The sequence below is a fragment of the Lathyrus oleraceus genome, chromosome 5, assembly GCF_024323335.1.
Source record: "Lathyrus oleraceus cultivar Zhongwan6 chromosome 5, CAAS_Psat_ZW6_1.0, whole genome shotgun sequence".
Taxonomy (NCBI): domain Eukaryota; kingdom Viridiplantae; phylum Streptophyta; class Magnoliopsida; order Fabales; family Fabaceae; genus Lathyrus; species Lathyrus oleraceus.
The window spans coordinates 330,245,587-330,317,675 of record NC_066583.1 but is presented as its reverse complement, the minus strand read 5'-3'; the positions used below and the strand labels follow the sequence as shown (position 1 = coordinate 330,317,675).

Here is a 72,089-nt window from a genome sequence, read left to right as displayed (position 1 = left end):
GATCAAATTGAGCCTCAAACTCCTGATGAAATGGCTCAACGATGAAACCCTAGCTTCCATAAGCTCAATATAATCACATGATGATCCCCATATCCATTGAAAACCTCATCTCCTTGCCAAGCCCTGATTGGCCCAATACAGATGATTAGGGTTGACCAGTGGTCAAAACCCTAATCTCAAAGTATCTGATCAATCTCTTGAATCTCTTGGTGATTACAAAACCATGATGATGATGATGTACCAATTCAACCAAGATCAAGCTCAACCCCTTTGACAACCAAGAAACCCTAATTGATGCACAACCCTCAGATGATTAGTGATCAATTCAATCAATGAAACCCTCAGCTTACATCTCAACCTCTTTTATCTTCTGATCAAGACTTAGGAGGATGACTTGCTCAATGTAGCCACATGATATGCAAATATGCAATGCCTAATGACCTACAAATGATATGCAATATGCTCAAGCTAGTCCCAAGAGAGGAGGGCAAATTTTGAGGTGTTACAGCTGCCCCTATTCAATCCACTTTGAACCTGTCGATATGAATAGCCTCGGCTTTCAGATGATCAGGATGAAGAGTGATTGAATACCTAGAACAGACGAACAATTTGCACTCTGATGGGATAATAATTAACAATGCCTGTCAGAATCGGCAAAGAAACACAATCTTGAAGAAAAATCCGTCTGGTACGGAGAAAAGTCGGCCCGAATACCGAAACAGAAACGTCGACCTGGATACCAAAATAAATGATAACGCAGGGGTAACCATGGCCTGAACACCACACATCCGCTGGGGATTATTATCATCTCTCCTTTCACTTTTCTTGAACCCCGAAGCTTCCTTTCTAACTGATAATCTTTTTTTCATTTTCTTGAACCCCGAAATTTTTCTTTCGCGCAAATGATCCCGGATCACTGCATTTGAACCCCGACATCTTGTTTGCCAACATAATGAACCCCATTCTCCGTTTGAACCCCAGTCGCCTGACGATAACTTGTAATCGCCATTGTGAACCCCGTTCTCCAGAAAACACCCCGTGTCTCCTTTTCTCCATTTGAACCCCGCTCTCCAGAAAATGCCTCAACATTTCCCTTTCTCCATTTGAACCCCGTTCTCCGCTTTCTTGTGATAATTCCGCTGGCAACGTCGGAAATAACACCAAACACCACTCTGAGGGCGACATATCAGAGGGTACACCTTCATAAAAGGAAGGTAACATGTGCATCTCTTCCTCAGAAGACACCCATAACGACCTCCATTGGCCTCAGCCAAAGTCTAAGGTGACACATGAACAGAAGATAATCCTGAGGACCTCATCCCGGATATAATCTTCAACTCCAATCTCCATTTGGACCCCGCTCTCCAGAAAATGCCTCAACATTTCCTTTTCTCCGATTGAACCCCGATAGTCGCGCTGATCGCATAACGTCCTTTGATTTTATTTCCATCTCCGCCCGACGGAAAGATTTCCTCCAATATCGCACTACTGGGGAACATTGCTGACCTGACATCATGACACTAGACTCCTCAGAGTAACATCTTCACCATCCGGTGAAACCAAATCTCAAGCGGTAACCACGGCTCGAATCACGCTGATCGCGTCATGATGTTAAACTCATCCGAGTAACATCTTCACCATCCGGTGAAACCAAATCTCAAGCGGTAACCACGGCTTGACTCGCTCTGATCGCGTAACATTTCCGTCTCTGTCCGACGGAAAAAAAAATTCTCCAGTATCGCACTACTGGGGAACACCTTTGATTCGAAATCACGATGCTAAACTCCTCGGAGTAACACCTTCACCTTCGGGCAAAACCACCTCTCAAACAGTAACCACGGTTTGAGACTAGCCTATGCTTGCAATAATGATGCATGATCGATTTTTCTGCGTAATGCTCCATAATCATGGAAATGCTACGCGATTTATTATGCAATATGCTATGCTATACTACATGATGAATGCATAAAAAGGCATCCCCCTCGAGGGACTCTTCTGGGAAGCTCGAGACACTCTACTGAGGAACTCGCCAATACTCCGATTTCCACCCTGCCGGGGAATAGCATTGCTGCTGGGAAAAGGCAACCCCTGTTGGGGAAAACCTCCTTTGCACCCGATCCGCTTGGGGATATCACTGGGGATAAGAACCACCAACGCTCTCTGTGGGGAAACAACAGTCTTTGACTTGCTGGGGATATACATCCCAACTCTGCTTGGGAAACCCTCACAGATACCTCCGCTGGGAAATAACAACCTCCAGACCTGGCGACTGGGGAAGCATCAATCTGAAACCTGCAGGGGATAACCATCCTGACCCTGCTAGGGAAACCACAGACCTTGAATCTGTCGGGGAATTAGTCCTCACGACTCTGCTTGGGGAGGAGGACAGTTTGGTACTGAACACCCAACGACTCGTCGAACCACGGCATTCATATCCAACTCCCATGTCAGCTTTCCAATTTTGAGAACTCCCAGACTCGTCTGGACCTCTTCTGCTCCATCATCTTGTATTCCCAACCACTCCGCACTCGACGGAGAGCGAACTCCTGGGATTTACACAGACTTTCCAATCTTCCGACTTTGAAGAGTCTTCTTGATTAATTTCAAGGATCGTCGTACGTCTTGCCGTCTTTTCACCGTTCTTCTATTCATTCGTCCCTGACTGGACTCCATGGGGATTTGTTTTGTCAATAGCTTCCACATCACGACCTGCAAGTGAATGAAAAGATCTAACAGTACCTGCAAAACAGATCATTAGATAAAACCGTGCCCCCAGGCGTGTCAAGATTTCAACACTTGGGTCACTCAACCTTCCGAATAAGATTTCAAGTTTCAATCTTATAAGCATGCATTGGAAGGGACCTGTACGTCTTAAAATGCAAGATTCTTATTCAAAATAATTGGATGTTTTTGCAATCAAAGCGGTAATGAAAAACAAAAACAAAATTATTTGACTGAATATGCATTTTATTGATTGGAAAAGTGGGGCTCAAATTGAGTAATACAAAGGAAGCAATTCCTGAAAAGAGGTAATTGCGCACAAAAGGAAAAATCTATCCTAATGGCAATGTGAAACCGCGATCTCATCGAGTTCCAACTCGGTTACACCCCATATGTCCTCAGACTCTCCGCGCTTTCTGCCTTCTGAACAAGACGATTCCGACTGATCCCCACCGGGTATTATCCATGATGCTTTAACCAAAGCGCAAACGATCATACCAGACGCAGTTGTTCGTTTCAATCCCTCTTTTGCCTGGACCGCCCTTTCGGGTTTTCAGTCCACAGGGATACCCTTTTTTGCCTGGACTATTTTATTCTTTTTGTCCAGCGGGTCTCTTTATACGAAGTATTTTTTAACTGCATCCGCATTCACAGGGGATAGAAAATCCTCACCATCCATGGTCGTTAACAACAAGGCTCCGCCAGAGAAGACCTTCTTGACCACGAACGGACCTTCATAATTCGGTGTCCATTTGCCCCTTCGATCGTTTTGAGGAGGAAGGATCCTTTTCAGCACCATATCACCCACGTGATACACCCGAGATCGTACCTTTCTGTCAAAAGCACGTTTCATCCATTGCTGGTACAACTGCCCATGACAGATGGCTGCCAGCCTCTTTTCTTCGATCAGGCTCAATTCTTCGTACCGGGTCCTTGCCCATTCAGCCTCTTGCAACTTCACGTCCATCAGGACTCTCAAAGAGGGAATTTAGACCTCAACCGGTAGCACCGCTTCCATTCCATATACCAAGGAGAAAGGCGTTTCCCCAGTAGATGTACGCACCGATGTTCGATACCCATGCAATGCAAATGGCAACATCTCATGCCAGTCTTTATAGGTTACCACCATTTTCTGCACAATCTTCTTAATATTCTTATTGGCTGCCTCAACCGCCTCATTCATCTTCGGACGATAGGGAGAATAATTGTGATGCTCAATCTTGAATTCCCGGCACAGTTCTGCCATCATTTTATTGTTCAAATTAGAACCATTATCAGTAATGATCCTCTCGGGAACCCCATATCTGCAAATGATGTCTCTCTTGAGAAACCTGGCAACGACCTGCTTCGTCACGTTCGTATAAGAGGCTGCTTCCACCCACTTGGTGAAGTAATCAATAGCCACCAATATGAACCTATGCCCATTCGAAGCCGTAGGCTCAATCTTTCCGATCATATCAATGCCCCACATAGCAAACGGCCATGGAGAAGACATTAAGCTCAACGGGTTAGGAGGCACGTGCACCTTATCAGCATAAATCTGGCATTTATGACACTTCCGCACGAAATTAAAACATTGGGCCTCCATTGTCATCCAATAATAACCTGCCCTCAGCAGCTTCTTCACCATTGCATTCCCATTGGCATGGGTACCGAACGATCCTTCATGAACCTCTTTCATCAATTGGCTTGCTTCTTTATCATCAACACATCTGAGCAAGACCCAATCAAAGTTTCTCTTGTACAAAACCCCATCCTTATTCAGATAGAACACCATGGCCAACCTCCGCAGAGTCTTTTGGTCCTTTTTAGATGCTCCCTCAGGATATTCTTGAGTCTCTAGATAGCGCTTGATATCGTAATACCACGGTTTCTCATCATCAGACGTTGTATCAACAGCAAACACATAAGCCGGTCTATCCAGACGACCTACTTCCACACTGGGGAACTGATTCCACCATTGCACCTTGATCAAGGCAGCCAGAGTAGCCAAAGCATCCGCCAAAGGATTCTCTTCTCTGGGCACATGATGCAACTTCACTTTGGTGAAAAACGTCAACAATCTCCTCGTATAATCCCGGTATGGAACTAAATGAGATTGATGCGTATACCATTTTCCGTTAACCTGATTCACCACCAGAGCTGAATCTCCACATATGACAAGGTTCTTGATCCTCAAATCAATCGCCTCTTCAATCCCCAATATACAAGCTTCATAGTCAGCTACGTTGTTGGTGCACTCGAATGTTAGCCGGGCAGCAAAAGGAATGTGGGATCCTTTCGGCGTAACCAAAACAGCACCAACACCGCTTCCATTCACGTTAACGGCCCCATCAAACATCAGAATCCATTCGGATTCAGGGTCAGGCCCCTCCTCCAGGATTGGTTCCTCACAATCTTTCGATTTGAGAAACATGATGTCCTCATCAGGGAATTCAAACTTCATTGGTTGATAATCATCAATGGGTTGCTGGGCGAGGTAATCAGACAATACACTCCCCTTGATTGCCTTCTGCGAGGTATACTGTATATCATATTCAGTTAAAATCATTTGCCATCTCGCAACCCGCCCGGTCAATGCTGGCTTCTCAAAAATGTACTTGATTGGATCCATCTTGGAAATCAATAAAGTGGTATGAACCAACATATATTGTCTCAGTCGGCGAGCATCCCAGACCAAAGCACAGCAAGTTTTCTCGAGAAGTGAATATCTTGTTTCACAGTCGGTAAACTTTTTGCTAAGGTAGTATATGGCATACTCTTTTCGACCAGACTCGTCATGCTGCCCCAATACACACCCCATAGACCCCTCGAGGACTGTCAGGTACAGAATTAACGGTCTTCCCTCCACAGGAGGCATCAGAATCGGAGGCTCCTGCAAATACTCTTTTATTTTTTCAAATGCCGCTTGGCAATCATTATTCCACCTGACCGTTTGATCTTTTCTTAACAACTTGAATATAGGTTCACACGTGGCTGTTAGATGAGATATGAACCGTGAAATGTAGTTCAATCTACCTAAGAAACCACGAACCTCCTTCTCCGTTCTCGGTTCAGGCATTTCTCTTATCGCTTTTACTTTGGCAGGATCAACCTCGATTCCTTTCTCACTTACAATAAACCCCAGCAATTTACCGGACCGCACTCCGAAAGTGCACTTGTTCGGATTCAACCTTAGTCTGAACTGTCTCAGCCGGTCGAACAACTTGGCCAGATCTACCAAATGCCCCTCTTCTGTTTGGGACTTTGCTATCATGTCATCAACATAGCATTCAATTTCATGATGAATCATATCATGAAACAAAGTCACCATGGCCCTCTGATAAGTAGCACCGGCGTTCTTGAGACCGAACGGCATCACCTTGTAACAGAAAGTGCCCCATGGTGTGATGAATGTTGTTTTCTCCATATCATCTGGCGACATTTTGATTTGATTATAGCCAGAAAAGCCATCCATGAAGGAAAACACCGAGAATTGAGCTGTATTGTCTACCAACACATCAATGTGAGGTAATGGAAAATCATCTTTCGGGCTAGCTCTGTTCAGATCTCGGCAGTCCACACACATTCTTACTTTACCATCTTTCTTCGGGACTGGCACAATGTTTGCGACCCACGGCGGATAATTAGTGACAGCAAGGAAGCCAGCATCCCACTGCTTCTGCACTTCCTCTTTAATTTTCATCGCCATGTCAGGTCGGGTTCTGCGCAACTTCTGCTTCACCGGAGGACAATCTGCTTTTAACGGTAGCTTGTGCACAACGATGTCGGTATCCAACCCTGGCATATCTTGATAAGACCAGGCAAAGATGTCGACATACTCTTTCAACAAGGCTACCATTCGGCTCTTGACACTCGCCTCCAAAGTAGCCCCGATTTTCACTTCTTTCTTGACCTCATCGGTACCCAAGTTCACAACCTCAATCTGCTCTTCATGTGGCTGAATCACCTTCTCCTCTTATTTCAACAACCTGGCTAACTCCCCTGGCAGTTCACAATCTTCTTCGCCTTCTTCTTCGCCTTGATAGATCGGATTGTCGAAGTCATACAAGGGTGTAACAGGATTGTTATCAATGAGATCCGGAGAATGATCGCATCTGCATGAATGTGGATTCATGCATTGCTTTAGAACCGGAACGAGACAAATTGAAAAGAAAAAGATGAAGACATTGCCATTTTTATTTTGTTTTTATTTTTAAACTGCAAAAATAAATGAAAAACAGGGAACACCGCTTTTAACTAAAAAACATCCTTTTATTAATGATGCAAATTTGCAAAGTTAAACATGAGGTGGCCCTTACAATGAACCATTACGTGTCGGGCAACACGTATGGCTTTCATGCACATAAAATCAAAAACAGGAAAAATATTACTCTTCGAGCAGAGTGACCCGGATGATCTTTTCATCCTTCCAGTTCTGGATTCCCATCCCTGGTGCGCACGGCTTTATCCACCGGTCCATCTCACAGTCGCTATCAGTTTCATCACCCATCATGCAGATGTGATCCGGATCCAGCATTCCGGCACTGGTGAATGTGACTGACGTACGGCGTCCTCTGCCTTGTCCCAACGAGCCTCTGCCTGGCTGATATCCTACTCCGAAGCGGTCTTTCTTTGCGGAGATATCCATCATCCTGCCCCAACCGGGAGCCTCTCCATTCTTCACCACCTCAGCGGCCTGTTTGTACGACGATATGGACGGTTTTTCCTCTTCCTTTGCAAACAGAGCATTCTCCACCTTAACGTTTTCGAACGCTTGACTCGGCGTCTCCCAGATTTTGCCATCCATCTCAACGTATTTGAATGAGGACAGGTGGCTGACAAAGATGTCCTCTTCTCCGCACACAGTGACAACCTGTCCTTCCCAAATATATTTCAGCTTTTGGTGCAAAGTCGAGGTCACTGCCCCAGCAGCATGAATCCACGGCCTACCCAACAAGCAACTGTATGCCGGCTGAATATCCATGACGTAGAAAACAGACTTAAACACCTCTGGGCCTATCTTCACAGGAAGCTCAACTTCTCCAAACACGGCCCGCTTCGACCCATCAAACGCTCTTACTATCAGATCAGTGGGAGTCAAAATCAACCCTTCGCAATTCAACTTAGCCAGGGCTTTCTTCGGCAACACATTCAATGAGGAGCCGGTATCAACCAGCACATGCGAAAGCACGGCTCCTTTACACTCCATTGCGATGTGTAACGCCCGGTTATGATTTCTCCCATCCACAGTCAAGTCCATGTCTGTAAAACCCAACCCATGGCTGGCATGCACATTAGACACGACCGTCTCCAACTGGTTAATTATTATCTCTTGAGGAACATAGGCTTTCTTCAGAATTTTCAACAAAGCCTCTCTATGCCCCTCAGAGCTTAACAGCAAAGATAAAATGGATATTTTGGAGGGAGTTTGCTGCAGATGGTCCACCAGCTTGGACTCAGACTTTTTGATGATCCTTAAGAATTCCTCTGCATCATCATCAAGCTTTTCCTCCGACCCAACCGGCGCCGGTGTCACTACTGGCGTACTATCATTCACCACTGCTTTCCCTTTTGCCCTGGCTAAAGCCTCGGCCTTTTCTTTTTTCTCTTTTTCTCCTTCTTCTCTCCTCAACGCGTCCGGAGCAAACAATCTTCCACTGCGAGTGAAACCGCTGGGACCGGCATTATCCACCTTTGAAACGGTGGTTTCACTTGCAGTCTAAACCATTGCAGTACACCTCTCCACCATAATGCCAAGGCACGGCATTATCTTTGTCATATGGAATTGGCCCAGGTACCGTGATGGTAACTGGAGCCGCCTCCGCCAGAGTAGACAAATCCACCGGGTCAAAATAAATTGTTATGGTGGAGACATCATCTTTCCCCACATCAGCCCTTTCAAACTGAATACTTCCATCGTCCATCGAACCCTGGACAATCTCTCTCAACAACTCACACCCATTCTGAACAACAGTGCACTCAGCACAATCATCACCACAGCCTGGATGAACCCCATTCAACATCAACTGCCGCTTGACCTCAGCCAACGGAGTCTTCAACTGATCAACAAACAACAACCCCACTCTGTTCTCCTCAGAGATATCATTCACCCCCCTTTGACCATGCGCGGGCATGAGATTAGCATTGACATTGGGAGATGGTGCAAAGTTGATTGCCTTTGAATCCACCAGGTCTTGAACTACGTGCTTAAAAGCTTTGCAGTTCTCTATGTTATGTCCGGGAGCACCCGAATGGAATTCGCACTTTGCACTCTCATCATAATTGGCTGGCCTCTGATCAGGTCTCAAAGGTGCTAGAGTTCTTAGTTGTACCAACCCCAGATCCTGCAATTTTTTCAACAAGAAAGAGTAAGTCACCGGTGGCCTGTCAAACTGCCTATCATTCATCCTTCCCCGCACTTGATAACCAGCCCTCTGAGGCCTCTGCTGAAATGGTTGTCTTTGCTGTTGCGGTTGCTGCTGTTGTTGCTGTTGTGCAGGCTGACTATCAGCAGGAATAGTTACCGCAGCAGTGTGCTGAAAGTAACGATCCCTACTGGGTCCTCTCTGAGCATATACCGCACTGGTATCACCCTCTTTTTTCCTCTGGCCGTTACCGAAGGGCTTCTTCGATCCTGAAGATGAAGCATTACCCTGAATCTTCCTGAGCTTCAGCCAGCTCTCTATCCTTTCACCAGCCACAACTATATCTGAGAAATTGGTGACCGGACAACCAACCATTCTCTCGGCAAATGCCCCCTGCAGGGTGCCCATAAAGAGATCAGACATCTCTCTGTCCACCAGTGGAGGTTGCACTCTGGCCGCCAACTCCCTCCACCTTTGTGCGTATTCTTTAAACCCCTCGTTATTCTTCTGAGACATACCCTGCAGCTGGGTACGACTCGGGGCCATATCAGCATTAAACTGATACTGTTTAAAGAATGCGTCCCCAAGATCTTGCCAATTCTTAACATCAGATGACTTAAGCTTGGTGTACCACTCCAGGGAGCCTCCGGACAGGCTGTCCTGGAAGAAGTACATCCACAGTTTTTGGTCCATAGTATAAGCTGAGATCTTACGGACAAATGCTTGCAGATGAGTCTCGGGGCAGGAACTCCCATTATACCGATCAAACGTGGGCGCTTTAAATTTATGCGGGATCACAATCCCCTCTACCAGCCCCATGTTTGACATGTTAACCACTCCCGGAGTGGCGTAACTCTCCAAGGCTCTGATCTTTTCAGCCAGCAGCTGAATCTCTTTGTTCTGTGGTGGGGCACCGTGCTGACCAAACGGTTCGTTGTGCATGGAAAACTGATCAGCCTCTCGGTCTTCCTCTCTGTCGTCATCGACCCCGAAGAATGGAGGGAATAGACTGTCTTTCACATTCTGACCAGGTTGACCCCCAGCAGCACCAAAACCAACAGCGTTGTTCATTATACCCACGGTTGTTCTCTTACCACCGTCTCGAGAACCACCCAGCCCCTGGTTGGAGACACCATCCAGGTTCACACCACTGTTTGCCGCTGAAGCCCGCTCGAGCTTCTCAACTTTATCAGCTAGAGCTTTCTGACCAACTGCAAAACCTTGCATGATGTTGATCAGCTCATTCATCTTGTCCTTCAGCTCGAGAATATCAGTATTTGGGAGATCCATTAGTCTAGGAGTATTGCGTCGCGTGAAGTATCTGTGAAGACGGGTTGAGTGCAAAGGTACAACTCTGCGAGCACGAGCAATGATTCCTGAAACAATCAAGCACGTTAGAACTGATACCTGCAAAATAAAACACGTTATTATGATCATGCATGAATGCAGTGTTTATCCACATGAGGAACACTTTACCTCTCGATCCTGGCTTCATCGAGACAGATAAAAATCCGGCAGCAATATTCTGACATTCAGCATTCGATTCATCATACAGATCAGAGATATATGATTTATCAAAATACCCCCCAACCATGTGTGTGTGTTGTGTGAGTGCATACGGTAAAGCAAATAAAGCTTAAAGATCGATCACTGAATGAAAACAAGTCATCACATAACAAAATTGCACAAAGAGTGCCATAGTCATACATCATAGCTGATACAAATCTCCAGAATCAAGAAAGAAATACAAGCAAAAGAATTCCGTCAACAAGCCTGACGGTAATCCACACAAATGAGACAAATCTAGCTTGATGAAGGTCCCACAGAAGGCCCTATCTCATCAACCATCTTCGCGAACTCCGCGGCGAACCTGAGCTCTGTATTCTCCTGCTGTAATCTCCCCACCTCCTTCTGGTGAATCTTCATCTGCCTGAAGTAATGATCTCTCTCAGCAATGTAATGATCTCTCTCGGCAATGATCTTTGCTTTCTCCGCTTCCCATTCTACAGCAAGGACTCTGGCTCTGGCATCTCTCTGATCTTTCACGAGGATTTGCCTCCTCTTCTCATCTTCGACGACCCTTGAAGCTCTGGCTAGCTTCTCCTTCGTGATGTCGTGCTCCTTTGTGGATGACGCTAAGGCTTGGCTGATCTTCCCATAGTAGGCAATATCCATCTCAAAGCGCTTTGCTTCCAGGGCATGTCGCTTGTCTTGATCTTCCATCTTCACTCTAATCTCCTGGTTGGCCGTCTGAATCCGAGCAACACTCATCTCCAATTCAGCTTTCTCCGCAAGCAACTGATCTCTGGCTCTCTTCATCTCGAGGAATTCTTCCATACTGACAGAAGAACGCGGACCCTCAATCATAGGACACCAAGGATCACCTCCCGGAAATGGTAGATGTGTGATCTCAATTCTCTTCCGAAGCCAATCATCGAATAGAGGAAAATACTGGCTGTTAACCTTGCCATAAGGAACTTTGCCCTTTCTCTGGATATCACGCCACTCATCAAAAACTTGCCTCAGCTTGGCCTGATTGCCATCAATTGGGAAGTAGAAAGACTCCTGAACCTCTCGACTGAGAGGAGGACCCTCTACAGCAAACCCCATCTGCCTCCTGAGAAGCACCGGGTTGTAATTGATGCAACCCTGAACTCCCACAAGAGGCACATTGGGAAGACTCCCACAGCTATATATGAAATCCCGTCCAGCCATGCCGTTATGAGTCCAAGCTATATCAGCGGCCCGCAAACCCATCAATCTGAACGACCACCTGACAGTAGGATCAAGAGAAGCAAACGCACCTTGGGAAGGCAAATACCCCATAAACCATATGAATAGCATCTGAGCACAACACCTGATCAAACCACCACGACGCTTCTCGTTCCTGTTATGAACCGAGTAATAGACATCTCCAATCAGAGTAGGAATAGGGTTCCTCTGTATGAACAATCTGATAGCATTATGGTCCACGAAGCTCTTCTGATTAGGAAACAGAATGACACCATAAATGCTCACAGTAATCAAAGCACAGACCGTCTTCCAATTACCCGCAGCAGCATATTCCTTGGCTTTAGCTTCCAAGAAACTCAAATGAAAACCAGGTAATTTTCCCTTCTCCTTCAAACCCTCTCTGATCATCTCCGGGCTCAAATAAAGAGCACGAGAAATTCCAAGGATGTCAGGCTCTCCCCTAACGGCACAGAAAGGAATCTGATCTCGGATCGGAATACCCAAGATGCTGACATAATCCTCCATCAGAGGTCCCAACAAATAATCTGGAAACACAAAACACCTCAAGCTCGGGTCATAGAACTGGAGAAGTGTATGAATGGCGCTCCTGTCACTGTCAGTAAGCCTGAAAACCAGCTTCAAAATACCACTGTATGCCTCACGGAACATCCCCACATGGTCGGGTGTAATCAAGGCTATCATATCCTTCAGCACACTGATCTCTGGGTCAAAGAAACTGTAGGCAACATCATGCTTCAAACCGGTCCTCATATCTGAGCAAAAAGTCTCTCGACCAGGATCTCGATCTAAAATGTCCCTGCATATGGATAAACATGTGTTAGATGCAAGTAAATGCAAAATGCGATGATGCTGATGAATGAATGCAATGCATTGCCATCCTCCAAGTCATCTGATCATCTGTTGCACTGAAGCCTGATCTCTGAACTGATCACAACCATCTGAAGGAATATGTAACCACAAATCCAACTCAAGGGTTCCGAAATAAACGGAACTGAAAGATACACCATCATCATCATCATCAAACAATCTCTGAGCAGATAACCTCAATAATCTCTGAATCGGCCCGGGGAATCCTGAAATAAACGGATCCCCACTGATAAATAACACGGACAGCACTCCGGCGTCTCAGCAATAAGTGTCCATAAATCTGACTTATAAATACGACTCTGATCAACTGAACCAATAGTCACCATCAAAGTCACCATCTGAACATGCACCTGTAAGAATCACCCTCCCCTCACAGGTAAATTCTAATCAGGTCATCCTAAGGCGGATAATAGTCTCGACAATCGGGCAAAGATACTCAATGGGTTTGCCCTTTCGGGTGTGCCATTGTAGCTCCCTTAAGATCGTCTAAACCAAAGATCCGGGAAATGATCGGTCACCGAAGTCAATAGTTCAGATGAAGTGACTCAACCAGAGTGGAGTACCCCACAAAGGAAGAGCACTATCAAATGAACCTCGTCCGGCTTGTGGTACATCACGTTGCCAAACACATGTTGACCTAACATGAAAGAGGCAACATGAGACCACACTAATCCTAGGTGTATACTCGGGCCTGGGCTTTAGCCCCACTCAGAACACCCACCCCAAAACAAGAAACCACCTGCACAGAGGACGGCAACATGATAGTATGATGCATGCAAATATTTATGCAAATATATACACAGTCAGGATAATAAATGCAATAAATAAAGCAACACAAGCAACCTAAACTATCCTAGAACGCTAGGAGAGACTCTCTTAGGGAAGATGGACCAGCACAGGTCAACATCTTGTAAGTCCCCAGCAGAGTCGCCAGCTGTCGCATCCGCGAAAAACAACCGGCGGGCTAAAACAAAACAACACAGAGCCGCCACCGTGCGTTATTTATCCCAAAAGAGGGAAAGGAAACGCTCAGAGTAAACCTGGGAAAAGCATGGTCTCGCGACCAAAGAGATGGGATCGGGAGTCGGTTACGCAAGGGGAAAGTATTAGCATCCCTCACGTCCGTCGTACTCGACGGGATCCACGCTCAAAAGATATAAAAAGGTTGCTAAAACAAACATCACACACACAAGAAACACAGGTGGGAAAAGGGGGAAGAGGGCTCGCTAGGACATCGCGTCCTATGCCTACGTATCTCGTCTGGAACGAGAATCAGAGCGACCGTAGTTCGGCTCACGCACGCCGAAACCAAACACACGCAAAAAAAGGCAAACATGGAACCCGAACGCCAATAGCTGGACTTACATCAGCTTCCGAACCAAACAAACCCATACTGGAAACCAGATGCCACTTGATGGACTTATACCGGACTCCAAGCACACAACAAGAGGATACGGAATGCCAATGGCTGGGCTTACATCCGTCTCCTACACACACAAGAAGAAACAAGCAACAAGTTACTAAGGAGTCGGGAACTCGAGCCTAGCAACTGTCAAGCAAACACACACAAAAAAAGAAAAGGGTGCCCGGAGAGATCTCGGAAGACCTCCTGCCTACGTACCTCATCTGGTATGAGAATCAGAGCAACGTAGTTCCCCTTAACAGGGGAGAAACTATCTCCTAACCAGAGACTGGGAAATGACTAACTAGAAGGGAGCTGACTCGAGCCTAATAGTTATCAGATATTCCACAATGGTCCTAGGTTGAGTTTTCTATCTACTTGCACAAGCAAGCTAATCCTAACCAGGCAAAGCAAAGCATGCAAGCACAATCAAAACAAATCAAACATTTACAGTTAGCACACACTATATCCAGTCAAAGTGGGCTCAATCAAGGGGTTAGACTGCCAAAGCAAGTCAACTGTATCAGGGTGATGTTAGCTCTTAACCCTGACATTGAGAGTCAGGGTGAAGCTGATGAAAGGTGAGTGAAGATTAGACTTCACAGCTCTTATCCCTGGTCAGGGAGAGCTTCAGACAATGAAGTTTGGGTCTAGAAAGTGGGAACCCTTCTACACTTAAGACACTGACTCAACTGTACAATTGTACAAGATCTTGGGTTAATGTCCATAAGGCATCAACATGTGATGTGAGCCAAGGGACAACTCAACAGAATAGCAGGAGGTGGACTACACACCTCTTGTGTCTGCCAATTGCCTTAACAAAGGTCTTTACCTGCTTGGGGACTAAAATAAACAAGCACAAACATTGCCTCTTAAGGAGGACTTCAGACAGGTGCCTGGCCAAGTAACAGGCCAGGTCTTCCAGACTACATGGAGTTAGAGTGTTTTACCTCTATTGGTTAAACAACCAAGCCACAACAAGCAAGTTCTCAAGGAACTATTAGCAACTAATGTACCTGAAATCAATCAAATACAATCAGTATACCAATCACAAAGTTAAAACAACAGCATAAGAACCAACAGACAACACAATCAATCATCTGTGCAAATCATAAGCTCAAAGCAAGTGAGCTAAGCACCCTACAAAATAAAACAAGTTAGTCCATAACAAGCAAATAAACCAAACTCAATCAACTTGCATTATTCTCCTTAAAGCATTTGCTTCTTAACCTGAAAAGCCAAACTCAAATATGAGAACCAAGACCACTAGGACAAGCCTAGGGTCAAAAGGAGATGAAAAATCCAAAACAGCAAGTGAAAATTATCCAAAATCACAATCGATCAATTTAGAAACAAATCCAATTGGTCCCATGCTCATATCATTCACCATTATCATTTCATGAACAAAATAACACAAAATATGCAATTTGCAACCTCAAAGGACCAAACATAATGATCACAATCAAATCAATACCAAAACATTTCAATAAATTCCACAAAAATTCAAGTCTAAACAGAACACATATCATGTCAAGCATATCAAATTTCAGCTCATTTGGATCAAAGGAAGTAGGTCAATGAAATTCAAAAAGTCAACACAAGGCATCAAAACAAGCATCCACTTCCATCAATCATAAATCAGAGACAAAACATGATATATGAATGGGACTAAAACCAAAATGCTCTTCAAGATGTCCACAATGCTCATACCAAATTTCACATCCATCGAATTAATAACCAGAATTTCATAAGGCAAATACAAACATGTATCATAAAAAATCAACAAATGACCAAACAGGGGGAAAAATTCCAATCAAATAGGAAATGCCTTCAAAAATTCCAGAAAAATTCCCCTGTATTCTCAACATCCATATGCTCAATCATGCAAAAATTCAACTCAATCCAATGTCCACAAGCATGGCAAATAAAATCATGAAATTGCACTAAGCATGGTGTGACACAAATTGTCACACCTCTATTCAAAAAATCATATCTCATCAACCAGGGACTCAAAAATTACAAACCACATATCCAAGTGTTCCTTAAGATGTCTAGAACATGCACAAAAAATTTCATGAATTTCTTTGGAAGCATCAAGATTCTATGATCAAAATGGTGAAACATACACACAAAGCATACATTCAATCAAACCCTAGGAATTTTTAAAATTCACACGTGCACAAAAATATTAAAAATCACCCTAAAAAACTACACATCACAAGGAGAATGGTGAAAAAAACCTCATCAAATTTGGATTAAAAATGAAGAACTTATGAATTTTTAAAGATCATTGATCATAGTGAAATGAAAATGAAAAAGGAATGAAATAATGTGAAATTAATATTGAAAATGGCAATTTTGTAATTTGCTACAGCGAAGGCAAAACGCGACATTTTCATTAATGCAGTGGCACAATGCTATTGGCTGGAACGCGCGGTAAACACCAATTCAAATGCCAAGCCAGGAAAAATGGATCAAAGAATTTCTGGAAATGGAATTGTGAAGCATTCATCGTGTTCTTCAACATTCAACATGAACATGAACAATTTTCACCAAAATGCACAAGCAGCATACCAATCGAATCAGCAAGTCATGTAGATCACTAAACCAACAATCATTTGACCTAAATCTACCTATGCTAACCGGATCGAGCAAAAGAAACTTCCTAGGTCAAAGTTCAGATCATGATATCTCATTCAATTCTCAACTAAAATGCACGATTTGAATTACAGTGTGTTCTACATCACAAGATCTACCTAAACCACATCAAGATTCTAGCAATTAAAGACTTTGAAATCTGACCTTGTGGAAGTGCAGTCGCTCGATTTGATGGATTCAAGGTGCCAATTGATGAAACAGATGCAGCTTGTTGATGTAGAAGATGAATGGAAAAGGTTCTTCAGCTCAGCAAAGCTCTAGCTCGAAGGAAATTCAAAACTCCATGGATGAGCAAGGTTATGACAGCTGCGATTCTTGAAGTTTCTTCCACCAATTGCCTTCAACAGTTGCTTGATTAGACCTACAGATGATGAACACTACAAGAACCAGCACGAAGAGTGATGAATTTTGGTGAAAAAGTGGAAAAAGTGTGAAGAGCAATTGAGAGAATTTTGGAGGGAAAGTTTGTTAGATCTGAAATTGTGAAATGTCATTATTCATTTTCTGTTATGATTAATGTTTTATACCACATGCTAATCCAAGTGCTAATCACAATTAGCAAATCCAAGTGAAATTAGCAAAATGTAGTTTATGCATAAATGTCCAAAATGGCCTTTTGCAAAATCAGCCAATGCAACAGTAAAAACCAGTTCAAACAAGTCATATTTGTCATTTGGAATGTGTTGAAATTGGTTTGGTATGCAAAAGCCATGTATTTTGGAAATTCACCTTTTTTCCCACCAATTTTCAAATTAGTTCACTTGAAAAATGACATTTTGCTATGATGATTTTTGATGAAATGTGATAATGCATCATGATAGTACACATCAAATGTGGTTTGCTCAAAGAAAGATCACCCAATTTGGCCATTCCATTCAAAAGTTATGCCACTTTGAAATTCAACATTTTTGGAAAATGATTTGATCATAACTTGCCAACCACACATGAGAAATTCATGTTCTTGGACTTTTTGGAAAGGTGAGAGCAAGATCTACAACTTTCATGTTGGACAAAATTTCATTTGAAACATTTTTGGACATGTAATTTTGAGGTGAAAAACTTTCCATTTTTGGCAGTTTCCAATTACAGGTCACCTGCTATTTTTGGAAACTTTTCATCTGACTTTATTTTCTTCATTCTTGATGTTTGAAATGTCAAATGAAACTTGTTTAAACATGAATGAAGTGTCTCTAACTCTCTCCCACCTCCAAATCTATCATTTAGGCACAGTTGACCACAATTGACTCTTCTGACTGATAGATGAATTTGGCTATGCATTGATCAAATTGAGCCTCAAACTCCTGATGAAATGGCTCAATGATGAAACCCTAGCTTCCATAAGCTCAATATAATCACATGATGATCCCCATATCCATTGAAAACCTCATCTCCTTGCCAAGCCCTGATTGGCCCAATACAGATGATTAGGGTTGACCAGTGGTCAAAACCCTAATCTCAAAGTATCTGATCAATCTCTTGAATCTCTTGGTGATTACAAAACCATGATGATGATGATGTACCAATTCAACCAAGATCAAGCTCAACCCCTTTGACAACCAAGAAACCCTAATTGATGCACAACCCTCAGATGATTAGTGATCAATTCAATCAATGAAACCCTCAGCTTGCATCTCAACCTCTTTTATCTTCTGATCAAGACTTAGGAGGATGACTTGCTCAATGTAGCCACATGATATGCAAATATGCAATTCCTAATGACCTACAAATGATATGCAATATGCTCAAGCTAGTCCCAAGAGAGGAGGGCAAATTTTGAGGTGTTATAATGCCCGGTTACCAACTTTGCTGATATAGTGGTGGCTGGAGAAAGAATTGAAAGTTGGTTGAAGCTGGGAAAGATACAGGGTAATGCTTCGTCGTCTGGATCGAAGAAGCCCTTTGGTAATGGTCAGAGGAAAAAGGAGGGTGACGCCAGCGCTGTGTATGCTCAGAGGGGACAGAGTAGGGATCGTTACTACCAGCACACTGTTGCAGTAACTATTCCTGCTGATAATCAACAACAGCAGCAGCAACAACCGCAACAACAACGACAGCCATTTCAATAGAGACAGCAGCGGGCCGGGTATCAAGTAAGAGGACGAATGAATGATCGTCAATTCGATAGACCACCCGTGACCTATTCATTCTTGTTGAAGAAGCTGAAAGACTTGGGGTTGGTCCAGCTGAGGACGTTGGCGCCGTTGAGACTTGATCAGAGACCGGCCAGCTTTGATGAGAATGCCAAGTACGAATTCCAGTCAGGTTCCCCTGGACACAATGTAGAAAACTGTAAAGCTTTTAAGCATGTGGTCCAGGACTTAGTGGATTCCAAGGCAATCAATTTTGCACCATCTCCAAATGTGAATGCTAATCCCATGCCTGCGCATGGTCAAATGGGGGTGAATGCAGTTTCTGAAGAGGGAAGAATTGGGCTGTTAAGTGTAGATCAGTTGAAGACTCCGTTGGTTGAGGTCAAGCGTCAGTTGTTGAAGAATGGGGTCTTCCCAGGCTGTGATGACTGTTGTGCTGCGTGCACTGTTGCTATCAATGGGTGTGTTTTCCTGAGGGAGGTTGTCCAGAAGATGATGGATGAGGGAAGCCTCAGGTTTGAGAAGGTGGATCTAGGGAAGGAAGATGTCTCCACCATAACCATCTACTTCGACCCGGTTGATTTGTCAACGCTGGCAGATGCGGCTCCAGTTACTATCACGGTACCTGGGCCAATTCCTTATGACAAAGATGACGTTGTGCCGTGGCATTATGGTGGAGAAGTCTACTGTAACGGGGAGAAGTTGGAAGATCAAACTGCGAATGAAACTACCGTTTCAAAGGTGGATAATGCCGGACCTAGTGGGTTCACTCGCAGTGGAAGGTTGTTTGCACCAGACGCCTTGAGGAATGAGGATGGAGAGAGAGAAAAGAAAGATAAGGCCGAGGCTTTAGCCAGGGCAAAGGGGAAACAAGTGGTAAATGAAGGTACTCATGTGGTGACACCGGCGCCTGGTGGGTCGGAGAAAGAACTTGATGATGAAGCTGAAGAATTTCTGAGAATCATCAAGAAGTCAGAGTACAAGCTTGTTGACCATTTGCAGCAGACTCCATCCAAGATCTCGATTTTGTCATTATTGCTAAGCTCCGAGGGGCATAGGGAGGCTTTATTGAAGATACTAAAGAGAGCCTATGTTCCCCAGGAGATCACAATCAATCAGTTAGAGACGGTGGTGTCAAATGTCAATGCCAGTCATGGGCTGGGTTTCACTGGTTTGGATCTAACTGTGGATGAGAGGAATCATAATAGGGCATTACACATTGCTATGGAATGTAAAGGGGCCGTGCTCTCGCACGTGTTGGTTGATACCGGCTCATCTTTAAATGTGTTGCCAAAGAAAGCCTTGGCGAAGCTGAACTGTGAAGGGTTGATTCTGACGCCCACTGACCTGATAGTGAGAGCTTTTGACGGTTCGAAGCAGGCTGTGTTCGGGGAAGTGGAGCTCTCGGTAAAGATCGGGCCCGAGGTGTTCAAGTCGGTATTTTATGTCATGGATATTCAGCCGGCATACAGTTGCCTGTTGGGTCGCCCATGGATTCATGCTGCTGGGGCAGTGACTTCGACTTTGCACCAGAAATTGAAGTATATCTGGGACGGGCAGGTCGTCACAGTCTGCGGAGAGGAGGATATCTTCGTCAGCCACCTATCATCGTTCAAGTATGTCGAAATGGACGGTGAGATATGGGAAACGCCAAGTCAAGCATTCGAAACCGTCAAGGTGGAGAATGCTCTTTTTGCCAAAGAAGAGGAGAAGCCGTCCATTTCTTCATACAAACAGGCTGCTGAGGTGGTGAAGAGTGGGGAAGCTCCTGGTTGGGGAAAGATGATGGACATCGCCGCCAAGAAAGATAGATTTGGAGTGGGTTATCAGCCGGGCCGAGGCTCGTCTGGACAAGGTAGAGGACGTCGTCCGTCATTCACGTTCACTAGTGCTGGAATGCTGGATCCAGATCACATCTGTATGGTGAGTGATGAAGTTGACAGTGATTGCGAGATAGATCAATGGATAAAGCCGTGCGTACCAGGGATGGAAGTCCAGAACTGGAAAGCCGAAAAGATCATCACTGTCACTCTACTCGAAGAGTAATATTTTCTGTTTTCAATTTTATTTGCATGGAAGCCTTACGTTTTGCCCGAAACGTAATGGTTCATTGTAAGGGCCACCTCATGTTTCATTTTGCAATATTTGCATCATTAATAAATGGATGTTTTTCATTAAAAGCGGTGTTCCCTGTTTTTCATTTATTTTTGCAGTTTAAAAACAAAAATAGAAATGGCAATGTTTATTTTCATTTTCTTTTTTCAATTTGTCTCGCTCCGGTTCTAAAGCAATGCATGAATCAACATTCATGCAGATGCGATCATTCGCCGGATCTCATTGATAACAATCCTGTTACACCCTCGTATGACTTTGACAATCCGATCTATCATGCCGAAGACGAAGGCGAAGAAGATTGTAAACTGCCGGAGGAATTAGCTAGGTTGTTAAAACAAGAGGAGAAGGTGATTTAGCCGCACGAGGAGCAAGTTGAGGTTGTGAATCTGGGTACCGACGAGGTCAGAAAGGAAGTGAAAGTTGGGGCTGCTTTGGAGGCAGATGTTAAGAGCAGAATGGTAGCATTGTTGAAAGAGTATGTTGATATCTTCGCTTGGTCTTATCAAGATATGCCAGGGTTGGATCCCGATATCGTTGTGCACAAGCTACCGTTGAGAGCAGATTGTCCTCCAGTGAAGCAGAAGTTGCACAGAACTCGACCTGAGATGGCCATGAAAATTAAAGAGGAGGTTCAGAAGCAGTTGGATGTTGGTTTCCTCGCTGTCAGTAACTATCCGCCTTGGGTTGCGAATATTGTGCCGGTCCCGAAGAAAGACGGGAAGGTGAGAATGTGTGTGGACTACCGGGATTTGAACAGAGCTAGCCCGAAGGATGATTTCCCATTACCTCACATTGATGTGTTGGTAGACAATACGGCTCAGTTCTCGGTGTTTTCCTTCATGGATGGTTTTTCTGGCTATAATCAGATCAAAATGTCGCCAGATGATATGGAGAAAACAACGTTCATCACACCGTGGGGCACTTTTTGTTATAAGGTGATGCCATTTGGTCTCAAGAACGCCGGTGCTACTTATCAGAAGGCTATGGTGACTTTGTTTCATGATATGATTCATCATGAAATCGAATGCTATGTTGATGACATGATAGCAAAGTCCCAGACAGAAGAGGGGCACTTGGTAGATCTGGCCAAGTTATTTGACCGGCTGAGACAGTTCAGACTGAGGTTGAATCTGAATAAGTGCACTTTTGGGGTGCGGTCCGGTAAATTGCTGGGGTTCATTGTAAGTGAAAGAGGAATCGAGGTTGATCCTGCTAAAGTAAAAGCAATAAGAGAAATGCCTGAACCGAGAACGGAGAAGGAAGTTTGTGGTTTATTAGGTAGATTGAACTACATTTCACGGTTCATATCTCATCTAACAGCCACGTGCGAACCTATATTCAAGTTATTGAGAAAAGATCAAACGGTTAGGTGGAATAATGATTGCCAAGCGGCATTTGAAAAGATAAAAGAGTATTTGCAGGAGCCTCCGATTCTGATGCCTCCTGTGGAGGGACGACCATTAATCCTGTACTTGACGGTCCTCGAGGGGTCTATGGGGTGTGTATTGGGGCAGCATGACGAGTCTGGTCGAAAAGAGCATGCCATATACTACCTTAGCAAAAAGTTTACCGACTGTGAAACAAGATATTCACTGCTCGAGAAAACTTGTTGTGCTTTGGTCTGGGCTGCTCGCCGACTGAGGCAGTATATGCTGGTTCATACCACTTTGTTGATTTCCAAGATGGATCCAATCAAGTATATTTTTGAAAAGCCAGCATTGACCGGACGGGTTGCGAGATGGCAAATGATTTTGACCGAATATGATATATAGTATACCTCTCAGAAAGCAATCAAGGGGAGTGTATTGTCTGATTACCTCGCCCAGCAACCCATTGAGGATTATCAACCAATGAAGTTTGAGTTCCCTGATGAGGACATCATGTTTCTCAAATCGAAAGATTGTGAGGAACCAATCGCGGAAGAGGGGCCTGACCCTGAATCCGAATGGATTCTGATGTTTGATGGGGCCGTTAACGTGAATGGTAGCGGTGTTGGTGCTGTTTTGGTTACGCCAAAAGGATCCCACATTCCTTTTGCTGCCCGGCTAACATTTGAGTGCACCAACAACGTGGCTGAATATGAAGCTTGTATCTTGGGGATTGAAGAGGCGATTGATTTGAGGATCAAGAACCTTGTCATATATGGAGATTCAGCTTTGGTTGTGAACCAGGTTAACGGAAAATGGTATACTCATCAATCTCATTTAGTTCCATATCGGGATTATACGAGGAGATTGTTGACGTTTTTCACCAAGGTGGTATTGCATCATGTGCCTAGAGAAGAGAATCCTTTGGCAGATGCTTTGGCTACTCTGGCCGCCTTGATTAAGGTGCAGTGGTGGAACCAGTTCCCCAGTGTTGAGGTGGGACGTCTGGATAGACCGACTTATGTGTTTGCTATTGACACAGCGCCTGACGATGAGAAGCCGTGGTATTACGATATCAAGCGCTATCTGGAGACCCAAGAGTATCCTGAGGGAGCATCCAAGAAGGACCGAAAGACTCTGAGGAGGTTGGCCATGGTGTTCTACTTAAATAAGGATGGGGTTTTGTCAAGAGAAATTTTGATTGGGTCTTGCTCAGATGCGTCGATGACAGAGAAGCAAGCCAATTGATGAAATAGGTTCACAAGGGGTCGTTCGGTACCCATGCCAGTGGGAATGCAATGGTGAAGAAGTTGTTGAGGGCTGGTTATTATTGGATGACAATGGAGGCCCAATGTTTTAACTTCGTGCGGAAGTGTCATAAATGCCAGATTTATGCTGACAAGGTGCACGTGCCTCCAAATCCGTTGAGTTTGATGTCGTCTCCGTGGCCGTTTGCTATGTGGGGCATCGATATGATTGGGAAGATTGAGCCTACGGCTTCGAATAGGCACCGGTTCATATTAGTGGCTATTGATTACTTCACCAAGTGGGTGGAAGTAGCCTCTTATGCAAACGTGACGAAGCAGGTCGTTGCCAGATTCCTGAAGAGAGACATCATTTGCAGATATGGGGTTCCCGAAAGAATCATTACTGATAATGGTTCTAATCTCAATAACAAGATGATGGCAGAACTGTGCCGGGAGTTCAAGATCGAGCATCACAATTCTTCCCCTTATCGTCCGAAGATGAATGGGGCGGTTGAGGCAGCTAATAAGAATATAAAGAAGATTGTGCAAAAGATGGTCGTGACCTATAAAGATTGGCATGAGATGTTGCCATTTGCATTGCATGGGTATCGAACTTCAGTGCGTACATCTACTGGGGCAACACCTTTCTCGTTGGTATATGGGATGGAAGCTGTGTTACCAGTTGAGGTTCAAATTCCCTCTTTGAGAGTCCTGATGGACGTGAAATTGCAAGAGGCTGAATGGGTAAGAATTCGGTATGAAGAGTTGAGCCTGATTGAGGAAAAGAGGCTGGCAGCCATCTGTCATGGGCAGTTGTACCAGCAGAGGATGAAGCGTGCTTTTGACCGAAAGGTGCGACCTCGTGTGTATCACGTAGGCAATATGGTGTTGAAAAGGATCCTTCCTCCTCAAAACGATCGTAGGGGCAAGTGGACACCCAATTATGAAGGTCCATTCGTGGTCAAGAAGGTTTTCTCTGGCGGAGCCTTGTTGTTAACAACCATGGATGGCAAGGATTTTCCATCCCCTGTGAATGCGGACGCAGTTAAAAAATACTTCGTATAAAGAGACCCGCTGGACGAAAAGAATAAAATAGTCCAGGCAAAAATGGGCATCCCGGCGAACCGAAAAAAAAATGAAAAAGGTTCGGGCAAAATTAGGGATAAAAAGGAAAAAACTGTACACTCGGCAAGTCGAAAACCTGAAAAGGCGGCTTGGGCAAAAAAGGGTATCCCGGTGGACTGAAAACCCGAAAGGGCGGTCCAGGCAAAAGAGGGATTGAAACGAACAACTGCGTCTGGCATGATCGTTTACGCTTTGGTTATGACACCTGGATAATCCCTGGCAGGGATCAGTCGGAAATGTCTTGTTCAGAAGGCGGAAAGAGCGGAGAGTCTGAGGACATATGGGGTGTAACCGAGTTGGAACTCGATGAGATCGCGGGTTCACATTGCCATTAGGATAGATTTTCCTCTTGTGCGCAATTACCTCTTTTCAGGAATTGCTCCCTTTGTATTGCTCATTCATGAGCCACACCTTTTCAATTAATAAAATGCATATTCAGTAAAATAATTTTGTTTTTGTTTTCATTACCGCTTTGATTGCAAAAACATCCAATTGTTTGTGATAAAGAATCTTTGTATTTCGAAACATGGAGATCCTTTCCAATGCATGTTTATAAGATTGAAAACTTGAAATCTTATTTGAAAGGTTGAGTGACCCAGGTGTTGAAACTTTGGCATACCTGGGGCACGTTTTGTCTAACGATCTCTTTTGCAGGTGCTGTTAGATATTTTCACTCGCTTGCATGTGTGATGAGAATCCTTTTTGACAAAAAGATCCCCGTGGAGTCCACTCAGGGACCAGGGATTGAAGAATGGTGAAAAGACGGCGAGGGATGACGACGATCCTGAATATTAATCAAGAAGACTCTTCAAAGTCTGAGGATTGGAAAGTCTGTATGAATCCAGGGAGTTCGATCTCCGTGGAGTACGGAGAAGTCGGGAATACAAGGTGATGAATCAGAAAAGTACAGACGAGTCTGGGAGCTCTCAAAAGTGGAAAGCTGACACTGGATTTGGATGTTGAATACCAAGGCTCGACGAGTCGACGGGTGTTCTGTGCCAGAGTTTCCTTGTTTCCCCAAGCGGAGGCGGAATTGTTATCTCCCCAGCAGATTCAAGGTCCGAGTCTTCCCTAGCAGGGTCGGGATGGTTATCTCCCCAGCAGGTTTTAGATCGATGTTTCCTCAGCAGCCAAGCTTGAAGGTTGCTATTTCCCCAGCGAAGGTGTCCGTTGCTGGCTTTTCCCCCAGCAAGTCATAGACTGTTGTTTTCCCCGCAAAGTGCGGTGGTGGTTTCTTCCCCAGCGAAATCCCCAGGCGGGTCGGGTGCAGAGGAGGTTATCCCTAGTGAGGGTGGCCTATTTCCCAGCAGCAGTGCTATTCCCCAGCAGGATGGAGGTTGGAGTGTTAGTGGGTTCCTCAGCAGAGTGCCTCGAGCTCCCCAGAAGAGTCCCTTGAGGGGAATACTTTTTATGCATTCATCATTTAGATAAGCATAGCATGTTGCATAGCTAATTGCGTAGCATTTCCATGATTATGGAGCATTACGCTAAAAAATCATCATCATGCATAAGCCTTGCAAGCATAAGCTAGTCTCAAGCCGTGGTTATTGTTTGAGAGGTGGTTTCGCCAGAAGGTGAAGATGTTACTCCGAGGAGTTTGGCATCGTGATTTTGAATCAACAGTATTCCCCAGTAGTGCGATATTGGAGGAAGGATTTCTGTCGGGCGGAGATGGAAATGATAATCCAGGGAGTTTCGGGGTCCAGAAAAGCAAAAAGAAAAGTAAAAGAGAATAATCCCCAGCTGAGCGCAAATTGTTCGTTTGCTAGGGTTGAATAGAGGATAGCATGCTCATGGCTGGTTATCCCCAGCATTGGGTCGTTGGCACGCGTGCCGCCTCATGTATCACTGTCCTTTATTTCTGTCGATGCTGACAGGCATGAAGAGTTTTTCGGGTATTCAGACCAGTTCCCGATTTTCAGATCGAAGAAGCTTCCGAAGTTCAGATCGATGCAGCTTGCGGCATTCAGGCCAGGTTTCCGGTGTTCAGGCCGAGGTGGGTATTCAGACCAGTTTCCGATTTTTAGATCGAAGAAGCTTCCGAAGTTCAGATCGATGCAGCTTGCGGCACTCAGGCCAGCTTTCCGGTATTCAGACCGAAGTGGCGTTCAGGCCAGTTATTGGGCATTCAGGCCAATCTCCCGGTATTCAGACCGATATCAATACTCTCATATTATGATGCTCAGTGTTCAGACTGATGAGTGGCGTTCAGGCCATGGTTATCCCTGTGTTACCATTTATTTTGGTATCCAGGTCAACGTTTCTTTTCGGTATTCAGGCCGACTTTCTCTGTACCAGACGGATTTTTCTTTTAAGACCGTTTCTTCGCCGATTCTGACAGGCATTGTTAATTATTTCCCAGCGGAGCGCAAATTGCTCGTCTGTTCTTGGTATTCAATCACTCTTCACCCTGATCATCTGAAAGCCGAGGCTGTTCATATCGACAAGTTCACAGTGGATTGAATAGGGGTAGCTGTAACACCTCAAAATTTGCCCTCCTCTCTTGGGACTAGCTTAGCATATTGCATTTCATTTTGTAGGACTTTAGGCATTACATCTTTGCATATCATGTGAGATAAGCAAGTCATCCTCCTAGGTCTTTCTCAGAAGATGGAGAGGCTAAGAGATGCAAGCCTGAGGGTCTTATAAGTTGATCACTAATCATCTGAGGTTTGTGCTTCAATTAGGGTTTCTTGGTTCCTCAAGGAGGTTGAGTATTATCTTGGTTGAAATGGTACATCATCATCATCATGGTTCATTATTCCTGATCAGATTCCTTGGGATTAGGGTTTTGACCTCTGGTCAACCCTAATCAGTTGCATTCTTCTAGTCAGGGTTCTGCAAGGAGATGAGGTCTTTAATGAGATGGAGATCATCATGTGATTTTATTGAGCTTGTATAAGCTAGGGTTTCATTTTGGTGCCATTTCATCAAGTGGTTGAGGCTCAGAATCATCAGTGTATGTTCAAGTCATCTGTCAACCGTAAAAGTCAACTGCAAAGTCAACTATGGATTTGGAGGTGGGAAGTGGTCAGTGATGCCTCATTCATGTGCAAACAAGTCTCATTTGACATTTCAAACATCAACATTGAAGAATTTAAAGTCAGGTCAAAACTTTCCAAAAATAGAAAGTGACCTATAATTTGAATTTGCCAAAAATGGAAAGGTTTTGGACCAACTTCAACTCAAGATTACATCATCAAGAAAGCTTCAAATGAAATTTTGTCCAACATGAAAGTTGAATATATTTCTCTCCCATTTCCAAAAAGTCCAAGATCATGAATTTCTCATGTGTGGTTGAGGAGATATGGTGCAATCATGGCAAAGTGTGGTTTAAACTTCAAATGAGCATAACTTTCAAACCAAAACTCCAATTTGGGTGGTTCTTTTTGCATATTGATCCTTGTAACATGTATTTTCCAAGCATACCATTATTTGACATGAAATCTTATTGCATAGGCATGTGCTCACTCATGAAGATTTTGGGAAGAAATTGCATAAACTCATTTTTGTGTAACATATGCATACCAAACCAATTTCAATATGTGCATGAACTTTCTTTTTGGCATTTTGGACCTTGAACATGCACTGTTCACGTGCATGAAGGTGCATGAAGTAAAAAAATGCATTTTTGCACAAGCACCACAAAACTCACTAATCACATTTGCATTTGCTCTAAACCTTTCTTAAACATGATTAGCATGGAGTATATATGCTTAATCATAACTGTTTTGATCACAATCAACATTTCAGATCTAGATCTCACAAATTCTCCAAATTTTTCTCTCACTTTTTTTCCAAAATTCTTCAAACACAAGCACTTTTCAGTGATCCATTCATCATCCTGAGGTGTTGTAGAGTACATTTGGACGTGGAAACAGAGGAAATCGTGGCTTTCTTGCTCATGTTCATAGCTTGAAGGTTCCATGGCAGTTGAAGATTGAGCTAGTTTCATGCATTGTTAAGCTTCCATTTCATCATCATTCACTTCCCTAAGCATATTGGAGAAGGATTGGAGCATCATAAGCCTTGGAAGCACGTGATTTCATTTCTGTTCATCAAGAGGTTGGTTTTTCGACCTCTTTAATTCTCCAAATCATTATGCTAGTTGTGTAGTTCATTGATTGGTGGTAATTCTGGAACAAGAATGGAGTGATTTGGTGCCATATTCACAAAGATCCATGCGTTTTAAGTTTGGATGTTGATTTTTGATTTCTTCGATCCATGCGTGTTTGATTGTTTTTGTATGAAATGTTTATGGATCTTGATTGTATGTTGCATGATGATTCAAATGCTGTGTTTGATTTTCATTTCTGGACGTTTTGGATTTTTCTGGAAAATTTTGGATGAAGATCTTCATGATCTTCATCGTGTTCATATTATTTCCAGTTTTGCTGGTGATTTTCCTGCGAATTTTGCCACGAAATGCATGTGTTTTCCTGCGGATTTTTGAATGCCATGCATAGCGCGCGCTTAGGGTTTTGCATGCTGAAACTACGTCGTTTTGTGTGGCGCGCGCGTTTGGATTTGAATCTGTACATGGTTCGAATCCGGTTGAGGACATTTTCCATTTGCCTTGCATTTTTCACCATTTCCTTCATTATTTCATGTTTGGCTTCATGTTTTCATTTCAATTTTTCTCAAACTTCCAAAATTCACCATAAATTGAAAACTTATCCAAATTCATCCCAATTTTTTGCATTGTGATCCTTATCTTGTCTATTATTTTTTTATCATTAATTTCAAAATTGTGCTTGGCTGGATATTTTTTGGTGCTAGAATGTTTGAGTACATGTTCATATTTGACCTTGCCTTGGTTATCATGTTGTGAAATGCTGGTCTTTGATCCAATGAATGTGAAATTTTGCATGCTATAACTAGACATATTGCTGGACAATGTTGGTGTTGATTTGGTATTTTTATCAATTGTCATTTCTGTTTTATGATCATGTTAAGTTGGTGTGACAATTTGTGTCACACCTTTGCTTGTCCAATTTGAATGATGTGTTTGCCATGCCAAATGATATCCAATTATCCTGATTTTTTGTGTGATGCATGTTATAGATGTTGTGATTGATCATGAATTTTGTTGGAATTATTTGAATCATTTCTGATTTAATTGAGATTTTTCATTCTGGTTGATCACATTTGAGCTTTAAAATTGCCTTGAACTTAAATTGATCATGAAATGCTTTTGGTTAATGATATTGATATGAGACCTTTTGGAATGTTTCAAGATGTGATTGAAGTTGATTCATGTTAAATTTCAAGTTCTGTTTTGAATGTTTGACCCTGTTTTGACCCTAGGCTTTGACCTAGTGGTTTGGACTCACTGTTTGGATTGTGGATTTCAGGTTAAGAAGCACATTGCCATGATTGGAGTGGCTCATTCATTTGAGTTGATTACTTGATTGATGTTGGCTAATATTGAGTTGTTTTGTAGGTTTTGAGAACAAGTTGCCTAATGGCTTGTGCTTTGCTCATTGTGGCCTAATGCTATGTCTGACTGTGTACTATTGCCTGATGACTGTTGTCTGTCTGTTTGCTTGAATTGTAAACTGATTGGTTTAGATTTTTTCAGGTACCTAAGTTGCTTTGAGTTCTTTTGAACTTGTTTTTGCTTGGCTTATGGTTTGCTTACCACCTAGGTATAACTCTCTGACTTCATGTAGTCTGGAAGACCTGTCCTGTTATGTGGGCAGGCACCTGTCTGAAGCCCTCCTTAAGAGGCAATGCTTGTGAATGTTTAAATTTGTGCCAAGCAGGAAAAGTCCTCTTATGAGGCAATTGGCAGATAAAAGAGATGTGTAATCCATCTCCTGCTACTCAGTGTGTCATTCACTTTGCTCACACACCTTGTGTTGATGCATTGTGGATAATAACCCAAGATCATGTTGAGTCAGTCACTTGTGGAGAAGAGTTCCTACATTCTGAACTCCCACACTTTCATTTGTCTGAAGCTCTCCCAGGCCAGGGATAAGAGCTGTGAGGTCTTACCCTTACTTCCCATTTCATCTGCTTCACCCTAACTCTCAATGTTAGGGTTAAGAGCTAACCACACCCCATTCCAGTTGGCTTGCTTATGCAGCCTAGCCTTGTATGAGCCCAACTGTTTGCATATATTGTGTGTGCTTGTTTATTGTGCTTGTGTTTGTTTGCCTGAGCTGTTTAGGATAGCTTGCTCCCTATGCAAGTTAGATAGAAACCTCAACCTAGGACCATTGTGGATTGCATGATAACTATTAGGCTCGAGTCAAGCTCCCTTCTAGTTTGTCATTTCCCAATCTCTGGTTAGGTTAGAAGTTCTTTCCCTGTTAAGGGGAACTACGTCGCCCTGATCCTCATACTAGATGAGGTACGTAGGCAGGAGATCGTACGAGATCTCTCCGGGCGCCCTTTTCCTTTTTTTGTGTCTGTTTGCTTGACGGTTATTAGGCTCGAGTGCCAGACTCCCTATTAACTTGTTTGTTTGTTAACCCCTTTGTGTGTATTTGGAGTCTGACGTAAGTCCAGCGATTGGCAGTTGGTTTCCTGTGTCTTGTTTGTGTTTGGAGTCTGACATAAGTCCAGCGATTGGCAGTTGGTTTCCTGTGTGTGTTTGTTGGTTCGGAGTCTGATGTAAGTCCAGTGATTGGCATTCGGTTTCCATGTTTGCTTGTTTGGGTGGAGTCTGACGTAAGTCCAGCGATTGGCAGTCGGTTTCCTGTTTGTGTTTTGTTTGGCGTGCGTTAGCCGAACTACGGTAGCTCTGATTCTCATTCCAGATGAGATACGTAGGCATAGGATGCGATATCCTAGCGAGCCCTTTCCCCTCTTCTTCCATCTGTGTCTTATTCCAGTGTGTGTGTGTGCATTCTTTTGAGCAGTTTTAGCAACCCTATCCTATCTTTCTGAGCGTGGATCCCGTCGAGTACGACGAACGTGAGGGGTGCTAATACCTTCCCCTTGCGTAACCGACTCCCGATCCCATCTCTCTCTGGTCGCGAGACCATGTCTTTTCCAGGTTTACTTCGAGCGTTTCCTTTCCCTCTTTTGGGATAAATAACGCACGGTGGCGGCTCTGTTTGTTTTGTTTTTCCCGTCGGTTGTTTTTCGCAGATGCGACACTTATAAAAGATTTTTTTTTTTATTTTACACTAATAAGTAATATATATATATATATATATATATATATATATATATATATATATATATATATATATATATATATATATATAAAAGACAACCTATGTCCCATTAGTAAAATACTAATTAAAATTTAGAAATATTATAAAAAAATTCGGAAAATTTGAAACTTTTAAATAGCAAGATTGAATTCGTTAAAACATACTACTTCACATATATATGCTTCCAATATATTTTACATAGAGCTTGACACTGTTAAGACTAGTGGCTTTTCCACATAGATAAAACTTAAAAGAAAAGTACATGAAGAAAACCAAAAGAAAACATAACAACAAGGACCTCCTAAGTCCAACGCGACTGCCACTTATACTGATTATACATAATATTACGGAGTAGTAGTGATGTGATCAACGTTTGACAAAACACTAGAAACCTTTAGTCTTGACGTTATCGTAACTCGTCACTCCATATCCTTACTTCCTGATCGATCTAGCTTGTCGCCTGATCATTATAGATCAATCCAAAAATGCAAGACAAAAATAATACAGGGCTAAGATTTACATACAAGTTTAAAAGTGAGAATAGGGTGTAAAATAGTAATATATATGAAAAGCCATAATTATTTAAACAAGCGTATCTTTATCCCATACTCTAGTATATATCTGCTTATTCTAATGCATCCCTAAACTATATGCTGACTCAAGCCATTAAACACTGACAAGGATATTTATCCTATTTACCAAGATCAGATATCACAAGACAACATGCCACCAACATACTCCCAATTACCGAGAGTTACGCCACTTAAATTCATGTGGAGTTCAGGTGTTATAAGCCGATCATCCTTGAGGATCCAGGCCAAGACTCTCGTCTTGCCTATCATGGATAAATAATAATCTCTGTAGGGATTGTAGGCGACCGATCAACCTCATACATCTCATACCGCACAACAATGGACTTACACATTCCTCAATGCAAGTCTATATGATCATTCAATCATCTTGTGACAACTCTAAACCATATGTATTAAGTTAATACTTTGGAAATATCATAGCAACCTTTCAAGTTATACTTATTATCTAGATACTTAGGTTGAGTGTCAAATCCATCAAATGTCTTATCATATTTCTTCTTGGCATGATCCTTATCTCTATATAATTATTTCAATTTATATAATAAATAATGTATGGTTGACGTCCCAGGTAAGAGAGGTGGACCGTAAAGGATATATATCGACAGTAGGTGTATCAACCTAACTGGCGGGGTCTATGGGGAATTAGGAGATGAAACCTTCCTCCTCCGAGAAAACAGAGTCGGGGATGTGTGAGCCCTGGAAGTTTACGCATCCGCATCAAAGTAATTAACATTGATTGATGGTCGCGAGGGTCAGGCTCAGGCTATTTGCCTGCGAATAGATGCATGTTGGAGCACTCTACCGATCCCTAGTCGTTCATGGTTGTTAGCCATGTTACCTATAATTAAACTAAACAAGCCATACAAAGTAGAAAAAATCAAACTCAGATGAAGCATCAAGTCAAACAATGCAGACACATAATACAAAATTGCACTTCCGTATTTCTAAAAAATCAAATTTTGAACAAATACGGAAGTGAATTTTTCGTATTTCCCTACAACTTAGTTTATAAATTAATACAAATGCAAATATCATATTAAATATTTATAAATTAATATATAATTTATACAATTTAGTTTTCAGAAGTGGCTTTTTGGTATTGCAATTGATTAAACTACCTCAGTGCAAGATTTACAATAAAGCAAAAGTGAAAGAAAATACATTGGTGGAGTCATATAAAATCAATCCAACCTAAAAATACAAAACACAACAGTTGTGGTCACTTGCACATGTGCTACCTACATGATATACTTGCAGTTTCTTACCCGCTAACAAAATACATGGGGTATGAAACTACTTTTTCTCGGTGGTTTACATATACATTCTTGATCCGTCTCATGTGATCCAATTGAATAATGTGCAATTTAGAGAGAACTTGACTGTTGAGGCATCACCTTTACATATTGAGGATCGTGAAGTGAAGCACTTAAGAGGCAAGGAAATTGCTTTAGTGAAGATAGTGTGGGGAGAATCTGCTGGTGGGAGTGTGACGTGCGAGCTCAAGAGTCGGATGAAAGTCTTATCCAAAGTTTTTTCCTTCAAGTAATTTTCGAGGACAAAAATTCTTTAAGTGGAGGAGAGTTGTAACACCCTGAATTTTCAATTAATCATTTAGTTGAATGTTAATTTGCTTTTGCTTATTTATTTTTTAGTATTTGTGAATTTATATGATTTATTATTTTTATTTAATTATTGGTGTGCTTGGATATTTTGGTGGGATTTATGGAGATTAGTGATAATTATTTAGAATCTTAGTTAATTTTAAAATAATTAAAATAATAAGAAAGTAAGAAATTCATGAGATTTGGGTGGTTATTAAGATTATTGGAAAAATAAGGGAATGTGGTGAAAATAAGAATAAGTTGGGGGAAGAGTGAAATGATTAAAAATATGAAAATTAGATTAATATTAATAAGGAGGATTAGTGGAGCTTTGTGGAATTGGAGGAAATTTGCAGAAAGAGCAAATAGTGAGAAGAAGCAAAACAAGGGTTTGAGAAAGAGGAATAGGTTGTAGCCAAAGCTTGCTCTTGCTGGAATTTAAGGTAGGGGGATTACTCTAATATTGGTGTAAATTGCATGAAGGACAGAGACGGATCCTCACCCTCCTCTAGGTTTTCCCAGCTTTTTTACCATTGTTGATGTTTACGTGTTATTGAGAGAAATATGTGAAAAATCTGTTACAATTACTATGGGATATATGAAATTCGTAGTCTGTTTTATGCTGAAAGTTATACATGATGTGGTTATGTGAATCTAAATGTTATTGTTGTGGTTGATGTATTTTGGTACTACATAACCTTAAATTCATGATAAAGTGATGACTTAGGTGTTTAATAAGTGAATATGAGATGTATTAATAATGGGATAATATGTATATGTTATTTTCTATTCGATTTGGATGGTTGGGGGTCAAAATCAGAGCTTTGATAGGACTCAAATGGTGAATTCGAACTATGGACGCAATGATAATCGATTATTTGCAGTTGGTAACCGGTTACTTGTGAGAAAAATGGTTCATGATGTACTTGCGGGCATAATTATACGGTGTTACTTGTTGTGTAATGCTAATTAATGGTTAATGACGATGAAATTTTTTTGTTTTGATTGTTGTGATTGATTGAATTAATGATTGTCCATGAGGATTGATGTTGATGTTGATATTGAGATGATATTATTGTGATAAAATATTATGAGAAATTGAATAACATTTGGAAAACGAATATAATTGTATGATTGTGTATTTTTGAATATATCATACTTGTTGTGTTAAGGGGATGAACTCTTGGTGGTGTACACTGTTAGAAGTGGGGCAGGTTATGAATGATCATACTTGCATGTTATTATTGAGTCCATGCATCATGGTGTACGGACTTTGGTTCAGTGGTGAGTTCTGGTTCAAAAGTGGGGACTGGGAACGAGTAGTTGATTTTAGTAATGGGATCAGTGAAGTGTTGTTGATTCAGTAGTGGGCATCAATGACATCACTATATTGAGCTCTAGTTCTGAAGTGGGGACCAGGAGCTAGTAGTTGATTTCAGTAATGGGATCAGTGAAGCGTTACTGATTCAGTAGTGGGGATCAATGACGATTATGGTGGGCTCTGGTTCAGAAGAGGGGACCGGGAGCAAGTATGGACGAAAATCAGTAAGATACCTATATGTCCTAATTGATACCACATGCATTGAGTCGAGATGGTTGGCCATATTACATACATAAAAGTATTGTGAATTGTTTAGTTGTTGTGAATATGTGACGTGCTTGCTGATTTGTGTGAATATGATACCCTTTTTATCTTTTGCACCATTAATATATTTGAGCATATTCTCAACCTTGTTTGTTTGTTGTGGTGTATGTGCTCCTTTGGAGTACAGAAAATTAGGAAGAGGAGTGGCAGTTTGAGCTAGAGGACGATAAACAAACCCTTGATCCAACGCCAAGTGGTCTCTTTTCCAAATCAAACTCAATAAACAAACCCTTAATCCAACGTCAAGCGGTCTCTTTTTCACATAAAAACAATAAACAAACCCTTGATCCAACGTCATGTGGTCTTTTTTCCAAATCAAATTCAATAAAAAAACCCTTGATCCAACATCAAGCGGTCTTTTCTAAATCAAACCCAAAAATACAATAAATGGCGATTAGGATCGTACGTCACGAGCCTTAAGCGATAAAGAAGGGATGAGACTGGAGCTTTCCTACACTCATTCTGAATGCTTCGAACACAAGACGTTTGGCTTGACCGTTTAAGGTATTCACCTTTATCCATAGTCTTTAGTGCAACCCGAAATCAAATAACACTTTATCAAAAGCATAAAAAACAACTCAACACATTCAAACCTTTTGTTTGAGCCTTAGGGAGACACCACCGAAAAACCTTCTTCAAGGTAACAAAATCAACAAAACAAACACAAACAATTTCAAAACCACGAACTACGAAGGCTCTGATTTCTCACTTCAACAAGTGGGTATACGTAGGCACGAGGATCCATTCCTTGGCGAGCACACTAATTTAAAATCTACCTCCACTTCGCAAACCTTTGGCAAGCAAACATTCGATAAACAACACACACATAAGCGCAAACATCCTAGATGGTTCCCATGGAGTACCATGGATGTGAGGGGTGCTAATACCTTCCCCTTGCATAACCGACTTCCGGACCTGTTCGTGGTTGCGACGACCATTCTTTGGGGTTTTCTCGATATTTTCCCTTTCCTTTGGAATAAATAAAAATCGATGGCGACTCTGTATTTTTCGCGTAGCGATAACACCTGTATTCTTTTGATACCTGTTTAATTACTAACTCAGAGACTCCCATAATTTCGACATTCCTTGCCCCCAATTCCAGCAGAAGTTCAAGTCCTGTGATCAAAGATTCATATTCTACTTCATTGTTTGTGCATACTCCTTCAATTCTATATTTGAACTCTGCTGGAATTCCATCTGGAGAAATTATGACTCCCCCCATCCCAGATCCGTTCTTATGTCTTGAACCGTCGAAGTATAATCTCCATGGCACTATGTCTACATAATTTTGAGCCGTTTCGACCATTGAATAGTCGACAAGGAAATCTGCCATTACTTGCCCTTTCATCGCTTTTAAAGGCACGTACGTCAGAGAATACTCAGTCAATGCCAAAGCCCATTTACCAATTCGACTATGCAAAATTGGTTTAGACAACATGTGCTTAATAATATCAAAGTGAGAAGATACATACACACCAACGAGCTTAATATATTGTTTTAGTTTCTTACAAGAAAAATACAGGCATAAACATAGTTTCTCTATATCACTATACCTAGTTTCAGGATCATGAAGCATTCGACTAAGGTAATACACAAGTCTTTCGACACATTTTTCATCCTCTTGGACTAGCATACTTCCTATAGTCGATTCTGAAGCTGTAATATACAACCTCATTGGCCTATTCCTAACAGGAGGGGCCAGTATTGGAGGCTTAGTCAAATATTCTTTAATTTTGTCGAAAGCCTTTTGGTGCTCTTCTTGCCACTTAAAATCCTCATTCTTCAGTCGAAGGAGTGGTGAAAAAGCTTTAGTTTTACCACTTAAATTGGATATAAATCTTCTAAGAAAATTTATCTTTCCCAACAAAGATTGCAGTTCCTTTTTGGTCGACGGAGGCTTGACGTCCATGATTGCTTTTGTTTTGCTTTGGTTTACTTCAATACCTTTTTTATGCACCACAAAGCCAAGGAAATCACCCTCCTTCACACAAAACGCACACTTTAATGGATTCATTTTCAATCCACATTTTCTCATCCTCTCAAAGGCCTTTTGGAGATGTTCGACATGAGTAAGTCGACCATTTGATTTTATCACAATATCATCAGTGTATACTTGCATGAAATCTTCAATAAAATCATGGAACATTGAGTTCATTACCCTCTGATATGCCGCTCTGGCATTTTTCAGACCGAATGGCATGACAACCCACTCATATGTACCTAAGTCTCATGGGCATCGAAACGCCGTCTTTGGCATATCTTCCTCTCAGATTTTAACTTTTTTCGATGTTAGCGCTGATGTATGTTGGCCTTTTGTCGCCATTTTCTCCAAGGTCGACTTCTTCTAAGGGGTCTTGTGGTCGCATTTTTCTGGCGCCTTTGGATCTTTTTCAAACCCTAAAGGTTCATCGTCATAAATGCAGTCCAAACGTTGCATGTTGACGTTTCCTTTAGCCACAACTGACTTATCTGGAGGCTCTGGCTCAATAGCCAAAATATCTTATTTCTTTAAAACATAGGCTTCGAGAGCCATGTTTTCTTCAGCCTCTAGAGCCGATTTTATTTTGTTCTCGGCGACGTATGCCGAAATCCTCTTTAGAGCTTCTAGCTCAGACATCATCGGTGACATCCCCCCAGCCTGTCGGTCGGATATCTGCATAGGGTGGTTCCTCTAAGCGTTCCACATCCCAAATGAAGCCATGAGTTTCATGCAAAGTTAGAGAAACAAAAGCTTCACTCCGATTAGCATACACGTCCCTAGCTAGTAAATAAGGAGAAATGTTAGCAAACTTTCTCTCGAATTCCTTCTTGCCGACATTGTTCACGTCAGCCATGAAGTAGCCTTGATCAACTTCAATGTTTTTGACGACTCCATCTTCTCTCCAAATTACCAATCTCTGATGTGCTGAAGATGGTACCGCTCCGACACCATGGAGCCATTCTCTGCCGACTAGCAAATTGTAACTTGGCTTGGCATCTATTAACATGAACAATGTTGGCCTAGTGATTGAGCCGACAGTGACATTCACCATGATCACACCCATTGTGCTTTTTGTTTTACCCCTGTAGTCAGATAAGACTACGTTGTTGGATATAACATCAGTATCATACTTACCAATTTTCTTCAAAATTTGGTGTGACATGATGTTAACAGTAGCACCACAATCTACCAACACTTTGTTGATAGTCACACCTTCCACTTTGGCCCTAATCAACAGAGGTTTCAATTGACTCTTCATAGTCATTGTGGTCTTCTCAAAAATTTCTTCTTGGCTCTCAACAGAACCATCATTCAGCACAAAGTAACATCTTGGCTTATGTAACACCATTTCTTTAGCGGCGACATCGTCTACCAAATCCTTCACCTCAGTAACACAATTGTATACTTCTGGTAGAATTGACACCACGTTGACTAAGATATCCAAACTTGCTTCTGATTCTGAATTGAAGTCATCAGTAACCTCATCAGAACATTTTTCACTTGGTCGACGGACATACTCCCTGATCCGTTCTTTTGTTGCAGTGTCGACCTTCACAACAACTCTTTTTCCAGAATCAGCCCCACTAGCCATGCCTTTTCCAGCCATTTCCCTAGCAACCTCTCTTTCAGCCTGCTTGCAATGTTGAAAACGTCTCCATTGAGTTCTAGACATGGGGTTCTTCCCCAAATAATTTTCAGAAACATGAGTCCTTTTCTCAGACTTGAACTCAAGCCTGTAGTTGATTGCTAAACCTCCTTTGGCAGCAGCAACACCTTGTGGGGTTTCTTGTTTTCCCCGAGGCTTGATCCAAGTGCCTCTAGGAGCACTTGCCGATGGTACGAAGCTCCTAGGCCTTGCTTGAGCATTTTCCACAGCTTTCCTTGGGATTCTTTCATTCTGGCGTGCTCTGTTCAACCCACTTCTTTTGCTTTTTCCCAATTGTAGCTTCTGGAAATTTTCAGCAGCAACTTTGTCGGTGACAGCGCCACATCTAGGGCATAAGTAGACTTGTGAACCCTTATTCTTGTAGCGATACAGGAAATCTACCAAATCTTCATCAGCCCTTGGATAGACTTCAGCTATGTCGACATCTGGGCTTTCACTAGTTTCCTCTAACATGTCAGCCTCATCATATTCAGTGATCTCGACCATGTTGATCTCGACTGGCTCAACGAATAGAGCTTCCTCCTGGTGGAGAGGGTCAGCGTCGATCTTCATTTTGCGGCCATCAAATTTCAGCCTGCCTTCTTGAATTGCTTTCGGAACCAGATCCCTGAAAAGTTAACAATTAGAGGTATTATAATCAAGATAATTATGATACTTACAAAATCCTCTTTTCTGTCTTTGTTTCAATGGTGGTATCTTAGTACCAGGTGGCACCACCATTTGACTATCTTTAACTAACAAATCAAAAATTTCCTCACACTTTGTCACATCAAATGTATAAGTTTTTGAAGGGAATTTTGGATTGTTTTCGACAGAATTTTTCCCTTGTGCAGGAAGTAATAACCGACACTCATAAGCAAATCCTGAATTTAACTCAGCCACGTCAATTTCTAATTCGGTCGATGAGGCATAATTAGCCTCATAGATTGGATCGGTCGCGTCATAATCAACGAAAGCTATCTTTTCTTTCTTCGCCTTACTGTGTCTAACCTTTTCTAACCTTAGCCGTTTGAGATGTCGAACTCTATCAGCCAATTGTGACATACTCTTTACAAAGGCTGGGTCTATTTTCTTCCTAATGGAATAATCTAACCCCCAGCAGCCATTTGAACAAGTTCATGTTCCGGTACTTGCGTAAAGCACATGGCCTTTAATGATCTAAATCTATTCAAATAATCGTCAATACTCTCAGCAAACCTTCTCTTAATTCTAGACAATTCTGCCAAACTGATTTTGGAATGCCCTTCGTAAAACTGTTCATGGAACTTCTTTTCTAACTTGGCCCATGAATCAATCGAACTTGAGGCCAAAGAAGTGAACCATGTGAAGGCAGCCTTAGTCAAAGAGGAAGGAAAGTTTTTTACTCTCAAACACTCATTTTGAGCCAAATCTCCTGACTCTGTTAAATATCTGGCAATATGTTCTATTGTCGACTCACCAGATTCTCCCCCAAACTTAGTGTATTTAGGCACCTTCATTCCTCTAGGTGCCTCGGTTTGTAGAATAAATTTAGCCAATGGGGAAGCATATAGTGGCCTTTGCAATGTGGCACTCATACCATTCCTAGCCATAATTCTTTCGACAATAGTTGCCAAATTATTTTCCAATGCTAAGTCTTCTTGCCGATGTTGATCGACAATTTGATCAGCATCCTGATGTCGGTTAACTAACACCATCTGGTTACGTCCTGCTACTCCTGACTCAATGCCTTGATTTTGTTGGGGTCTAAGGAATTGTCCCTCATAGACTGTCTCATCTTCTACTGCCCCTATCTCTACTTGAACAGGAATGGTTTGCCTAACCACTTGTTCCATCTGTCGAGCCGGTGCCCCTAGGAAGTTACACGAGCGTGTCAATTGATTAGCCACCTGCCTATTTGTTTCAGCAGATTCCTGTATCACAGGATTAAAAACTGTACCCATTTGATTAGTTAACATATTAACCAACTCATGATTACTATCATCCATTTGTTGTCTCAACACCGCTATTGAAGTATTCGACAGCGGCATGGTTCTATTCTGAGTATTATTCCTATTTTGAGCATTGCCCCCTTGCGCTAATCCTTGTAAGGAGGGATTCGTATTTTGAGCGTTGTCTGAAAACAATGATGCACTTGATGTTGACTGATATCCTGGCATTAAGGAATACGACATTCCATAAAGAGGATCTGTGGTGCCAAAGCGAGGCACATAAGGTCTAAACGTTGTTATCGTTGATCCTTAACCTCCCGGTGGAGGTAAAGGAATTGATGCTCCAACCGCACCCGTAGTCGACATCGTTGAGGCTGCACTTATCATCGGAGACAAAGTTGTAACCTGTGAAATTACTGTTTCCATCGTGGATAAAGTCCCTTGTGGCACTTCATCCGTATTGGAGTTTGACATTTTCACAGTTTCTTGTGGCCTACTATATAGTTTGTCACTTCTAGGTTTCATGCAATTGCGTAACTACACTAGCACTGGTCCCACTGAGCGTGTCATTTTGTTTACTGTGGAAATTGGTAAACAACCACTGGTCTTCCCTAAGCCTTAAACTAAGGGTTACTTGCAGGATCGACCAGTTGATCCTAAGACATGTGCTAATGTAACAGGGTGACTCGTTCAATTCGACGAAATATTAACTTTGTGAGAAACAACTTCTGACAAAGTATTGAACAAGCAAAGGTTTTTCCATACGAAATGATGATGTTATAGACTATGGGTGACTCGTGACCTACAACACTATAACATTCAAAAGACATACACAACGAACACGCTTTTGGTGAATTCTATTATCGTAATAGAATTAGTGTCGACAGCGTAGACGACAACGTAAAATGATAATTCAAACGTAAATGAAATTAAAATAAAGTGTTCAACGGGAACAATTGAAAAATAAGGAAGTTGCATTGAAGTAAATGTGGTGATTCACGTACATAGCACTCTTAAAAACTCTTGCTTCCTCGCGCTGGGAATGTGAAGTTTTCTTACAAGTGATTTTGGTACAAAGTGAACACCTGGAGTCCTCTGTGGGATCCCCTATTTATAATGAACTAAAGAAATTGTCTACAAGCGAAACTACTTAAAAATAATTGTCTGTAGACAAGACGTCGTGCCACACGATCTAAAACTGCTCCCTATCTTTGGCGCTTGTTCTCCTTGTAACTGCTAGCCATTTTGAATTTCAAATTTATCCCGCTCAGGTATTTATGTCGACACCGTCCCCTATGTGTTTGGTACAATCAAGAATTTCTTAAGTCCCAATCTCTGGTTCAGTCGACAGAACGGATTTTGACCAAACATGCCTCTTTTGTCGATTTCATCTTCTAGTAACTTGTGGTTTTCCCAGCTCTTGCTTATCTTGGGCTCAACTTTCTTTCAACCCCCCCCCCCCCCCCCTCCCTTGGTGGGGTATAATCCTTAAATCCATAAGGCACTTTCATTAATTACGCCTTCAACATACCATATTAATTTCTTGTGGTAACACACCCCAACCACTAGGTCATGCTAGTCGCTTTGAATTTTTTCCCACTTAAATATATATAAATTAGGAGTTTTTAAATGCTTAAAAATCAAAAGATTATGTAGTTACTAAAACTACTGTCCCCTTCACACATATGGAATGCCCTATCCATTGGGCCATGTTGCTTACTTAAATTTTTTATCTCACTTAAATAATACATATAATTTGATTACTATTTAATTTGAATTAAAAACGATTTACTTGATTAATATTTCACTGAATTAAAAAATATTATTTAATTGATTAATATTTAATTAAATTATGATTTAATTTTAATTAATTTAATATATTTATTTAATTAATTAATATTTAAATAATTTAATTATTAATTACATTTTATTAAATAATAATCATTTAAAATTTTGAAACTAAATCAGCGTAAATTGTAATAAATTAAAATATTTAATAATTCAAATTAAATTTTAAGTAATTAATTTAACATAAATCAAACCTATATTATAAGAAAAAAAGAATTCCACAGTTAAATAATAAATAATAATTCTATTTTATTAAATAATAATCAAATTAAAATATTTAATAATATATAGGGTTTATATTTGATTTTTTTAAAAATGTGGATAAATGTAATTAATCAAATACAGTTCAAATTAATAAAATGTAAATCTTAAATATAATTAATCATAAAAATTACTTATATCTTATTTCTAAATATCTATTTATGTATTATTAAAAATAAGTAAATACTTATTTATGTCTTATTAAATAATAAATAAATTTCAATTATAATAAATTTCATGTTAAAATAAATATTTATATAATAAATTAATATCATTAAATATGAAATATAAGCGAAAAAGAAATGGAGATAATTGAAAGAGTGGTAAGCAAATGATATACTCCCTCTCTGGTCTATTTAGAAGAGAAAGTTGAATTTTTAGATTTATTGAATAATGAATGTATCTAGTTGATGATACCGTAAAAATGTAAAATTTCACTTATAAATAAAATGAAAGGTAGTAACCCTTTTTTCTTATGCATTGAATCTTTTAAAAATCGCTTAAGAAGATAAAATAGGTATAACTTTTTTAGCTAATCCTTTGTATTTTCCTGATTTAGATTAAGAACATGAAGTATAAGTTTACATTTAGTCTTGGCTATATGTTTTTTTTAACCACTAAAGTGTGAGTTATGCAGTTATTAGTTAGAATTTGTGGATATTGTTATATTGAGAAGATTGTAAGAGAGAAGAAATATTAAAGAGTATTGTTGTGTAAAGTTAAATAAATATTAATAAAAATGAATATGGGGGATTAGATGAAAATACAATGTAAGAGAGCTTTCTTCCTTACCAAGTAAAACCCAATGGGATAAAACCTTGATGAAGGAAAAAAGAGTGCAGAGAAAAGATAATAGTTGAAATGTAAATGCAGTGAAGAAATGCAGGAAATGGTCTAATAACCGATAGGATGACTTAAAGCAGCTCGAGTTTCTAAAATTTGTGCCTCCTGATGAGTGATATTTTCCAAAACGGCTTCAGTTCCTTCACATGTTCAATAAAGATGTGTTTCGAGTCCAACAACTTTTGCAATGCAGCTTGAGAGACTTGTAAACCCGGAAACAAAACACGTTTTTCCACCACATCCAACCATTCCTTATCAAAAGGAAATCTGCGTGTATCTTTCAATAATTCAACAAATTCAGAGTGGCTTGAACCTAACACATCCAATACACTGTATGTTTGCAGAAATTTCAATAGCTCAGCTAGAAAGTTGTAGGCACAACCCTTGTATCTATTACTAAGCGAAGCGTCCCTTAAAAGAAGAGAAGGATGCTTGACAAGGAAATCAGTCAACAAAGACAAGTTCTCACGATGCAAATGTTTCTCAGAGACTAGTTGGTCAAGCTCTGTCGGGACAAGCAAACAAGAACCAAAATCTTCTACTATTTGAGAAGAATCTCCTAAAAGTATTAGAAAGAGAAAAATTATGCATATTTCAGCACAACAAAATTAATTAAAAATGAAGCAAAAAAATACCTTGAGAAAGCGCAGAAGGAAACTGAGATACAAAAAAATACCTCAAAAGGGTGATGATGAGGTAACATAAGAAAAGAAAATTGATCCAAAAAGTATTCACACCTTGATTATTAGTCTGAGCTGTTTCCGGTGAGTCCTCAAGAACAACATCATCTTCCACGGTAAGAGGATCAGTTTTTGAAATTGAAAAGGAAACTGTGTCTATTTGGCCATCACCATATTCCTATACATATTAACATCAACTAAATAATATCAATTTCTCTAAATTTTTTATACTTGTAGGATTACCCTCACTATACTAAAACAGATATATTTTAGAAAATGATCCTGATTTCACTATAGAAATACGGGTTAATAGCATATAAATGACTTCTGGTTGTAAGCAGAAGAATATGGTTTCAGTCTGAAAATGTTTTACACTAATAGGTTTGATGATGAACTTACCAATTCTAAATTGGTTAATGATGTTATTGTCTTGACATTACTTGATGTAGTTCCTTCTTCAACACTTATCTCAATACCCTGCTTACAATTAAAAGGATGTTTAATTTGGTATTATAATTCAGCATTCAAAAAAAGAGTCAAAAGGAATACAAGGATAATGAAGGAATTGCCTTTTGTTTAGGAGTCTTGTTCTTTGTTTTTAAAATGGTATTGACCTGTGAAGATTTCAACGCGTAGCTTGATGCTTCTTCAACTTCAATTCCACTGTCATAATAATATGGATTGATTGTACCACCAGCGTAATAATAACATGGAATGATTTCAACACCAGCTTTGAGTTGTAATTCTTCAAATAGATATCTCATGTATGTTGACGTTTCTTGATCCATAGCTAAATATTATATATTAACATTGTTAGATAGTAACTCAAAAAGCATAATAATCAAATCATAATGTTCACTAGATTTCAGTTGTTAGTTTGTCTAGGCCTTATAAATCAAATTTACAACTTTTATAAAGCTTCTATTAGTAAGAATATAGATAACTCAATGACCTCTTACATTTTACAAATACTAATTTGTGCGTTTCGGTTTTTATAGCCTTCAACCAACTAGTTTAATTCTTAAAAGTGGAAGGTAAAGATAAAATAAATGACTATATGACATCTTTGATGTTCATGCATGTTTGGAGGAGATTGACAGAATCATAGGGAATCCGCGTGATTTTAACAAATTTCCCATACCACCAAAATTTTGCCAAACTCGACAAGAAAATCAGCCATAAATCTAGTAAGGTTTCCCCAAGGACTCAAGAGCAATTACAGTAACATACTTGAAAACATGAGAAACAAGGAATAAGCATAATTTGGTAGCTTGCATGTGTAAACACACACATTCAGAAATTATGAGCAGCATTACAAGGAATAAGTATAATATTTGAAAGTATAAGGTAAAGTGTGTACCTAGCGATCTGATTAAATACATAATATTTGTGAAGTCCGCGTATGTCGATACTGAAGTGAAAGAGAGTTTTTGACAATTCTGTACAAAATTATATTTCACCGTCTGAAATTGAATTATGTGTGTCTCGGAGAGGCTTGGGAGATTGCCAACTACTACAACTTTCAAATTTGGAGGCATGACTTTCTGAATCCCCTCCTCACCTTCACTTTGAAATATTTCCTCTATCTCATGTGATTCTCTTACGATCAAAACATTTAGCTCAGGAAGCTCATTACATACGGAGACCGGAAATACAGATTTCAACTTGTTGCACTTGTCTACAACAAGTATTCTTAGCTTTGGGAAGCATGTCTTTGAGGAAGAGGAATTTGACATATTTTGATTCTCTGAATCATCTTCAATTATATTCTTCAACTCTCCACATTCATTTATTATTAGATGAACCAGTTGTGGTAGGCATTTTAAGATAGAATCAGAGAAAATTATTTCTAATTTTTCACATTGCACTATTTTTATTGTTGTTAAATTCAAGAGGGCAAAAGAACTTTTGGGACCCTCAAAAAGACTTGTCATCACAAGCTGACGATGCAGCAGAATGTTTTGCAACCCTAAGTTCATCTTATGTTGGTTCACTTCATTGACACAAAATATACTTTCTAATTTAGAGTTATCTAACACAAGTGTTTCCAAAGACGGCATGTTCTCACTAAACTCCTGCAATAAACGAATGTAAAATAAACTCAGTTATTTTAAGCCACAGTACGAGTGACATGTTTTAACTATGTGATAGACCATTTTTATTTAAAAAAACTTAAATTTATAAGCAATTATCAATTGCAATATGCATTCTTCGGGTGAGATTAAAATCATTGATTAATTTCATAAACGAAAAAATATACAAATACCTTTGTGATTGTCCTGTATGCAGATCTTGTCATATGAGATATAGAAATAGATCCAACATGCAAGCCTATTAGTACAAGTTCTTTCAAAGATGGAAATGTTGTGTAATATTGTTTGGGACATATGGCGACAAAACTTGGCACTTCGAAAAGAATGAAACGTTCCAATGCTAAAAGATGAAGATGAGTCTCAGTCTTGTTTTCATGATCAAGATTGTAGTGTCCAAATATGTATTCCAATTTCCAGCAGCCTTGAACTTTGAGCATTTTCAACTTTGGAAAGATATTGCCCAAGTTATTGCCACCAGTAGTACTGTCATGATCTCTAGTGTCTACTATTATGTGCTTCAACTCACCACAGTCACTGATTGTCAATGTTTCCAACAACATTCTTGGAGCAATAGATAAGATAAATACTGATTTTATTTTTGAAATACCAAACAGTTCAATCTCTTTTATATTGCACAAAATCATTGATTGTCTTGAAAGACATTGAACACGCTCCCATATGTTAAAGAAATGTGAATTTGATTCCTGTAATATAGTCCAAATAAAAGAGAAATTAAATAATCTCATGTGGCGAGTATATAAAATTCCAAAAAATGTAAAAATACCATTTTTCTCTTTTATTTTTATAATAGAATGTTTTCTCACATATAATACAAGTATTAAAGATGTCCTAATATTATCTATATAATAAACTTTGACTCTATAAATATCTAATTCTCTCTCCACTCCTAATTATAAGTCCATATTGCAAATTTCACATATACTAAAAAATGTTTGTAGTGTAGTTATTGTATACATTTTGTGTGAGAAATATTACTAAGTTGTCTTGTGTATACATGAGTTAAGCATTCATCTTTTCAAATTTAAGTGCAAATTACTAAGACTAGTTAGACTTAAGGTTTGAAAAAAAATGCATCTAATAATTTGAAAGAGAACTTATATTTTGGAATTAAAAAATTTCCCATAAGGGAGTATTTAATAAAATGAATATATCTTTAGTTTCTTTTTTTATAAGAAAATGTGTTTGTAGTTTCATATAAAAAAAGTGTAAGAAATAACATATCAGAAGTAGGTGAGAAGGTTACCACTAAGTTCTTTTGCAGTTGACTCTCATAAATCAATGGAATTTTAGTACTTGTGGTACTTGTCAATCTCCTCTCATAATTTTTACAACAACTGTACATATCAGTCCATGAAAAGATGTTGCATTTCATTCGGTCCGACTCTGTTGGTGGTTTGGAAGCAGTAGAAGATGATCTCTTAATGGACGAAGACACCGCAGTACATTCCGGGAAAATGTCAATCAAATTGGGTACAGCAAAAAGACTAATATATTTTAGGGAACCAAGTTTAACATCTTGACCAAATATGTATTTCAGCCTATCACACCGTTTCATTGTGATGGATTCTAGTGCCGGAAGATCCTGAGGAGACACAAATGGAAGTATTATTTCAAATTTTGGACACCTCTCAATTACAAGAACTTTCAGTTTCGGAAATATTGGGTCGCGACTCCTTATATCATCATCAACTATTTCTCTTTTTGACCCTTCCTCGTTTCTTTCATCTGTTATCATGTTTTCGAGATAGCCACAGTCAACTATTTCTAATATCTCCAACAACACTAGGCTTCGAGCAGTTGATAGGTCAAATAGAGAGATTAACATCGGGCATTCCTTCAGTGATACTTTCTTTAGATTGCATAGGTTTACGTTGCACTTAAATATGCTTTGCAAGTGTTTGCAATCCTTGATTGATAGCTTCTCTAAACTCTTAAAAGAATCAAAGGAAAGTGGACCATTGGACAAGTCTTCCAAATTTTCCATTTCTTCCATATGTAGTAGAACCAACTTGGAGAACACATTTGAAAGATGGGAATAAGGATGCTTAGTTTCAATAAGGGACTGCAGTTGTGAAATGCAACATAAGCTAAGCTCAACTAGATCATTCATACCTTGATCCATAAGAACAATATCAGGTATGATATTTCTCCATCCTCCTTCCATTCTTCTTAGTCTAAGAACCTCTGCTTCTTGCATACAGTACTTGAGTGTTGTTTTAGATAGGAAAACCACATTACTGCATTCAACAGACACATACTTTGACGATGAACAATCAACTGAATCGTCACTTACACAAAACCTCTGTAATTCAAGGAAATCTATTGCTCCACAAAAACCATTAAAACTTTTTACGAAATGCAACTCTTCAAGTGATGAGCAACTTTTAATCACTTCAAATGGATTATTCCTTCTAATTTTACAACATTCAAATTTTAACAATCTAAATTTCTCTAGATTTGTAATTCCGTGTGGCAATTCATTAATATCACAATGATCCATATCAAGTGTCTCAAGACTTGGTAGATTTCCCAAGACAGAAATGTCACCCAAATCAGCACGTGTAAAGATAAGAGATCGAATATTCTTCAACAATTTAACTGATTGAGGTAATGATGATACACCTTTCAAATAATCATCAACGAGTAAGTGAAAAACTCGAAGGCTGGTATGATTTTGAAAAAATGAATCTGGGACTTCAAACTCCACATTCAGGCCGTCTTTATCCCTATGCACGATGACAATTAGAATCTCAAGCTTGGAACCATCAAGCTTATAGGAAAACACATCCTTTGCCTTCCCTTCACAAGACAAATATTTAATATTCCTTTCCTTTTCAACCATTGCCTTTTGATTTTTGTCATGCACTTGTACTGATTGAATCTCTTTGTTCGCTATCCATCGGGCTACATCACGAACCAAGTCATGCATTTTCAATGTCCAATGATCGACTTCCAACAATAAAAAAGAATCTAAGAGTTTATTTTTGGATTTAACTACTTGACTTCGAGCATCTTCGTAGCTGCCATAAGCTTCCCCCAAAAGGCCTCCTCCGATGGCTAGTCTGGTTAACTTTTCGATAAGAATCTCTTCATCTTCTCGAAATAAAGAACACAAAAGGAATAGACTCTTGTCCTTTTCATTCTTCATATTATCGAAGCTAAACTTCAAGCATGTATAAATTTTATCAAGTTCATCGTCGCCACCACCGTGCATGGACATATTTTGCAAGGATTTTAAGGTCATATCCCAATCACCTGGATGTTTTTCGCCCTTCAAACTACTAGCGATAATAGCAATTGCAATAGGTAACCTTTTGCATTCTTTTGCAATTTTACGGCTTTTGTCAAGCAAAACGTTTTTTGAAATTTCACTTAGACCAGCATGTTTTTTGAACATGATCCACGCGTCATCTTCAGATAAGAGATTTAGTTCGATTGTCTTAGTGCATCCTAATTTGTTGCACACCGACAGATCACGCGTGGTTACAATAAGCCTACAGCCTTGGTGGTTGTCACTGCTTGGAATCCCTATTTCTTCAAAATCGATATCACCCCACATGTCATCCAATATTAGAAGAATTTTCTCACCATTGGTTAATCTGCTCCATAGTTTTTTGGGTCGATCTGATTCATTCATGTCATCCATATTCAATCCCAAGGACCCAGCGATATCATCTTGAATCTTTTTAATATTAGGAAAAAGTGACACTGTTGTAAAAGGGATATGAGTAAATTGTTTTGAATTCTTAAGTTGCTTACCCACTTCCTTGATCAATGTAGTTTTTCCAGTGCCCCCCATCCCCTGCAATCTAATTATATAATTGTTGCCATCTTTGAGTTCATCCAAAAGCTCTTTGTATTTGGATTCTCTACTTTTAAAATGCATATAGTTTTCGGATGAATAGCGTTCAACACCGGGAAGAGGAGCAGGGAGTCCAATTTCAAGTGTCTTTGCATCTTCTATCAATTTTTTAATATGTTCCTTCTCATTTGCCAGTATTTTTCCTCTTTTATATCTCGATAAGCAATGAGGACAAAGTTTGAAAAAACATTTTTGTTTTGTTTTGGTGTCTTCTTGAATGAGTTGATCAACTTGTTTTTCCCAAAAACTAGCTGTATCTCGAATTTGTTCCCCATTTCTGATTGCCACATCAATGCGTTGCTTGATAGTTGTCCTTATTGATTCCAACCTATCTTTTTCTTCTTCAAAATCCTTAGCAATCCATGTGAAGCAACAAATATAACTTAGTTCGGTAGCCGTCCTATTTATCAATTTCTCTACCCATGGCTTTGCCAATTCAGTCAAGCAACCCAACATCTAAATAAATTTCAATAGATCAAAGTTAGGCAGATCTCAGAAATACAACACACAAAAATATGATGAGATAGGGTAAAATAGATGAAAAAGAGTGTATTATTAAAATAAGAAAACAGAATGTAGATGGAATACAATTCCTATTTACCCGCAGAGCTATGCTCCACAGAGAATTCACACTCTCTATCCTAACAGAAAATTCTATCAACTTTTGTCGCCCTCCCCTAATTATGATTAAAAACAAATCTCTCATAAAGATCCCACTGCCACATCAGCAGATTTATTTTCTATTCTCAACCTTGTAATTACCAATTGCCTTCTTAAGTAAACAACAATGAAAAAACGGATGGATCCGGGCTATATCCGGTAATTTGAGTCAGTAAGCCACAACACCTACACGCTCACGAATTTGATAAGGATCATAATATTGTGGAGCAAGGTTAGGGTTGATGCGAACCTCCACACTCTGCTGAACATGTGGTCGTAACGTGAGGAAAACCCAGTCACCCACCACAAATTCTCTATCAGTACGGTGCTTGTCAGTTAATTCTTCATATGTGTATGAGTCCCAAACCAAAACAAATTTGTTGGACTTGTTTCTTCATCCCAAACCAAAACAAATTTGTTGCAATCCCACGATAAGTATGATAGAATCCAGAGTGTCCACCTTGAGGCGAGGAATGAAACTCCAATAGCAACTTAGGAATCCATACAGAGTTAGAAAAGAGCACCAATCTATCCTCATAAAACAAAACTCCTCTTCGATACACAAAGCCCTATTTTGTTGGTTCGCCTTTTTCCAAGGCTGCAATGATCTCTTTTAACACAACATCATCATGCACTTCTTTCACCACTTCCTCAGTACCTAACCATGTAGGATAATGCACTAATGATTTCAGCTCCACACTATCATGCATTCGAGACAATGCATCAACACCTTTGTTTTCCAAACCCGGTTTGTAGACTATGTCGAAACGATAGCCCAATAACTTGGTTGTCTAGTTTTGCTGGTCCATTGTGGTAGTTCTTTGTTGAAGTAATTGTGGTAAACCATTCTGATCAGTACACACAGTAAATTTCCGCCCCATCAAATACGAACGCCAATGATGAATAGATAATGCCACTGCCATTAGTTCCTTTCCATAAGCTGACTTGGTTAAATTTCTGTCACCTAATGCCTTGCTGTAATACGCAATAGGACGTCCCTACTGTAACAAGATAGCACCCAAACTGTTTCGGGACACATCCCTTTCAATAAAGAACTCTTTGGAAAAATCTGGCAATGCTAAAACAGGGGTCGTGGTTATGCGTTGTTTGAGCACCTCGAAAGTAGCCTGTTCACTAGCTCCCCATCTAATACCTTCCTTCTTTGTGAGATCTGTCAGTGGCTTGGCTAATTTTCCATAATCTCGAATGAATTTTCGGTAATAACCGGTGAGACCCAAAAAACCTCTTACTCAATTTAACATTTTTTGGTCCTGGCCATTGTAATACACATTGAACTTTAGCGGTATCCATAGTTACTCCTTCTTGGGAAATTATATGTCCCAAGTACTCTACAGAGCACTGTGCAAAATAACATTTCTTCTTGTTAGGAACTAACTTATTATCGGACAGGACTTGCAAATCATGACGCAAATGTTGCATATGTTGTTGCCAAGTTTTGCTATACACCAATATATCATCAAAGAAAACAAGTACAAACTTGCGTAAGAAAGGCTTGAAAACATTAGTCATCAATGCTTGAAAGGTTGATGGAGCATTCATCATTCTGAAAACCATTACTAGGAACTCGTAATGCCCTTCGTGAGTCCGAAAATTTGTTTTATGCACATCCTCATTGTGCATCCTCATTTGATGATATCTTGACTTGAGATCAATTTTTGAGAAAAAAACATGCTCCATGCAATTCATCCAATAACTCTTCAATAATGGGGGAATGGGGAACTTATCCGGAATGGTGGTTTTATTCAAATCCCGGTTGTCATACCCTAATTTTTAATCCTAAGATCCCACGTATCATTTGTACACAAACAAGGTCACTTCTTGGTCCCTCTCCCTCTCATCCTTGGACTTTGTTTTTACAGGGATCACCAAGCACCTTTTTGTTGATTTGTTTTACTTTTGTGTTTACATGATTAATTGCTTATCTAACCACTAATCAAAATAGCAAAAATATGTCTTGTTTCCCTTAAGTTTATTTTGCAAGGTAGGACTTTTCAATCAAGAGCATCTCAAAGTTTTATGACTTACTTCTCAAAGAAAGTTAAAGATTCATGTGTTTATTTCCACGTCTTCTTCAACAAGCAACTTCAAGTTTTGATCAATCTAATCAAGATACATTCAAGGGCACCTTATTTTGAGTTTATATAATCAATCATCCATGTGTTTTGAAATGTAAGAAAATTCCAAGTACACAAGCTTGTTCCAATAGGTTTGACCAAAAAGTCAACCATTTGAAGTCAAAGTTCCAAGGATCACAATTCCTTCGATTCTCAATATTTTTGAATGCTTTTTTTTTTGCATATGACTCTTCTCAAAATAATCTACAACGTATCTTTACATGACAAGAGACAATCATGTTTGGAGGATCATCAAAAGTTTGGAGACATTATAGGTCATTTGTGGACTTAGTGAAATTTCACCTATTTTCAAATGACTTTTTCCCAACTTTCAAAGATCATAACTTCTTCAATTTTCAACATATGAGGCTGATTCTTTTTGCACAATGTCATTTGTGATGTCATCTACATGTTTGATTCAAGTACTAAGGTCAAAATATGCTTGGAAGGACATGAAATTCATTGAGACATTACAAGTCATTTTTCAGCCATGAATCACTCAAATTTTTCTAAAAGTTATATGATTAGTTTTTCATTCCAACTTCAACATGACATAAATTTGTGCTCAAGCATACAAATGCAACCTTTCTCGGCACATTTTAATCTTTGCCATGATGTTAACACATTACAAAAAGAATGAGATCAAAAAGCTTCCTGAGTAGGGTACCCCATTGGATTGAACATGGTGACTTTTAACTAAAGAAATTGCCATTGCCCAAGTTTTGAACTTCACTAATCTCAATTCCAAGAAAAATTAGCATGTGTTTTGGACCTAAATATGTTTAACCAAATCTCCAGAAGTTAATTGACCCTTAAAATGCATCATTTGGCTAAGTTTTGAGGAGTTTCAAATCACACTTTTCTCACACTCTGATCAAATTCATTTTGCATGAATTCTGCATAATTTCACACGTATTTGGATCCAACCACATTCCATATAAATAGAGGGAGATATTGCATTCATTTACAAGCTTTGGAGAGACAAGAAATCCCTGTTTCAACTTCAAAATTTTTCAGAAAATTCAACTATCGTGTTTTGAGTTTCAACTTGTTTTAATCCAATTTCTTGATTCCATTAGCATCTTCGACATCCTCTGAAACTTTTGCAACAATTCCCAAGCTCTGAGACCTTTTGAAGTGCTCTAACCAGATCGAGCTTCATCAACTTCTGATCACCATTTGGACAAGGTAGTTCTGAGCATCATTTGAACTCAAACAAGTTACCACAATGTAATCTTTCACTCTCTGATGCTTTCCCCTAACTTAACTGGTGTTGATTGATCGTGTTCATCATTTAATTTTATTGTTTGCTTGTTTATGAAACTTCTATGAAATTCCCTTTACTCGGTTTATATAAATGAATTTGGAGCATGAGGTTGAATTCGGGATGAGAAGAGGATCACAATGGTGGTGGTATCGTATTCTGAATTTACCAAACGATGAAACTCTGGTGACAGCTCATCGGAGAAGACGACCAAAGTTTTCTTAGGCTATCTGAGTTTGGTCAGACACGTTGGAGGAACAAAATATTCAGATTGATTGGATTTAAACTGGATCCTGTGTTTGGCTTGCAGCGCGTTCCATCGTGTTCTCTAACATATGAAGTGTTGGATCTGCCACGTCAATTAATGAGGCGTGAATCAATGCTCCGTGTTTTTTCTGATTTTAATTATTTTTCTTTAATTATTTTTAATTTCTTTTTCTTTTAAAATTCATAGTAATTTCATTTTTTATCCAAAAAATCCCAAAATAATTTCTAAAATTCTCTTTTATTTTTTCTCATTTTATTTCACTGATTTTCTATTTTTCATGAACTTTCTATTTTCTCCTTTGTTTTAATTGGTTTAAAAATATTTTTCTGCATTTTTAAATTCTGAAAAATTTAAACATGCTTCGTATTTTATTTTCAACCCTCCATAATATTCTTGGCCATTTATTTGGTGTTTTGAAGGACTTTATGGATTTTTCATTTTATTTCCATTTTAAAATCCATTTAAAAATACTTTTGGTGCATTTTTATTTCATTTAATTGTATTTTATATTTGTGTAACCTTTATGAACTTCTGTTGGCCTTGGATCATGATGATTTGTATTTCAAGTCTCATTAAACTCAATGGATCATGGATGTTGATCGGGTGAAAATCCTAATCCACCAAAAAGGATGATTGATTTTGATGGTGACTTGATCAAACTTTTGGTCTAATTTGAGTGTGACCTCTCTTGTCCCCTTCTTCTTCATCTCTTTCTTTTCCCTTTGATCAATAGGATGACTTGTGTCCATCTTGTTCATGATGTGTGGATTGGTGCTTGATGAACTTTCATAATTTCAAATCTACCTCCTAATTGATCATGGATCATTTAAGGTACTTTTGATTGATGCATAAGTTTGTCCTAAGTGTTATGAAGTGTGGATTGAAGTAATGGACCATCCTTCTAGCCTTTGTGCTTGATCATCCTTTTTTTTGTGGTGTGACTTTAGGAGAATGATTTACATATCATTTCTCTAGCATGTATTAACACAAACATTATTATTGAGCGGTCTTAGATAGTTGTGACTTCTACATAAGTCCAATTATGATTGCTTAACATTGCGTTAAATTTGTCCCCAAAATAAAGACATTTTTATAAGTGAGATTATAAGTCTCCTACTCCTCATGGTATTGTGTGAAAATTTTGCTCCTTTTTCATTTGTGAGAGCTAGTGGCATACTTGTTGGTTTTATCCAAGTTGGAGCCCTTCTCATATTTTTATGCTTGTGAGTGGATAGTTGAGTGTTCTTCAAAAAATGACCAAACCATCTTTCATCTTTGATTACTAACATCCTTTACTAGCATTTTATTGTATTAACTTTTACCTCAAATGTCATTTACTTTACGCCGTTTACTTTATACTTTTTATTTAGCATCCCATATCATATTTGTGTTTTTGTCATTTGTTTTTTTGTCCATTTGGACTTTATACACATCATTGTAAAGAAGACGTTAATAAAGGAAAAATCCTAAAAGGGAAACTTGTTTATCCTGATTCATGGACTTGTGGTTACTATCCTTGACATTATCGTGGAATTATGGACTTAGAATTAGGATCTTGACATTTTCTTTGGGACTTGTGATTTGAGACCTTAGAATTCATCTGGAACCTTTGACTCTGGACTTTCTTTTGAAGACTTGGTTGAGTTACTCTAGTTTCATCTGATACATGGATTATTATTTGCTCATTTTGGCTTGCTTGAGGCTTGATCCAAAGGAGGGAATTCTTGCTTGACTTATGTCATAAAGCTTGCTATTTCTTGGTTAGATCTTTCTTCCATAGATTTTACTTTATGCTTTAGGATAGTCTCTTCTTCTCCTCCCCTTCTTTAATTTTTAAATCTTCTCCGTCTTTTTAAAAATCTTCTTGATTTCAAACTTGAACCACTTTATCAATAAACTTTGACTCATGTCAAGTGATTTTCAAAATCTTTTTCTTAATAAGTGTTAATTCATCTTAAGCATGTTGAGACCAATTTCAAAAGACTTAAAACATGCATAACTCACTCAAATCATTTTGTGCCCTTTGTGCCCTTTTCCTTTTAAAACTTTTTTCAAGGCATTAGACATAAGTCATTTCCATAAATGAGATATACATATCCTATCTCCATAGTATTGATGATAATTATTTTCCATCTAAGAGAGTTAGTGACATACTTGTTGATCCTTATCCAAGTTGGAGTCATTCTCATGATGATGCAAAGTTCTCATACTTGTGGGTGACTAGTTGAGTATTCTCCTTAAAATGACAAAATATCTTTCCATTAAAAATGAATCAAAACAAACACCTTTGTTATTTTTACCAAGAACTACGAGGTTTTGATCCTCCATTGCACTTTGTTGGTACGTGTGCATGAGACTTCAAAAGTATTGGCAAACACAAAAATCATAAAAATATACTTCTTTTCTCATCTCTCCAATCTTTTGCAAACAACACCCTTTTCAAACCAAAATGTACATATTTTCAAAGAGGTTCCCATGGAGTACCATGGATGTTTAGGGTGCTAATACCTTCCCTTTATATAACTAACCCCCATACCCTTATCTCTTTTATTAGTTTTATTTTAAAACTTCTTCTAGTTTTGTTCGTACTTTTTCCCTTTTCCTTTGGAAACAATAAAAGTGCGGTGGCGACTCTTGCTTTGCGAGTTAAGTTAATCGATAGCTTAATCTCAAAAAATTTACCTATACAAAAAAGTGGAGACTCTGTTGGGGAGTAATCCCTAGTGGGTTAAGCCCATCTTTGTTTAGGTGTATATATTATGTTTTTTGTTGTTTGTTATTGTTTGTTATGTTTGTTGCTTGGTGATCTCTGTATGGTGAGATAAGTCCTATACCCGGACTTGAAAGCTCTTATGATAGGAGGGTGGTAAAGTCATGTTTGGCTTACGTGGAATTAATCCTTAATAAGTTGACTTGAGATCACGCACGCAGTGGAGACCCCTTTGGGATTACTGATGTCACACGAGTAGTTTTAGTTGGCATTACTTTTTCTGACCTGGGAGCCCGAGAAGCTGATGACCTTAGAACCCTTAACCCATCTTGGCCTTTTAGGATGTAGTATGTCGGCTATTCAGGTGTAGACTTGAATTAGTTGTTACGTGATACTACACTCGGAAGAGTTTCTCTTGAGAATATTAAGGGTTTCAGATACTGTTTTGGAAGACTTTTATCTGTTCTATCTATTGATGTTGAGGATGGCCTTCTTTGTACTTTGGTTCAGTTCTATGATCCTGTTTGTCGGTGTTTCACTTTCCCCGATTATCAGTTGTTGTCCACCATGGAGGAGTATGCTTACCTTTTGGGTATACAAGTTTTTGATAGAGTTCCTTTTAGTGGGATGGAAGGAATTCTTGAGTCTCGAGTTATTTTTGAAGCCATTCATTTGAGAAGTCTGACAATGATGTCAATCTCACTGTCAAAAGAGGTATCAGAGGATTGACTTCGTAGTTTTTGATTGAGAAAGCATTTTATTTTTCTAATATTGGTAGCATGAGGGCCTTTGAAACTATTCTTGCCTTAATCATTTACGGTTTGGTCTTGTTTCCCAACATTGATTTTTTTTGACATTAATGCTATGAGGATCTTCTTGATTAGGAATCTGGTTCCAACTGTGCTCGGTGACACTTATTTCTCCAATCATCATAGGACTTATAAAGAGGGTGGAACTATTGTCTGTTGTGCACCTTTACTGTACAAGTGGTTTATTTCGCATTTTCTGCAGTGTCCTATCTTCAAAGAAAACAAGGATTGTTTAAGGTGGTTCCAAAGACTTATGTCTCTCACCAATGATGACATAGCTTGATATTCTTCTGGTTACAATGGCGTTGAGATTATTGATAGTTGTGGAGAGTTCTATAATGTGCCTCTTCTTGGGATACAAGGGAGAATCAACTACATTCCAGCTTTGGCAAGACATCAACTTGGGTTCTCTATGAAGGACAAACCTAATAACACTTTGTTAGAAGGTTTATTTTTCCAAGAAGGGAAAGACACTCAAGGGTTGACAGCTAGAATGATATGTGCTTGGCACACTATTCATAGGAAAGGAAAATGTGAGCTTGGATTGAAGAATTGTATAGCTTTGGAGCCTTACACTAGTTGGGTGAAGAAGAGAGCAAAGGAATTCAAGATGCCATACGCTTATGAAAGACCTATGTCCTTGGTAATGGTCAAATCATCCATTATTAAAGGCATAAAGGAGTTGTAAGAGGCTTTGGATAGAATGGAGCAAGAGAGGGATGATTGGAAAGACAAATTTCACACCTCACACCTTGAGAAAGTAGAATTGCAGAAGTAGCTAAAGAAGAAGGGACGACTTGATAGAATTTCTTGAGCAACGTGCTATGAAGAGATCAAGAGACCAAGAGGATTTATTTTCCTCTAACAGTTCATCATCCACTCATCTTCCTACTTCTGGCGTTTGGAATGGCATTATAGACCAGCTTGTAGTAGAGAAGGATGTTACAAAAAGCAGCTACGAAAGAGAGATCAAAAGGCTTCGCAAGAAGTACTTTCTTGGAGTTGGGTCGTCATTAGACATGATTCCATAGATCTAGCTTCTTTCCGTTTATGATCATTGAAATTGTATTTCTGATTGTAATCCTTTACACTATTAACAAAATAAGATTTTCAATACATCAAAATGTGTCATTCTTATTATGATGCTTGTCTTAGAGTTCCTTGGAAAATAATAATAATAACATTCACATTTGCATTTGCATATCATGCATCATGTTACATCTTGGTCTTGCTTTGAGTATGTTCTCCAGGGGTCTTATTTCTTTCTTGGTCTTCATCTAGACAAGCTGTCTCACTGATACAATACTCGAGCTAATCAGTTGAAGAAGATGAACTGCCTAGAGGTGGAGAATCATGAATTCCGTGAATAAGTGATAACCTTGAGGGACAACTATGAGAGGCTTGCTGCTATAATGGAAGCTTTGGTGGCTTCTCAGAATCAACCACATCTTTCTCCTCCTCATACTTCACTTCAAAGAGTCGTGGTTTCCGAGATTGTCTCTACGCCCATCTCTATGGCTCCCGTCAATGCTCTGCAGCACCACATGCCTTCTGGTTTCCCTTGGGGCATGCCTCCTAAATTTTTGCTTAAGGGGTATTAACCTTCCATTGAAGTTCCTATGGCTCAAACTATGATGTCAATACCACCTCCCGTGGTTCGTGTTGTTCCTTATGTTGAAGAACTTGTCTTTCGTGATGACCAGAGCGAGACTGTTGATGTTTATGAAAGAATGAACGAGTTCCAATACCAGTTTTAGGCTATGTAGATGGAGATTCAAGCTTTGAGGGGGAAAGATCTGTTTGGGAAGAATGCTCATGATTTGTGTTTAGTTATTTATGTGAAGATTCCGCACAAGTTCAAGGTTCCAGATTTCGAAAACTATAAAGGCAACTCTTGTCCTTTGAGTCATCTGGTTATGTACGCTCGTAATATGTCGACTCAGACTGACAACCATCAATTGTTGATCCACTACTTTCAAGATAGTTTGACTGGTGCTGCTCTGAAATGGTATATGCGACTCGATAACACTCAGATCCGAACATTCAATGACCTAGGTGAGGCTTTTATTTTCCAGTACAAATATAATGTCGACATGGCATCAGACGGGGATCAACTCCGTGCTATGTCCCAAAAAGATACGGAAACTTTCAAGGAATACGCGCAAAGATGGCGCGAGATCATTGCACAGGTTAGTCCTTCGTTGGAAGAAAAGGAAATGGCAAAGCTGTTTTTGAAGACGTTGAGTCCATTCTATTATGACCAAATGGTTGCAAGTGCACCTAGTGACTTTACTGAAATGGTAAATATGGGCTTGAGATTAGAAGAAGGTGTCCGTGAAGGATGATTGAAAGAAGGTAGCTCATATGACAGTTCTAGAAAGTATGGGAATAGGTTTCCCAAGAAGAAGGAACACGATGCTAACGTTATCTCGCAAGAGAAACGTAGGAGGCTTCCGAGGAACAGTCAATGTCATCAACATGTGGAATCTGTAACTCCAGTTATTAATTCAGCTCTGGTCGTTCAAGCAGTACCGAGTTATCAACCGCGTTTTCTGCAACGAACGAATCAACAGAATCGTGCCCAGAGGCCCTCGCAATTTGACCCAATTCCAATGACCTATACATAGTTATTTCCTACTTTAATTCATAAGAACTAGGTACAAACAAGAACTCCACCAGCTATTCCAAAGAGCTTCCACGGTGGTATAAACCCGATCAACATTGTGCATTCCACCAAGGAGCACCTGACCATGATATTGAGAATTGTTTCGCTTTGAAAGCTGAGGTAAGAAGGTTAATGAAAAGTGGTATATTGTCATTTAAAGACTCTAGTCCTAATGTACAAGCCAAACCGCTATCCAAACATGGCAATACAACAGTGAATATGGTCGAAGGATGTCCAGGAAAGTGTCGAGTTTTTAACGTCAATCTAATCAGAAGATTCTTGGTTGAAGTGCACACTAATTTACGTGAATTGAGATATTATGAACATGACCATGCTTCTTGCCATGCATGTTCCAGAGATCCCCGATGGTGTGCTATTGTGAAAAGAGACTTACAGGAAAGGCTGAATCAAAATCTTATTTAGATTACGATGAATAGAAATGAAGACGAGCATGAGGTGAATGTCATAATTCCCCGTTTTAATCTCCCAGAATCGGTCGTTATTGCATATGATGGTCACAAGAATGTTGTTTCTCCGTTGGTTATTTGTTTGGAGGGTCCTATGCCTTACGAGTCTGATAAAGCTGTGCCTTACAAGTATAATGCTACTATCGTGGAAGACGATAAAGAGGTGCATATTTTTGCTTTCTCGTCTGTTGTAAACATTGTCGATGTAGGTGGTGTAACCCGAAGTGGTCGGGTATTTGTTGTTGCAGCTCCTAAGAGAACTGAAGATATGGTGATAGAGAAATAAACTCAAGATAAAACTCCCATTATACAAGCCGGACAATCCAGCAGTGTGAATCAGAATGCTGATCAAGATGAAGTACTGAAATTGATTAAGAAGCTCACCAAGAGGATTTATAGAAGGTCCTAGAGCAGGCTTATGTGGACCACGACGTGACGATTGATCAATTTGACGACATTGTGGCCAATATCACCGCATGTAAGAATATGAGCTTCAATAATGAAGAGTTGCCTGAGCAAGGGAGGAACCATAATTTGGCCCTGCATATCTCTATGAATTATCAGGAAGATGCCTTGTCCAATGTGTTGGTGGGCATTATCCCTTGTCTGAATGTTATTCCTAAGTCCATGATATCTAAGCTTGCTTACCAAGGTGCTCCGATGAGATTCAGTGGAGTTGTTGTGAAGGCTTTCGATGGCTCGTGGAAGAGTGTAATTGGGAAGTTGATCTCCCAATAAAGATAGGTCTGTGCTTATTTCCGATCACTTTTCAAATGATGTATATTCATCCCACCTACAGTTGTCTCTTAGTACGTCCGTAGATTCATGAGGTTGGGGAAGTTACGTCAACTCTACACCAGAAGTTGAAGTTTGTGAAGAATGAAAAGTTAGTGATCATGGGTGGTGAGCAAGCCATGTTGGTGAGCAAGCCATGTTGGTGAGTCATCTTTCTTCATTTTCATACATTGATGTTGACGAAGCTGAGGGAACGGCGTTTCAAGCTCTTTTTGTTGATAATATTGTTGTTAAGAATAATGGTGAATCCATGTCATCCTTGAAGGATGCCCAACATGTGTTGAAAAATGGTCAGTCTGCTAGATGGGGACAAGTTGTTGAGCTTCCCGAGAACAAGAATAAAACTGGTTTGGGTTTTTCAGCTGGTTCAACCCGAAGAGATTTGAAGAAAATTCAAGAGGTGTTTCACAGTGCTAGTTTTATTCATTCCAAAGAACAGTCTGCTGCCGCGATTTTAGAAGAGGATGAAGAGCAAGGAGTGTCGAACTTTGTGACACGTTGATCGATATGCCAAAACTGAATTGTTGTTGATGTTCCTTCTATTATTCACTCATCGAAGTAATATGTTTTTTTTTTATTTTCAAAATCCTTTCACTATGCCCAAGGTGAAAGTGGATCTATGTGGGCTTTGTTTTAGATTTTGTCATCATTAATAAAATGTTATTTCGTTTATCCATATTATATTTTTCCTTTTTTCTTTTTCTGGAAAAAAGGGTAACATAAAAAACAAGATAATAATCACTTTTATATTTGCATCACAATGTACGTTTATTTGTTCATATTCTAAAATCAAGCATACAATCATTGTGCAGATTAATTGTTAAACCCATTGAAAACAATGACCTTATGCTCTCTCCCAACTTTGAATTTCCTGTGTTCAAAATGGAAGAAGAGGATGATGAAGAGATTCCTGATGAGATTTCTCGGTTGCTTGAACACGAAGAAAAGACCATTCAGCCTCATAAAGAGTCGTTGGAAGTGACTAATCTGGGTTTCAAAGATAACTAGAAAGAAGTCAAGATTGGGGCACTACTTTGTCCAAATGTTAAGAAGATGATGGTAGAGCTTCTTAGAGAATATGTGGATTTGTCTGCTTGGTCTTATCAAGATATGTCAGGTCTTTATACTGATATTGTGGAGAATATATTACCGTTGAAGCCTGAATGTCCGTCGGTTAAACAGAAGTTGAGAAGAACTCACCCTGATATGGCTGTCAAGATTAAAGGAGAGGTGCAAAAGCATATTGATGTTGGATTCCTTGTTACTGCTGAATACCCTCAATGGGTGGCTAACATTGTACCCGTTCCAAAGAAAGATGGTAAAGTTTGAATGTGTCTTGATTATAGAGACTTGAACAAAGCTAGTACGGAAGATGATTTTCCTCTGTCACACATTGACATGTTGATAGATAATACAACTAAGTTCAATGTCTCATCTTTTATGGATGGGTTCTCCGGTTATAATCAGATCAAGATGACGCCCGAGGACATGGAAAAGGAAACATTTATTACACCCTGGGAAATATTATGCTATAGAGTGATGCCTTTCGGTTTGAAGAAGGCCGGTGCGACATACCAAAGAGCGATGACTACTATTTTCCATGACATGATGCACAAAGAGATAGAAGTATATGTTGATGATATGATTGCTAAGTAAAAGACTAAAGAAGATCATGTTGAGTATTTATTGAAGCTGCTTTAGCGGTTGAGAAAGTTTAAACTCTGGTTGAATCCTAATAAATGTACTTTTGGTGTCCGTTCAGGAAAGCTATTGGGTTTCATTGTGATCCATAAAGGTATTGAAGTAGATCTTGATAAAGTCATAGTTATTTAAGAGATGCATGCACCAAAGATAGAAAAGCAAGTCAGAGGGTTCCTCGGGCGTCTGAATTACATATCTAGATTTATATCTCACATGACCGCCACGTGTGGGCCAACATTATAGCTTCTCCATAAAGATCAAGGTTCTGTTTAGACAGAAGACTGCCAAAAATCTTTTGACAACATCAAAGAGTATCTGCTTGAACCTCCTATCTTGTCTCCTCCAGGGGAAGGAAGACCTTTGGTTATGTATTTGATTGTGTTAGAAGAGTCCATGGGTTGTGTGCTTGGACAACAAGATAAAACTAGTAGAAAGGAGCATGTCATCTACTATCTGAGTAAGAAGTTTACAGATTATGAATATCAGTATTCCATGCTTGAGAAGACTTGTTATGGTTTAGTCTGGGTTGTCAAATGTTTACGCCAGTATATGATCAATCATACCACTTGGTTGATATCCAAAATGGATCCAATCAAGTATATTTTTGAAAAGTCTTCTTTGACTGGAAGGATAACTCGTTAGCAAATGCTATTGTCTGAATATGATATTGAGTATTGTACTCAGAAGGCGGTTAAAGGAAGCAATCTTGCAAATCATTTGGCTCACCAACCAATTGATGATTATTAATCCATCAGGTTTGACTTCCCTGATGAATACGTCATGTACTTAAAGGCTAAAGATTATGATGAGCCGTTTCCTGAAGAAGGGCCAACGCCTGGATCCCATTCGGGTTTAGTGTTTGATGGAGTTGTTAATGCTTATGGTAATGGAGTTGGGGAAATTATTACTCCTAAGGGTTCTCATATCCATTTTACTGATTGATGTTAGATTGTACGAATAATATGGAAGAATATGAAGCTTGTATCACGGATCTTGAAGAGGCCATTGATTTGAGAATTAAAATCCTTGATGTGTATGGAGATTCAACCTTGGTGGTTAATCAGATTAAAGAAGAATGAGAGACTCGTCATCCTGGTTTAATTCCTTACAAAGATTATGCAAGGAGGTTATCAATTTTCTTCAATAAAATAGAGTTTCATCATATACCTCGTGAAGAGAATCAGATGGCGGATGCTCTGGCTACTATATCTTCTATGTATAAAGTAAATCGTTGGAATGACGCGATCGGTATCACGATTGTGCGCCTTGATATACCTTCTCACGTGTTTGCGACAAAAGAAGTTAAAGATGATAAGCCTTGTTATTACGTCATTAAGTGTTTCCTCCAAAGTTAGGAAGACCCGCTAGGGACATCCAGCAAAGATAAGAAGACTTTGAGAAAACTGGCTGACAATTTCTTTCTGAATGAAGATGTGTTGTATAAGAGAAACTTTGAAATGGTCTTGCTCAGATGCATGGATAGACACGAAGTAGACATGTTAATGTGAGAAGTTCATGAAGGATCCTTTGATACTCATGTCAATGGACACACGATGGCTAAAAAGATGTTAAGGGCAGGTTACTATTGGCTGACAATGGAATCTGATTGTTGTAAATATGTGAAGAAGTGCCATAAATGACATATTTATGCTGATAAGATTCATGTGACAATGACACTTCTCAATGTTATCTCATCCCCATGGCCTTTCTCTATGTGGGGAATCAATATGATTGGTATGATTGAATCCAAAGATTCGAATGGACATCGTTTCATCCTGGTAGCTATTGATCACTTCACCAAATAGGTTGAAGCAATATCTTATGCTAATGTGACAAAGCAGGTTGTGGTCCAACTTATTAAGAACCAAATTACTTGCCGATATGATGTTCCAAGTAAGATCATTACTGATAATGGGTCGAACTTGAATCACAAGATGATGAAAGAGCTTTATGACGACTTCAAGGTTGAACATCATAATTCTTCTCCTTACAGACCCAGGATGAATGAGGTTGTTGAAGCTGCAAATAAGAATATCAAGAAGTTTATCCATAAGATGGTTGTGACATATAAGGATTGGCATGAGATGCTCTCGTTTGCTCTACATAGATATCGTACGTCTGTTCTCACTTTAACAAGGGCAACCCCTTTCTCTCTTGTGTATGACATGGAAGCAGTGCTCCCCGTAGAGCTTGAGATCCCATCAATGTGAGTCCTGATGGAAGTCAATTTGTCTGAGGCTGAATGGTATTAGAGCAGATATGATCAGTTGAATTTGATTGAAGAGAAGAGACTAACGACCTTGTGTCATAGACAATTATACTAAAAGAGAATGAAGAAAGCATTTGACAAGAAGGTTCGACCTCGTGTATTTGGAGAAGGTGACCTTGTGCTCAAGAAGATCTTGTCTTTCAACACTAATTCAAGGGGCAAGTGGACTCCTAGTTATAAAGGATCATATGTTTTTAAGAGAGCTTTCTCCGGTGGTGCATTGATTCTTACAACTATGGATGGTGAGGAGCTCCCTCCACGAAGCGAATGGAATGCTCTTGTTTTCTCTCAGGAGGCATACCCTTTGGTTCTTTAAAAAATCCAGCAAACTGAGACAATATTCCTTCCACTTCCTGTTTCTGCTCCTTGGAAAAATGTGAAGTGGTAACTTCTTGCACCTCAATAGAGATATACATCCCATCTACCCTGTGTCTTGAAGTTGTGAGAAAAGTTTGTAAAGCCCCCATGTGATTCTAATTTAGTCCCAACACCAGTTAACTCTACCCATTCACCATTAAATTTGAATCACACCAACTGTTGCATCCAATCCACCCACATCTCCCTTAGTTTAGTAAACCAAGCCATACCCAATACCACATCAATATCATTCAAGTCGAAAAGTAATGTTGTAACAGTGTGATTTACCTTTCCAACTTCAATGATCATGTCCTTGCATTCCCCTTGAGTCTGTGCCATGAAACCATCACCCATCTTTACCGGCAATGACACTGAGTTAGCCACCTTCCACCCCATTCCTCGGACCAATTTTTATGAGATGAAATTATGGGTCGCTCCGCTATCTACTAGCATGAGAATCAGTACCTCTTGTATGGAACCCTTCAATTTTATAGTCTAAAACTTGGTATTGCTTCCTGTGATGAGACCACTCAAACTCATGATACTCAAGGTTCCCTCTTCATCATGTTTTTCCTCTTCTATCTCCATCTCATATGCCTCTCCATCCTCATCTTCATCCTCCTCATTCACCATGATCCTTAATTGCATATCCGGACATTGATACGTGGGTAGTAGTGGTCGTTGCATAAAAAAAGCCCATTATGCTTGCGATCAGCAATCTCTTGGGATGTGAGATATCAAATTCCTCTTTCACGATAACCTGATTGTCGTCGTTCGGGTCGGACCTCAGATCTAGGGTTACTGACTGTTCCCCCTTTATCGGGCCCATCTTTTGCTCCACGAACTATTACCCAATCATTTGCTTTATTTCAGCCCACATCTCTTGACCCAGACCCACTAGGCCCACTCCATTTGGGTTGAAGGCTCCAACCACTGGATCCATGTGATCCAAATGATTTCCCATCATAAGGCTTCTCCTGTACCTCTTTTTCTACAGCACGTGCCAGATTCGTTAAACGTGTGCGCGTCATCAGACTCACCGTCTTCAAGCTACAAACTCGACCATGTATCCCTTCACGTAAACCATAGAGGAAATATCCCATGTATTGTGCATTTGGAATTCGTGGGATTTGAGCTACCAATCGTTCAAATTCTTTGATGTAGTCCTCCATAACACCTTCTTGTTGTAACGATGCTAATTGCTCAAAAACATCTCCCTCTCCAATACCTTCATACCTTTCCAATAGAGCTCCCTTGAATTTTTCCCAAGTCGGATCTATCTCTTTATCCAACAATGCTTTAAAGAAATGGATCGTAGATCCTTCCATACACAATTGAGCCAAATTAACCTTCAATTCAGGACTCATATCTTGCACCCTAAAGTATACCTCAATGCGAGCTATCCAGTCGACGAGATCATCGCCGGTGAACGTGGGTAGATCGACTTTCTTCACAGATCTACAAAATTCCTCAAGAAGATCTACTCCTTTGGTCTCCTTCGTCACCGACGAAACACCATTGTTTGTCACTTTACCCGATGTGAGTAATGCGACTAACTTTGCCTGATTAACAACTGGTTGGATCTGGATTTTGTTCAACCTTCCAATGTTCTCAATCTTCTCTTCCAGTGCAATCACCATATTTTCCATCTTGGACTTTCGGGGCATTCAAGGTATCCGGTAGGTCAGACCAATTGATGCAGATCTCAGAAATAGAACACCCAAAAATATGATGAGATAGGGTAAAATAGATAAAAAGAGTGTATTATTGGAATAAGAAAACATAATGTAGATGGAATACAATTTCTATCTACCCACAGAGCTACGCTCCGCAAAGAATTCACACTGTCTGCCCTAACAGAAAATTCTATCAACTTCTTCCGTAAACTCTCTCTTCCCCTCCCTTAATTATTTATAACAAAAATTATGATTAAAAACAAATCTCTAATAAAGACCCCACTGTCACATCAATAGATTTATTTTCTATTCTTCCTAACATAGACTTTCCACTCCCTCGATCCATTTGGTTGATCCAATAACATCCCATCTCTATCAGGCATATATGTATGTGTGTATTTTTATTTGAACAAAAATTTGAGAAAAAATTCAAACAAAGATTTCATCATCTAAGGTATGCATGCTTGGTTATTTTTAAAAACCAAACCATAACCATTTTAAAACCATTTAAATGGTTTGGATTCATAATCATAACCATATTTCAGTCAAAACGGATTATAAAACCGATTATATATTTGGTTATGGTTATACAACCGATTTTCTTTTTAAAGTCCAATTTTAAATGATTTTTCTATACAAATTAAAAAGCATTTTTAAACTAATTATTTATAAATTTGAAAAAATAGATTATTTTTTATTTAAAATTCTGTTATTTTGTTATTACTATTTATTTAAATATATATATAATTTTTATAAGTTTGCAAAAATATTGTTAAATTTTTCAAAGAATAATTTTTTTAAGAAAATTAAAATAAAAAATTATTTATTTGGGAAAAGGAAAAAATATAATGTTTTTTGAAAAAGAAATCTGGAAATTTATTTTCCACAAATAAAATTAGTTATTTTGGAAAATAAAAAATATTTTTTTTCAATTTTTTTATTTAATTCAAAAAAATTTATCTTTTTTCTAAAAACTTTAAAAAAAAAATTCAAAACAAATAAAAAGTATAAAAAAAATCTGGAATTTTTTTCGTAAATTAAAAAAGTATTATTTTTTTATAAATTAAAAAAAATTATAATTGAATTGAATCATTTAAATTTTGGATAATAACCGAATCCAAAAATAAAATATGGTTGGATAACCGACTGATTAATAATTAAATGTTGGAATATTTAAAATGAATTTAGATTTAGTTATGAATTTGCACGCCCTTAATTTCATCTCATACTTTAAGTTTATGATCCTTTATAAACTGTTAATGTATATATGATTGTTTAAATTGAAGTAGGATATGCATAATGCTGTAGGTTTTCCATATTGTCTACATACTTAAAATATTGAATATCGCAACTAATAAAGTAATCTTTTGATGCAGTCAAAATGGCAAGGTTCTCCTGTTAGTGTTTCTTACTACTTAGAAAGCTTTTGGCTTATCCACACAACACAGGTTGCTTTATCAAAATCATCATACAAAAATTAAACTCTAAGTTTATTAATAAACTCTTAAGCAAATAATCTAAAACTTGGTTACCTTGTTTCCTGCACTTTCAGCTAATGCTCAACTCAAGTAGCTAGTATAAACAATCTTCCTCATCTTTGTCGAATCTGCAGCAAACAAAAGGAGCAGAGATTATGTAAAAAAAACTTTTCTTTACGTTGTTGCTTTCTCTAAAAAATCATAGAAAAATATAAAACTTTAAGTTGAATTTTAAACTCTCTAGCAATATAAAACTTCGTTACCTTATTTCCCGCAGTTTCCGGGTATGCTGAACTCAAGTAGCTAGTATGAACACTGTTCCAAATTTTTCGCCAATCTGCAGTAACTAGCATCAAGAGGATAAGGTGTAGGGTTTACTGTAATTCAAGTTCTGCGGCAAACAAAGGGAGCAAAGATTATATAAAAAGCTGTTTTTTTTTTTTTTTTAATGTTTTTCTTTTTTGGTTTCTTACTACAACAATGTGTTTTGTACCCACACAATAGAAAAAATAAGGAACTGCAGTAGTTGAATTATTGAGAAAATTTAGAGCTAGGTACTGATGATAGATTTAAAGCTTCATTTATTGATTTGTCCCACTTTCACATGTGTATTCATTTCCAACAGTCATGGTTGTTCGAATTTGGTACGAGCAAGTTTAACTTTTTTACATTATGGTCCGGTTGCACTTTTATATGCAACTTGCTAGATGTATCATGTTATTATAGTGTTACATAAAAGACTATGTTTTGATTGATTGAACATTACGGAGCTGAACATAGCGAATGGAATGAAGTGGAGCATAATGAAATATAGATCTAAATCTATTGTTTGATTATTTTATTAAAAATATCTCAATCCATCACGTACATTTTAAATTGGGTGGAACAAAAAATGGGGAATTGATGGAATGGGATAGAATGAATTCTATCATGTTCTATTTCATTTCATCCATTATTTACAAATTCAAACAATGGAATCACATTAGTTATCACTCCACTCTATTTCATTCCATCTCATACCACAAATCCAAACATATCCAAAAGTGTCAAACCTTTTTATATAAAAAAAAGACCTTTCTTGTGATATGCTCAACGAGATGTCTTTAAGATTGTGATATATGAGAAGTGATATTTGACTTAAGCTTTTAGATATGTATACATAGTCTTTGTGACCTAATAAAATTGTTGAGTCTTCAACCTATAATCATGGTTATGAGTCCTATGATCCCGCTCTTCTAGGGAGCATGACGGATGACTCATCTTTGAAGATATAGCAAGACACGACCATCAAACTTAGTGAAAATGTAAGGTACATTCTCATTTATGTCTTTCACGATCACACTCAACTAGAGAGTGTAGTGGGTGACTCATCCCCGAAGATGTAGCATAACCTAGTAAGCTCACCTGATTGATAGGTGCATGTTCAACATTGTTGAACCTCATTTGAGTTCTATCTCTGCTTCTGACGTGGTCATGAGAGAGTGGGATGAGGTCGTTGATATTATGTGGACTTATGCCATAATATTCATAACAATCAACAATCCCCTAAGCAAGAGGTCTGGAAGAGATAAGTGGTTAAAAAAAGATATAATGACCCACAATCCCAAAAGCACAAGGACTAAAAGGGTGGAGTGGTTAAAGATGGTAATTGTTCTAGGCCAACAATATCGACCTCGACCGACCACCATGAAGTAACCACATTCCTTCCAGAATCTTCTTAGCACACAAGAATTATCTCCTGATGATCACAAATGATCTCAACTACAAGTGCTTTCAACGACTCACTTTAATTCATTCCTAACAAATATAAAGAATGTGCCAAACTGAGGTAACAAGTTTCAAATTCAATCTCATTTTACTCTTCGCTCTCACATATTTACTTGAGATTTAGAGTGCTAACCTTGCAGGTCCCCCAATCCACTGCACCATAAATTTTGATCCTTTATCACATCCGCTCCTTAATCCATCACTA

The 72,089-nt window shown here is 39.4% G+C and overlaps 1 protein-coding gene across 1 annotated transcript; it reads right to left on the bottom strand.

The window, feature by feature from the left end:
- Positions 1–44,076: 44,076 nt before the first annotated feature.
- Positions 44,077–70,624, bottom strand: LOC127084404 (uncharacterized). The gene is made up of 9 exons (XM_051024847.1): positions 70,381–70,624; positions 70,172–70,245; positions 48,245–51,319; positions 47,154–47,684; positions 46,248–46,962; positions 45,457–45,677; positions 45,287–45,364; positions 44,945–45,065; positions 44,077–44,766 (listed from the first exon to the last, which is right to left on the bottom strand). The coding sequence occupies exons 3-9, from the start codon at positions 51,317–51,319 to the stop codon at positions 44,297–44,299; spliced, it is 5,211 nt and encodes a 1,736-aa protein (XP_050880804.1). The 5' UTR covers positions 70,172–70,245; positions 70,381–70,624; the 3' UTR covers positions 44,077–44,296.
- Positions 70,625–72,089: the final 1,465 nt, after the last annotated feature.

Excerpts from the sequence above, each read along its gene's own strand:
- LOC127084404 (XM_051024847.1), bottom strand. The coding sequence starts at position 51,319 with ATGTTGGGTTGCTTGACTGAATTGGCAAAGCCATGGGTAGAGAAATTG. Across the intron at positions 47,685-48,244 it reads AACTGCAAAAGAACTTAGTG|GAATCAAATTCACATTTCTT; the intron begins GTAACCTTCTCA and ends ACTATATTACAG. Across the intron at positions 45,066-45,286 it reads CATTAACCAATTTAGAATTG|GAATATGGTGATGGCCAAAT; the intron begins GTAAGTTCATCA and ends TAATATGTATAG.